General features: G+C 45.1%; 1 protein-coding gene and 1 long non-coding RNA gene across 2 annotated transcripts; both read right to left on the bottom strand.

Moving 5' to 3' along the window:
• Window positions 1-22,609: 22,609 nt before the first annotated feature.
• Window positions 22,610-48,130, bottom strand: LOC142768863 (uncharacterized). The gene is made up of 3 exons (XR_012885509.1): window positions 48,074-48,130; window positions 23,618-23,690; window positions 22,610-22,717 (listed from the first exon to the last, which is right to left on the bottom strand). It is a non-coding gene; the product is annotated as an uncharacterized LOC142768863 (long non-coding RNA).
• A 4,037-nt stretch (window positions 48,131-52,167) lies between these two features.
• LOC119177817 (uncharacterized) lies at window positions 52,168-57,906 on the bottom strand. The gene is made up of 2 exons (XM_075871283.1): window positions 57,501-57,906; window positions 52,168-53,613 (listed from the first exon to the last, which is right to left on the bottom strand). The coding sequence occupies exons 1-2, from the start codon at window positions 57,562-57,564 to the stop codon at window positions 52,367-52,369; spliced, it is 1,311 nt and encodes a 436-aa protein (XP_075727398.1). The 5' UTR covers window positions 57,565-57,906; the 3' UTR covers window positions 52,168-52,366.
• Window positions 57,907-72,089: the final 14,183 nt, after the last annotated feature.

Raw genomic sequence — 72,089 nt, 5'->3', positions numbered from 1 at the left:
CATCAGCCACCCCTCTATCAGTCTGCAGGAAGGGGAGATAGCCTATCTACAACGTTACTTATAGGCATGCTGAGCATGTATTTTTAGTTTTTGGTCGATTCGTTGGGTTAAATTTGATGTCACTGCGGTATAAATGGTGTTTCTTGAATAAAATATTCCAGTTGCTAGTAGCGCGTCGTCCCGTGTACTTCTTCTCTGTTGTGTGTTGTTTTTTTCGCGCCCCTTATCATCATGCGACAGTATCAGTTACGTCGTTTGTTTCTTGAAAATGACGTTGATATCGCCGCTGTGCAGGAAACAAAAATTGAATCTGAAGAGCAGATGGACACCATATTTTTGAACTTCCGCTCCAGATACAATATATGTGTGAGTCATTCTGTAGGTACTTCAGGCGGATATCTTCTCTTTATAAGGAACACAATTAGCATTGTCGAAAAAAGTGTACACAGTGATAATGAAGGGCGAATAATTGCATGTGATTTTCTTCTTTCCGGCATTAGTTGGCGCGCTGTGTGCGTATATGCGCCAAATAGACAAGATAGAAAAATATTCTTTGAAAGTCTTGATACGTATCTATCATGCGAGAAAGCAGTTATACTTCTAGGTGATTTCAACTGTGTGTGTAATGCCGAAGACAGGGCATGTAAAACCCTTGTACGTGACTATAGTGCCTTGATATTCGATTCGATGACGCGTGAGCGGAACTTGGATGACGTGGGATATGTACTGGCGCAGGGTACTCACTATACGCATTACCAGCTCAACATTCAAGCTAGACTTGACAGAGCATACGTGTCTACGTGTCTACGGCAGCCGAGTACCTTAGCCACTAGACCACCGCGGCGGGGTGAAATAAGAAGAGTGAAACAAGAATTAGAAGCCGTAGATACAGAAAGGTACAGAGGAGCGGTGGTACGCGCACGCGCAGAAAGATTATGGTGTGGCGAGGTTCCCCCAAAACGTGCCGTCACAGATGAAAAGAGCTACGCGACAAGAAACGAGATAAGGGCGGTAGAATACAAAAATGAGGTCACCACAGATAAAACCGAGATTGAGCACGCGTTTGTGGAATATTTCCAAGAGCTGTTGGGCGGCGTCAGACCGGACACGAGTACGTATAGTCGGCGTTTCTTGTCACTTATGCCGAAGCTTGAGGATGACGTAAAAGCGAGAATAGAAGCACACATCTCGGTCAGAGAAATCGAAATCACCATTGAAAAAATGAAAAACGGTAAAACAACCGGTCCAGATGGACTAGGTGTACATTCTATAAGAAATTTAAAAATCTTGTGGCAGAAGCTTTGTGGAATGTGTTAGATGAGGCATACGAAAGGAAAGAGTTACCAGTATATTTTCGGAGAACACACATTGTGTTAATCGCAAAAACTGAAGATCCCAGGAAACAGCTGTCCGTCACATCCTACAGACCCATAACCCTAGCGAATGTTGAACAAAATATTCATGGGTGTTTTGGCCAGGCGAATCCAAACAGTGATTACAAAAATAGTCGGACCACATCAGACTTGTGGAATAAAAGGCAGAACAATTATGACGAACATTCATATAGCCCGAAATATGTTGGAATGCTGCGATGAGTTTGACGGTAAAGTAGCTATGCTACAAATCGATCTCGAGAAGGCATTTGACCGCGTGAACCATGACATACTTTTCAGCATTCTTGACTATGTCAATATAGGGTCTGTGGTGTTGGAAGGGGTCCAAATGGCGTACACGGGATGCACTACGAGCATTGTAATAAACAAACAGCTTAGTGATAATATACAAGTTATGCCACACAGTTATGTTGTGCCATACTAATTTCAGTATTGATACGATTATCGAAACGTCTAAGAGAACTAGAAATCATATGTGTCTAGATAGGTAGGTAGTTAGCTAGATAGATAGATAGATAGATAAATAGATAGATAGATAGATAGATAGATAGATAGATAGATAGATAGATAGATAGATAGATAGATAGATAGATAGATACGCTCAAATTCACCGAAGTTCCCTAAGAAGGCTTTGCACTTGAAGAGGCTCGCCATCTTGAAGGCGCAAGGTTCTGAACACTGACTATGACACGCTATTTTACTCTCCAAGTCTACTCGCCATCACCCCGTTTTTGCGCGTTTCTCGAATGTTCGCCTCTTGACGTCCTCTTCCATGGTCCTAACCCTCACTTCTTGCACCACATTTTCGGCATTCTCTTATTTCACCTTCGCCAATCGCAGCGCATGCAGACCACCTGTCCCCGGATTGCTCACAATTGCCACAGTACGCCACCACGTGATTAGCGTTACCATCACTACGGACGGGAAAACCCGGACTAGGTATACCTTGAGAGTTCTAAAAAGAATAGCATACCTGCCGCCCTTAAACTATGTATCATAACATTGTTGAAACCATGTGCCACTGCCTCGTCCAATCGCTGGTCCCAAGTCCATTGGTTCCGCTTAGTCGGCATCTGTGCGACTTGCACACTTAATTTCTATCCAATAAAACCCGGAAACAAAAGAACAGGAAATGCGAGAGCACAATAAGCTAAGCACAAGTCGACCATGCTCCCCGAATCATCCGCCAAGTATCGTCGTTCAGGTACGTTTAAATGAGCCGGAACAATTCCTATAAGAAATCAGATATATTCACACCGCACCTGAAGAAGCGTGAACGTTGCAGATATTGCATCCAAGCCAAATGAGCAGCACGCCAGACGTCATTTCTCCCACTCAGATTGTCTTTGAAAGCTTCAGATACCTAATGAAAAGTTTGCGACAGGCCATCCACGCCGCTTTACTAGCACAGGTTTTGTGGTTGATATCCTTCTGCAAAATGCCATAGTTATCACGATAAGTGATAAAGTCTACACAACACGTTTATAAAAAGCTGTGCACGTCTCCAGTGTTTGAACAACGGGTAGTCATTTGTGATTCTTCACATTTATGCTTTACGCAGAAAGGTAGGCGAGGCCCTACCTTTTGCGTCATACAACAAATTGATGGATTCATAGGCCGCAAGTAATGGCATTTCAGCGTCCTTTCAGCCGTACGATCACCTAACGTTTCCTATGTCTGTCCTCATGGAAGGATGTCAGGTGAAGCTATGTGTACAACGTTTACACTGAAAATTATATTATTATTATATTAATAATAATAATATTATTATTATTATTATTATTATTATTATTATTATTATTATTATTATTATTATTATTAGATATTCTTGCTTACCTCAACGTGTAAGCACCGATATCTTCGTTGAGCATGAAGTCTTTTGCCGAATATCCGTACCATTTTCTTGCTTATTTCCGCTGATTTTGTAAAGTATTTCTGAGCACCTCGCTTTATCATCATCATCATCTTGATCACTACGTTTACTACCGGGCAAAGGCCCTTTCCATCACCAACAAATCAACTCAGTCTTCTGCTTTATGCTGCCAAGCTATTGCTGCGTACTTTTTAATCTCATCTGCCCACCTATCTATCTGTTTACCCTTCGTGCCTTTGCGTTCTGTGTGAAGGGTCAGTTACCCTTAATGACCAGCGGTTATCCTGCCTACGTGCTACGTGCTCGGCCTATGTCTGTTTTTTCTTCTTCATTTAAACTATGATATTCTTAACCCCAATTTGTTCCTTGTCCAAATCTGTTCTCTTCTTGTCTCCTAAGGTTACACCTGTATTTTTCTTTCCATCGTTCACTGCGTGGTCGTCAATTTAAGCTGAACCTTCTCTGTAAGCCTCCAGGTTTCTGCTCTGTATGTAAGTACGGAGAAGTTGCAGCTGTTATATACCTTCCTCTTGGGGGTTAGTGATAGATTACCATTCATAATTTCAGAATGCTTGCGAAAAGTGATCTACCCCATCCTTATTCTTCTGATTAATTCTCTCTGATGGTTCGGCTCCGGGGTTGCTACCTGTACTGAGTAGACATATTTCTTTACAACTTCCAGCGTCTCCACACACATCGCAAAGCACTGTTTTCGACCAAGGCTATCAGGTATTGCTTCACGTTTGTGCATAATATTTTCAGACCTACTCGATCTCCTGCTTTTCATGCTAAGTTTAGTAATGACAAGATGTAATTCGTCCCCTGAGTTACTCATCGATGTAATGTCATCAGCAAAGCGCAGATTACTTAGATACTCTCCCTTAGCTATTATTCCTAACTCTTCCCAATCTAGGGCTCTGAAAACCTCCTGTAAATACGTAGTGAATATTATTGGAGAGATTGTGTCTCCCTGCTTCACATACTTTTTTATTTGGATTCTGTCGCTTTCTTTATGGAGAATTTTTGGTGGCTGTGAACACGCCGTGGCACCTTCCAGCATGTTTATGTATATAGTGCCTTTGTTCCAATACTCACCGTAGACGGCTAACTAGACAGCTAAATGGACGGCCGCCATCTTAAATCCCATTCCAACTCTCACGTAGCCAGCAAAGTAGACAGCTCCGAGAAGACCACATCATACACATATATGATGCAGGCTACTTTGTTGTCTAAACAAAATGGCGGCTTAGCAAATCGCTCAGATAGATTGTATCTCACTGGAATGGTCGTCTGCACACAAGCAGACGCTTCTCCAGACGCTCAATGTGAATAACGTTTATTTTTTAGATTTCAACACGAAATAAGCCAGAAAACACAACTATTATGTTCCCCGCCGCGGTCGTCTAGTGGCTAAGGTACTCGGCTGCTTACCCGCAGGTCGCGGGATCGGATCCCGGCTGCGGCGGCTGCAGTTCCGATGGAGGCGGAAATGTTGTAAGCCCGTGTGCTCAGATTTGGGTGCACGTTAAACAACCCCAGGTGGTGGAAATTTCCGGGGCCCTCCACTACGGCCTCTCTCATAATCATATGGTGGTTTCGGGACGTTAAAGCCCACACATCAATCAATCAAATCAACTATTATGTTTGTTCATTTTAGATTTCTCATCTCGACACGAGGTGGCACCTTGTCGCGTAAAAGCTGTCTAAACTTGTTCTGATTCTCGGACAGCATGGGCTCGGTGCTGTCTTCTAAGCAGTCTGCGTAGACTGTCTACGTGTCGTCTAAGAATTGGAACACAGCCAGTGTAAGGCAACGTTTTGACTGCAAGACAATTCTTTTACTTGCCGAGCCTCTGCCCCACAACGGAGGTCAGACTGATGATGATTGTGTGTACATATAAGATGACGCGTATGAATAATGCTCACACTTATTTTCTCCCACGCGTGAGCAGCCAGTCCGTATGCGTCAACCACCACAGTGACGATCCCAAGAAAAGTCGGTGGGAGTGACACGATAATTCACTGGTGACGTTTCTTCATTGATTATATAGGGTCCAATAAAGCGTGACTGAAACTTGTCGCACAATTCTGAAGTACAAAAGGGCGTCCAAAGCAACACTTCATTCCCCGGACTGAAGGAGACGTCACAATGAGAGCTGCCGTAGCGTTGCTGGTGATCTTGCTGATTGACCATCACAGAAGAAAGCCGTGCAAGGGCTACTCGGCTTCTTACGAACTACTGGCCTGTCCGAACGCCTCTGAGTGGACTGATTTTGTGTGTGCGTGTGTGTCGGTGTTTTTCTCTTATTTATTTTTTAACTCTCCCTTTCTCTTTCAACCTCCTATTCCCCAACCCCAGTGTAGGGTAGCATACCGGATACTAGCATCTGGCTAACCTCCCTGCCTTCCTTTTTTCTCGTTTCTCTCTCTCTCTCTCTCTTTTGCTGATTGGCTTCTATATTAAGGTGAGCCCGTTGCCGACATTCCTCGAGCCTTTTGAGGGACTTCTGTGATATGGTTGCCGAGGCGTCAGTTGGAACATTGAGGAAAGAGACATTGATGGTGAATGTCGGTGAACGGCCGTACACGAGGTAGCCAGTAGTTCATTGAACAGCGGTGTTATGGGCGAACGTCACAAAAGGCAAAATTGTATCCCAGTTGTCGTGGTTTTGTGCAATGTACATCGATAGCATGTCTGTTAGTGTCCCATGAAATCTCTCTGTGAGCCCATTAGTTCGGGGGTGGTAGGCTGACGTCATCTTGTGTACTGTGCCACAGGTCGAGAGCAGGGTTTCGATTATGATGAACAAGAACTTCTTGCCGCTATCACTCAGGAGGACGCGAGGTGCACCGTGACGCAATACAATGGCGTTAAGAAAGAAGTCTGCGATGTCTGAAGCAGAACTTGTGCGTAGTGCAGCAGTCTCTGCGTACCACATCAGGTGATCGACAGCAGTCACAATCGAACGATTGCCTACTGGCGTGATGGGGAGAGGTCCGAGTAGGTCTATGCCAACGATGGGAAAAGGAGTTCCTAGACACGGGATGGGTTGCAGAAGGCTAGCAGGAGACGAAGTTGGCCGCTTCCGCCGTTGAAACAGATGGCAAGATGCAACGTACTTGGCCACAAAGGGAGAGATGCCAAACCAGAAGAAACGTTTCCTGATGCGGCTTTGTGTTTTGTGAAACCCCAAGTGGCCTACACATGGGTCATCGTGAAAGGCTTCGAGGACTTGGTGACGTAGAGAACGCGGAAGTACTGGAACCCAGCGGTGTCCATCAGTAGTGTAAACGTAACCATGGAGCACATTGTTATTGAGCTTAAATTGCCGTAGTTGTCGGCGTAGTCTAGCATTAAGACTAGGTGATATGCCATTTAGGCGTTAGATAATGCAATTTCAGTATGGATCATCCCGCTAGCGTGTGGCAAACTCGGTGTAGCGATTTGAAGCCGGCGTGTCGATAACCGCAAGGTGTGATAATGTGAGGGGTGACGCAGTGTCTTGCCCACGAGACGAGCAATCAGCTGACGTACTCGATGATGACAGTGGAAGAGGGCAGCGAGGGAGAGAATCTGCATCTTGGTGTCTTTTGCCAGACCTATAGATGACGTCAAAACCGTACTCTTGTAGGCGGAGCACCCAACGACCGAGGCAACCAGACAAGTTACTCAGTGACGATAGCCAGCACAAGGCGTGATGGTCTGTAATAACTGTGAAGTGGCATCCGTAAAGATACCTTCGAAATTTTTGTATGGCCTAAACGACAGCGAGGCACTCCTGCTCAGTTATGGAGTAGTTCTGTTCAGCAGCCGTAGCAGCACGACTAGCATATGCAATAACTCTTTCCCGTGAAGTGGCATCCTGATTTAGAAGAACTGCACCAATTATATCGCCGCTCACCTCAGTGTATGGACATGTAGGTGCGTTCTCGTCGAAATGGCACAGAGCAGCGGATCCACCAGCAGATGAATAATGCTCACAATATATAAGGTTAATTTATGCCCTGGTTACGTAGTGCTTGCATCACTGCTGATATCTTCACTGAGACAAACGCCTTCTCGTATTTCATGAGGGATACGTATAGTGTTGGTTGTATTCCGCGCATTTCTCTATTACCTGAATCGTAGTATGAAAATGACCTATTGGAGAGTAGCCTGTACGAAATTCTGCTTGGTTCTTTGATTGATTAAACACCAATGTCGCCTTAATTCTCTGTTAGCTATTATTTAGCATATAGTTTGTAGATAATGAATAGTAAGCTGATCAGCCTGTAATTTTACAAGTCCTTGACGCCTCCTTCCTTATTGATTAAGATGATGTTGGCGTTGTTCGACATTCTGGCACCCTTCCCGACAAGAGACACTTCGTGTATAGGGTGGCCAATTTTTCTAAAACAATTTCTTCGCAATCGTTCAGTAGGTTCATAGTTGCTTTACCCTCACCAACTGCTGTCTCTCTTTGTATTCCTTCGGTGCTGTCCTTACTTGCCCTGTCGTTACTGGTAGGATGCCGAATTCCTCTGGGTTATTATTGCTTTTTATATTATATTATCCTGGTTGTTTTGGGTTCAGTACAATTCTCTGTAGAACTCCTCCACCCCCTAAATTGTCCTGTCCACATTAGTTATGACATTGCCTTCCTTGTTCGTTAATGCACACATCTGATTTTTGCCTACGCACAAGTTGGCCTTCGCACCTTTTAGGCTTCTTTGGCTCTTTACAGCCTGCTCAACTTTTTGCATATTACACCTTTTGACGTGGGTGACCTTACACCTATTGATTAACTTCGAACGTTCCACTAGCTTAATTTTGTCGGCTGCATTTGAGATTATTATGCTTTGTCATTTCTTAATAAAGTTTTTCGCCTCCTTAGATAGTTTGCCAGTGTCCTGCCTAGTACCTCCGACTTTCATTGCACACTCTTTGATGATGCTAGTAAGATTATCGTTAAATGTGTTAACGCTAGCGTCAGTTACCTCATTTAAAACCGCGAATCTATTGTCAAGCAAAATTCTGAATTTCTCTAGTTTCCCTCTCACCAGCTAGTTCCTTATTTGGCTTCTTGCGTGTCAGTTTATGCTTGTGCGTTTTAAAACCTAGGTGAATATGAGTGCTTACCATTCTATTGTGACTGCATTGGATCTTGCGAACTACTTCTACATATTGTACAACGCTTGCGTGTGCACACAGAATGAAGTCTATTTCATTTTTAGTTTCACCATTAGGACTTTGTCACGTCCACTTAAGGTTAGTCTGTTTTCTTGAGAAGGTATTCAATATCCGTAAATTATTACGATCCGCGAACTCTACTAATAACTATCCAATGGAACTTCTAGAGACGATACCATATACATCCACAACATGGTCTCCGGCCTGCTTTTTGCTTGCTTTAGCATTAATTTCGCCCACCCGTATACGTTCGTATAAAAAACAGCGTCAATAACGAGGGACAAGAGAAAGAAGGAGACATACAGTGGCACTGACTTACAACTAGATTTATTTGCTAGAACCACACAATATATACTTGGGCAGTGTCTGACAAAAAAGAAACAAATACAAAACAAAGAAAACAGAATCCACCTAATAAGCACGTAATCATCGCCACAACGCACCATGAACAACGCGTGTGCTAACGTTCCGAGAAAATATATTTCTTTTTGTGATAGCGCAATCGAAGGCCTGCTGACACATGCACTGCCCAGCCTTTCTATCTCTCTAGCGTCGTAAATTTCACGTATAATCTGATCCCGATGACGCCTAATGACGGTACAACACTGAAAATCGGGGGCACAACCGCAGTTTCAGCAATCAATGCCAAGGTGGCCCGAAACTGTAGAGGAGACGTTGTGAGCATGCTCTTTCAGCCGCTCATTTAAACACCTGCCTGTTTGGCCGATGTACCACTTGCCGCAGGACAGGGGTAGAGAGTACACCACCCCTTCAATGCATGGAACGTACTTCTTCCGATGCTTAATTTTGCAGCCTCGCTCAGCCCTGGAACCAGGATTCACGGCCCTGCACAACCTAGCCAGTTTTTCTGGGGCAGAAAAAACCAAGTCTACGTCGCACCTGGTGGTCACTTTTTTGATGTGGTGGGTGACGCCGTGGATATAGGGAAAAACGACGAAGTTTCGTTTCTCCCGTCCCTTGTCCTTTGTACGGGTTTGAGCATTATTCTCTGGGCTCGTTCCGATTTCTCGGACTAGACACTCAGCAACGGCGGTGAAAACGTACATCGGGAAACCAGCTTCAGTAAGGCGTTTAGTTTGCTGATTAAAGCTGGACTGAATCGTGTGATGGCAGGACCTTCGCAGCGCGTTTGTGTAGCAAATCTTAGCAATAGAGCACTTCACCACTTTCGAATGTGCTGAACCAAGAGGGAGGACTGGCTTGTTAGCGCGTGGCTCATAGGCCCAGCACACGTGGGAAGGACTCAATGTTAACATCAAATCTAGGAACCTGATGGTTCTTCTGTCCAAAACTTCATGTGTTATAACAAGCGGAGAAAGGCACTTACTGAAAATTTCTAAAATACTAGTCAAATGCGAATCGTCCGACGAGGTTCCAGCTTGAAACAACACGAGGAAGTCGTCAACATAGCGGAATACTCTCTTAACAGATGTGGATTCCAAGCAATTCTGAATGGCACGATCACGGCTGGCTAAAAATGAATCACTCAAAATGGGCGCAAGGCATGATCCTATGCACACCCCTTGACGTTGCAAGTAAATATGATCGTCCCACTGTGCAAATATCGACCTCAGGTAATACTCTAGCAGTTCCATAAAACCTTCAACAGATATGCCTACTGCATTCTGATAATTCACTACGCCAAAACTGTCAATGCACCCGCGAATGCAAGCTAGAAGCTCACTGTGTGGCAATGAGTAGTACAGATCTTTAATATCTATTGAGCATGCCTGGTAGCCATAAAATTTGTTATCTTTAAGCACGGAAATCACATCATCGCAACTTTTAGCTAGGAATGGATCATCTATGCCTAATAACATCAGTTTACCCTGAAGAAATTGTGCCAGTATTTTTTGCCACGAGTTCGCCTCCGAGACTATAACACGGAAAGGACAGTTAACTTTCTGCGTTTCCGCGTTAAAGAAAATGTTCATGCTAAGGTTTTTCTCGCAATCCATCTTTTCTTACCAAACCATAAAGATTGAATCTTTTACAGAGACTTTTTGCATAGGTTGTAGAGGAGACGTTGTAGAGGAGACGTTGTGAGCGTGTTCTTTTAGCCGCTCATTTTAACACCTGCCTGTTTGGCCGATGTACCACTTGTCGCTGGACAGGGGTAGAGAGTACACCACCTGCTGCAGGCCTTCGATTGCGCTGTCACAAAAATAAATAGATTTTGATTGATTTGTTGGGTTTAACGTCCCAAAACCACCATTTGATTATGAGACACGCCGTAGTGGAGGGCTCCGGAAATTTAGACCACCTGGGGTTCTTTAACGTGCACCCAAATCTGAGTACACGGGCCTACAACATTTCCGCCTCCATCGGAAATGCAGCCGCCGCAGCCGGGAATCGAACCCGCGACCTGCGTGTCCGCAGCCGAGTACCTTAGCCACTAGACCACCGCGGCGGGGCAAGAAATAGATTTTCCTCGGAACGTTAGCGCACGTGTTGTTCATGGTGCGTTGTGGCGATGATTACGTGGTTGTTAGGTGGATTCGGTTTTCTTTGTTTTGTATTTTTCTCTTTTTTGTCAGATACTGCCCAAGTATATATTTCGCGATTCTAGCGAATAAATTTTGTTGTAAGTCAGTGCCGCTGTCTGTCTCCTTCTTTCTCTTGTCCCTCGCTATTGGCGCTGTTTTTTATGTGAATCATGTCGTACAACTCGCCCAAGCAACCACGTTAGCCACCCATATAGTGTATTGTGTCTTTACCTAGGTAATTGCTGACTCTACGTCTTCATTGAAGCGCTCAATCAAATGACCATTATGGCTCCATGTAGGTGCGTAGGCCTGTACTAACTTCATCTTGTACCTTCTGTTAAACTAATTACGCTTACAAAGCTTTGTTTATCTAATGCATCAAGCGGCTTTCTGCACCCCCCCCCCCCCTCGTATGATCAAGTATCTCTCTTTAATATCCGTTGGTATGAGCTCCTGAAACGGTAGACCATATGTAACTCTACTAAAAATAAGCGCTCTTACCAAGTATAGTGCTTTCGTTTCGTTTTTTGCCCTTCTTTGGTATCCTATGAATCATTTCAGCTAAGGTCTTCATTGTACTCAATAAACAATAGTATCGAGCCAGTTGGTAAGGAAGCGCATCCATCTTGCTAGGAAGCGCAGCCACTATTACAAAGAACACACAACACAAACGCTCAACTAAACGTTTATTACAACGTCAGAGTTTATAAAGGGGATAAAAAGAGAAAAAGAATAACAAAATGAATAAAACGATGAAAATGGTAGACAAGAAAAAGTACACGTGCCAGTCGCGTACATTACTATCTGTTACTGTCTATCACCCCATCCAAAAAACATAGTTCTTTCCGCCTGAGCGAGATAGAGGGTGCACTAACACAATCAAAATCATCGCGTGTCATTTCAGCTGTTTCTACTATCAAACGGGTTAACAAATCTCTGTCTCGATACAGCACGCACGTGTTATCGAAATAAGGCACACAACCGCACTCCTTACAGTGGATCGTCAAGTGATCATCGGTACCCTTCTGCACTTTATTGTGGTGCTCTTTTAGCCTTTCATTAATGCATCTTTTGGTTGTTCCCACATAAACAAGACCACATGACAAGGACACTCTGTAAACAACGGACTGAGCACACTCAACATAAATATTGCGATGCTTAAATTGGCAACCTTTCTTTTCTTTTGAAACAGGACAACTTTGGCGACATATTCTGGACAGTTTATCAGGAGCAGACATAACCACTCGGACGCCCACCTTATTACCAATATTTTTAAGTTTGTGTGCCACACTATGGATATAGGGGACAACAGCCGTTTTACGCTGCTGCAGGGAAGTGTTAACACGCTGCTTATTTTGTTTCTTTAGGTCCCTATGTAGCGATTCAGGATTTTGTACATCTCAGGATTTTGGTTGCTTTGCAGCAACAAACCTCATATCCTCATTGCTTGTCTGACCAGCAGCACTTGATATTCTATGCTTAGTTGTATGGCTCGTTTGTGTTGATAATTTCTGTTATGAATGCGATATTTATTATTTACTTGGTGGACATATTATGTCATTATCTTTGTTGACCACTTCTTCTGAGATTTGCTTCTTCGTTTTCAGTGATGCTAGAAGAACCCATAGATTGATGTATTCTGCGCAGAGTGCCTATTAGAGTTCAGGAATTCGTTTCTGTTCTTCTGCTTGCCGATTCATCGCTATGTTAAAGATTAATGGGAAGGAACTGCGCATTGGGACGTGCCTTTATTTGGCGCTGGAAATTTTTTGGAGAGTATGACATTCATGGCAATGGTTGCTGTATGGTCTGAGAGAAATAATTTGACATGGCAAAGTGTTCAGGTAGCGCAATTCAACGATCGCATTTCTTGAATTATAATTATGTGAGACATTAACGAATGCTTGTCTAAGTCCAATGCTGTGATGACGTTCTCACCTTCAACAAAGTTACACTGATTTAAGAGAAAACAAACATATCCGAGAAAATATATTATCACGGAGATTCACACGGAGGAGGAGGAGGTAAGTTTATTTACAGAAAGGCAGAGAGGTCGGCTTGAGCGATAGCTTGCTCTAGCCTGCTACTCTACTCTGGGGGAAGGGAAAGGGGAACAGAAAGATTAATGGATGACGATGGTGAGATAGAGAGGTGAGTATGTAGTGTTCTATCTAGCTGAGACATATCTTATAGCCGCGCACATAGTCCAGTTCTTTCTAAAAAAGTAATAACTGCTCTTGTGACCGCGGTTGCAGTTTTGGTGTCTGGCCAAGGGCCCAACATGGTCTCATCCGTTAATGACCTACTGCGATATAGTTCAGCAGAAGAAATCAGTGTTTGTCGTTCACGTGCGTGTGCTGGGCAGACACAAAATATGTGCTCAAGTGTTTTTGGCCCATCACAGTGTTCACAATTAGGACCGGTGTCACTGCAACCGATGATATGTGCGTAACGTCTGGTGTATGCCACATTAAGACAAATGCGGTGGATGATACTTGTGAGTTGCCGTTTCAATTTAGGAGGCATGCGGAACCTCATTTTCGGGTCCCATTTGTGAAGTCGCTGGTGTCGCCTTTCCGGTTTGGTCCAGTGCTGAAGTGTGTAGCTGCGCATCACGCAGCGAAGCAGGGCGTTCGTGTCAGCTCGTGAAAACGCAATGCGTACTTCAGGGGCACTGCTTAAGGCATTTTTAGCTTCAGCGTCAGCCTCTTCATTTCCCATCACGCCGCAATGAGCGGGAATCCACTGGAAAGTTATAAGTTGGCCATTTGTTGAAGCAACCTGAATAAGTTCTGTGATTTCTATTGCCAAGCTGCAATATGGACCTTGCTTCATGATGCAATTAATGGATTGCAAAGCGGGTTTGGCATCACAGAAAATCGTCCAGGCTCGAGGTCGCTCTCCGGAAATAAACCTTATTGCCTCTCGGGTAGCGACAAGCTCTGCGGCAGTTGATGTGGTTTTATGGTCCACTTTGAATCGTCGAGCGATATCCATGTCTGGGATGACAAAGGCTGCGGCGGAGGTGTTTAGCGTGGTGGATCCGTCGGTGTACACGTGCAGAGAATCACTGTACGTTGTATAAATGTGATATAGGGTCAGTTGTCTGAGGCCAACAGAAGAAATGAGCGACTTCTTCGTAATTCCAGGTATCGTAAAAGAGATAGGTGGTTTAGGCAGAACCCATGGAGGCACTGCAGGGGCATTTGGCGGAGAAAACCTTGATGGTATAATATTTTCATGCCGCGATATTACTTTTGAGAAACTGCAATCTGGGTGAGTGGCGGGTAGTACTGACAGTGGGTGCTGTCTGTGTCTGCTCAGTAATCGGAGGTGAACTCTAAGTGGCTCGCAGAGCATGTATACAATGATGGGACAAGCCCGAGTCTCTGCGATTGTCCCATTTGTTGAAGTGCAGTGCGGTAGACCCAAGCATCTTCGTAAGCATTGAGCTTGAACACTCTCGAGTGTCTTCACACAACTCGGTCTCATGTTGGAAAGCACCGGCATGCTGTATCGAATGTATCCCACAAATAGAGCATCGTGTAATTGAAGTAGCGATGATTCTGATGGGCCCCATCTTGCTCCTGCTACGTGGCGAAGAATGAGAGCAAAGCTTTTTAATTTAGATTTAAGTACTGCGACATGCCTTGTCCACGATAGATCTCTGTGTGCGACAACCCCAAGGAACTTGTGGTGCGTTACAGCAGGTATCGCTGTCCCATTAATAAATATCGGGTATTGCGACATATGCTTGCGCGTGAACGCAAGCACTGCGCATTTGTCGATTGAAAGAGTGAGCCCCTGACGTCGTAGATATTTGTATGTGATCGTGACTGCACGCTGTAGTCGAGCTCGCAATTGCGGACGAGTAGTTCCAGATGCCCATATGCATATGTCATCAGCGTATGCAGTGATCTTCACCATGCTGGGAAGTTCTGCTGCTAGACCGATCATTGTGCAATGAAAAAGATCGGGCTGAGAACTCCTCCTTGGGGAACACCACAATGAACCTTATATCGATCGGTGTCTCCGTTACTTGTCGTCATGTAGATGGTGCGGTCCCTAAGGTAGCTAAAAATCCAAGCGTACAGTCGTACACCGATGTCGAAATCCTGCAGTGCGTCAAGGATCGCATAATGCAGCACATTATCGTAGGCACCCTTAATGTCTAAGAAGACCGCCGCCACTAGCCTGCGTCGGCTTCTTTCCTCTTCAAGGCTGGTGATCAAGTTGACCACACCATCAATGGCAGATCGGCCTCTTCTGAAGCCGTTCATAAATGCAGGAAAGGAGTTGTTGCTCTCTAGAAGCCACTCTAATCGTGCCAGTACCATTATTTCCATCACTTTTCCGACGCAGCTGGCTAACGCGATTGGTCTGTAGGAGGAAAGTGCATAAGGACACTTCCCCGGCTTGAGCAATGCAATAATGCGACTGCATTTCCAATTAGCTGGGACTTCTCCTGATTCCCATGAGGTGTCATAATGGGATAAAAGGATACGTCGTGCTTCTGTATCAAGATGGTTGAGTGCAGCATACGTGATTCCGTCAAGTCCTGGTGCCGATGATCGGCGGGAGGCAGAAATCTCAGCATCAAGCTCATGTATTGTAAAACGTACATCAAGGCGCTCGTCAGATGATGGAGGCGCAATGGTAGTAAGAAGCTCATTAGGGGCAAGACCATCAGTGGTGTCCACGATGAGGCTACAGTAGTCACTGGCTATCTCAACTTCTGTCCGTCCCTGATGTAGAGAAACAGCTTGAAATGGTTGACGTTGTTGAGGAGTTGTCTGCAAACTTCGTACCATCCACCAGATCTTAGATAGAGGTTGCCTGGGGTCCAGAGATCCACAGAAATTTCTCCAACGTTGCTTGTCAATCTTGTCAAGATGCCCAAGAACATGTCGTTGAGCTTGACGACAGGCGGAAAGGTCTGAAGGTGACTTTGTTCGTCTGTATCAGCGTTCGGCTCGGCGACGGATTGCACGAAGGGCCTCGTATTGGGAGTCAACTGCTGATCTCTGCATCGGTAGGTTAACCTGTTTGGTTTTGTCACGCAGTGAAGAAGCAATGATGTTCTCTACCTCGGACGGATCAGTCATGTGCTCACAGCCAGACTTGACAGATGCCTTCAACAGTGTCCAGTCGGTTGGACGGATGTAGCGTGTGTGCGTGCGGCGAAACCACCTGAACGGAACATAGGTTGGAAGGTGGTCACTGCCGCGAGTGTCCAAATCTGTGCACCAACTTGCGGAAGACAGAAGGTTTCTGGAAACGAAACAGAGGTCGAGGCAGCTGCTGTAGGACGTGCCACGAACACATGTAGGTGATCCGTCGTTGAGTACGCTTAGTCCATAGTTGTATATAAAATTGGCTAAATCCTTTCCGCGATAATTCGTTGTAGTGCTACCCCAGAGAAGATGATGTGCATTAAAATCGCCGATCACAATGTGTGGCCTTTGTGCTGCTTGAAGAATGGTCACAAGGTGGAAGCAGTCCTTCTGTGCGCTTGGGTGTATGTATCCTCCTATTACGGAGAATGTTCGCTTTTTATGTTTTATAGTCAGGCTCACGTAATCATTGCTGGTATGCGACGTGACTTCATGTCTCAAGAACGTCAAATCACGGCGTATGCAAATGAGAACTTCGCTCGTACGTTGATCACTGCGGGACCAAATCTGGATATATCCAGATATACGAAAAGGTGAAACCATATTCGGTTCACATATAACGATAACAGGAAATTGATATTTAAAAACCCATTGTGTGAAGTCTGACAGACGGCCACGTAGGCCACGAGCATAACAAGCGACTGGCGCATGCGTTCTTCGAGCATCAGTGCCATGTTCACGTACTGAAGAACCAGTAGAAGAGGCTCCAAAACCTCAAGTAGCTGCACAGCCGCCTTAGCAGCGGGAGTGTTTAGGCTGCTGAGAATCTTACGCATCGAACCCATCAAGTTTTTAAGCATAGCCTTGACATCTGTGTTGTCCATCTTCTTGTTTTCTTCATTGGGGGTAGGGGCACTATGTGATGATGGTGCTACCATAGCTCTTGACGGTAGTGAAGGCCACTGAGTCTCCGACGTGGGGAGAGCCAATGACACACGCACCACTACATCACCACATTGTTCTTGATACCTATAACCCAGGTGTGTAAAAAGTTGAAAAAACTTGGAGGAAGCTCGTTTTCATTTAGGTGAAGTACAAGTTGTACAGATGGTTGCATTGATATAATTAGAGTAATAATGTTTCCTACTATTAAAGTAATAAAATATTACTTTCACACAAGACTGCATTTAGAACGAATTAGCGAGAGAGTACAATTCATAAATCTTTGTCAAGAAAAAGACTTTTCAGTGCACAGAACGTTTTGAGAAATGAACAATATGAGGTGGAACACTTTTTTTAAGATTTTTTTGCTATTGTTCCCGCACTGAAGAGGCTTTTTCTGACAAAGATGTATGGCAAGCCGTCAGCGTCTCGATTGACACGTAAGTGGCTTGTGATCGGCGAGGATATGGAACTGCCGACCTTCTAGGAAGTGTCGAAAGTGCTTGACAGCCAAATAGGCCGCGAGCAGTTCGCGACCGAGTGTGCTATAATGACGCTCAGTCTGCGAGAGCTTCCGTGAAAAGAAAGCGACCGGCTGCCAAACTCCGTCGACCAACTGCTGCAAAACTGCTCCTATGGCGACGTCCGAGGCATCACTGTGAGTGACGTGATGGCGTCGCTCTTTGGATGCGCGAGGAGCGTTGCGTTAGCCAGAGCTTCACGTCCACATACTGTTAGCCTGTTTTGTCGAGAAGGTATTCAATATCGGTAAATTATTAAGTTCGGCGAACTCTACTAATAACAACCCTATGGCATTTCTAGAGCCGATGCCATATACCCCCACAACATGGTCTCCGGACTGCTTTTTGCATGCTTTGGCATTAATGTCGCCCACCCGTATGGTGTATTGTGTCTTTACCTTAGCAACTGCTGACTCTACGTCTTCGTTAAAGCGCTCAAATGACCATCATGGCTCCATGTAGGTGCGAAGCCTGTACCAACTTCATCTTGTACCTTTTTTAAACTTAATTACGCTTACAAAGCTTTGTTCCTGCAGGTGCATAGATCAGTACCAACTTCATCTTGTACGTTTTGTTCACTTAATTACGCTTACAAAGCAGACGACGGCGCCTGCGGACTTCCATGCCGGAGCAAGGATAAACGAAATGTGTAGGAAATCAAACCGATGAGTTGGCCACTGAACTGAGCGTGCTCAAGGTAGACCAGTGCCGCAACGCATCATAACAATGGTGGCAAAATCGCAAAAGATTGCGAAGTCTGCATTTAAGCGTCTGCTGGTACCAACACCAAGACGGAGCTCGAGGTCGTCAGTGCAAACAGCCATGCCAGTTTGCGGGAAACGCACGGGTCACGCACTGACGGCGGCCAGTGTTTCAGGCCCAACATGCAGCCGCCTATTCCACATCACGGACCGCGTCACCAAAGTCCGCTACCTCATCGACACAGGTGCCGAAGTGTGTGTTGTTCCTCCTTCGTGAGAGGACCACCGCCGACCCCAGACCTCGCCGCCTGTCACTGTGGTCAATAGTTTGACCAGACCGACCTACGGACAGAGGTCTGTCCCGCTTGACACCGGCCTGAGACGCACATTTCGGTGGATCTTCTTAATCGCCGACGTGCGTGTATCCATCATTGGTGCGGATTTCTTGGCATTTTTAGCTTGTGAAAGACCTACGACTTAGCCGTCTTATGAATTCTGAGACCCTCCTCACAGTTCAGGGCGTCACATCAAACTTGCGACCCTTGTGTCTCGTGCAAGCTCATGCCAAAATCTGCCCGCCGTGGTCTACGCTTCTGCAAGAATTTTCCGACCTCTTTCGGGCTCCATCTCTTGAAGACCTGGTGCTCCCCAATGTCACTCATCACATAGCGACAGTAGCAGTAACGGTGTTTGTACGTGCTCATCGTCTCGCTCCTGACCGCTACAAGATTGCACGCCAAGAATTCGAGCAGATGCTTGAACTCGGATACGTCCACACCTCTTCCGGAGCCTGGTCTTCACGACTGCACGTGGTTCCCAAGCCCTTAGGTGACTGGAGACCATGCGGTGACTACCGGGCTCTCAACAAAGTGACGGTACCGGACCGCTATCCAATACCGCACTTCCAGGACTTCATGGCATGGCTGCGTGGTTTCACCGTATTTAGCATAATTTACTTAGTAAAGGCATACCCCCATATACCTGTCGAGCTTTCCGACGTACCGATGACTGCCATATTAACACCTTTTGGCATGTTTGAATGCACGCGTATGCCCTTCGATCTACGAAACGCACAAACCTTTGAACGGTTCGTGCATCGGGTATTTCGTTTGTTGACCTTCTGCTTCGCGTACATCAACGACATCCTTGTCTTCAGCACCACTGCAGAAGGTCACGAACTTCACCTGCATGGGGTTTCACACACCTCCGCAAATATGGACTTGTCGTCAACGGACTAAAGAGCGAGTTCAGTGTTTCCTCCTCACTGGACTTTCTTATTGGCCATCACGTAGATTCGTATGGAATCTCTCCGCCGGCCGCGCGTGTTAGAGCTATGTTGCCGTTTCCACAAGCAACAAATACGAAGAAACTACGTGAATTCCTCGGGCTTGCCAACTATTACCGGCGGTTTATTCCTCATTGCGCGGCCATCTTGCAACCACTCCACGCACTTCTATCCAGTCAAACGAAGCCCAACGCTTCCATCTTCTGGACGGGTGATGCAAGAACAGCTTTCAGTTCCACCAAGGAAGCTCTGGCGAACGCAACGCTCCTCCCACATCCAAAGAGCGACGCCATCACGTCACTCACTGTGGACGCCTCGGACGTCGCCATAAGAGCAGTCTTGCAGCAGTTGGTCGACGGAGTTTTGCAGCCGGTCGCTTTCTTTTCACGGAAGCTCTCACAGACCGAGCGTCGTTATAGCACATTCGGTCGCGAACTGCTCGCAGCCTATTTGGCTGTATTGCACTTTCGACACTTTCTAGAAGGTGGGGAGTTCCATATCCTCGCCGATCACAAGCTGCTTAGGTGTCAATCAACCGCTACCAACTGTTCCCCCACCCCCCGTGGGATCCGCCAGCTTGCCTACATATCCGAGTTCCCGAGTGATATCCGGCACATGAGTGTCAAAGACAACCCCGTTGCTGACGTGCTTTCCCGAATAGAAATCAACGCAACTTTGGATGAGTGCCCACAAGTTGATTTTGCAGCCATGGCTACTGCACAACAGAACGACAGCGAGCTTCAGATGTTGCGACTTCAAGAAAACTTCCTCAAGCTCGAAGATGTCCAACTTCCAGGCTGCGCGATTCACCTCGTTTGCGACACTTCTACCGATTGACCTCACCCATACGTTCCAGCATCATTTCACCACAGAGTCGTCGACACCTTGCAGTCCTTGTCGCACCCTGGTATACGTGTGACTCAGCGCCTCATCACAGGGCGATATCTATGTCCTCGAATGAATATCGACGTCAGCCGCTGGACACATGCTTGCCTCAAGTGCCAGCTAACCCAAGTCCACCGCAACACCGGCAGCTCACTGGGTACCTTCACGCCTCTTGACTCGTGGTTCAGTCACGTGCACCTGGACCTCGTAGGCCCTTTGTCCCCATCGCAAAACAGCCGGTATATGCTAACCTGCGTAGACGGGTTCACGTGGGGGCCTGAGGCACTACTCCTCACCGACATCATGGCAGAGTCAGTCGCCCGCGGACTCATCACCGTGTGGATAAGCCACTACGGAGTTCCCTAGACCATCTCGACGGATCGAGTTCGTCGATTTGACTCCGCGTTCTTCCGCACCTCATTTTGAATGCTTGGTGTCTACCACATCAGGACGACAGCCTACCACCCGATGTCGAAGGGCATGGTTGAGCGATTTCACCGCCAACTGAAAGCTTCGCTCATGGCCTCGCAATCGTTGATATCCTGGACGGAGCGACTACCACTCGTCCTCCTCACCCTGCGCAGCACGATACGTACAGACGCGCCCTGCTCCTCAGCTGAGCTCGTATTTGGCACTTTTATAAGGCTTCCTGTACAGTTTTTCGACACGTCACCAGTATCACCATTGGACGTAGCTGATTATGTCAGCCACCTCAGGAATGCCGTGTGAGAGTTGTCCCCTATTCCTGCACGTCGACACTCATGCCCAAGTTTCGTTAGTCATGCACTCCGCGACTGCACCCATGTCTTCATACGACATGACGCAATCAGACCACCACTGCAACCTACTTACGACGGACCCTTTAAGGTCGTCAAGCGTTGCCAAAAGCATTTCGTTCTGCTGCTTAATGGACGCGAAGACAGTGTCTCCATTGACCGCATAAAGACAGCTTTCTTCGACACTGACGCCGTCCTCGAAGACTACAAGCCATCCATGAAAATCAGACCTTCGCAATAGCAGAATCTACAACTTGTTCATAGGGTTCTCTCCCTCGCGTACTGGCTACTCGATAGAGGGGGGGCTCTATGGCAAGCCGTCAGCGTCAAGAAAAAGACGAATAAGCGGTGCCGCAGCTGCTCCGCGTGTTCGAGCCAGCACGAAAGAAGACGCCAGCAAGAACGACAGCGACTGCGGAAGTCTGCGCCAGAGCAAGGATAAATGAAATATGTAGAAAACCAAGCGCTGCTCGTCTTCCTACAGATGTATTATCCATCAGCCAAAGTGGCTACCTTGAAGCTCAACTTGCAAAGCTTTCCGGGGAGTCATACTACGGGGAACGCCGACAAAACAGTGTCTGCTTTAGTAATGGTTTGCATTTTCATGAAACAAACTGTAGCGGTATAGCCCAATGTCACAAGTTTTGTAGGGAGCCTTCATGTGTGCGCGTCCCCGTGATTTAGGGTGGTGACAACTTCGATCATGGTTGCTTACAACCGGCTAAAACGGCCGCCATACTTGGCGGGCCGCCATGTTGGTTCTGAGCGGTCGCTCGTTTACATTGAAAGCAGCGTGGGTTTCAACAAGAAGGGGGTAATTTTTTAGATAGCGAGTTCTGAAGGCTGAAGGTATGTATTCTGCAGTTAGCCACGGTTTTGTAGAAAAGGAAAGACACGTTCGTGACTCGAGTTTGTATAAAGTACTGTTAAATCAGTTTGTTTCTCCCACCTGGTAGACCTACCGCATTGGCGGAGTGAGGATATTTAGGGAGCCTATATTTGCGTGGGGGAGAAACTCGATGTCACTGTGAACGGACTTCAATGTCCACGCGGCATTCCTGGAGCAAATTCACCTTAGCACTGCAAACACCTGCAGTACAAGGCTCGAAACCGTGATGTTTATCTGATAGTGCCCGTAATGACAGGGAAGGTAGATCAAACAACTGGGTAGCTCGCGATGTTCTTTGTAAACCGCCTAACTCCGCTAGCCTGTTTCTCATACCTGAAATATTGTTTTTGTCCGTAATATAATTTTCTGCAGCAAGTCCAGTTCCAGCAAACGAATCTGTACAATGAACTGCTTAAAAGCAGTAAGCATTTTCCGAAAATAGTAGGGCCCTTAATCATATTGCACTAACCCTCCACCTTGCCCCCCCCCCCCCCCAAGCCTGTATATCCGGCTAGAAGAAAAGCAAAGGGGTGCAACAAGGAACAAACGAAGTTTTTACAGGTCAGATTTTATTGCAAACAGCATCCAAACAGGATCCGGTCTTAATTTCTTCAAACAGTCCTGCCATCTTTGCTGGGAGCTTGTGTCCACGCAGTGGGCCTACAACAAAACAATAAGGCGAGAAGTCATACACTGCGCCGACCATATACGGAGTCCACACACACTTTCTCTACAAGCAATAAATAAAAACCGAGTTCACAATATCAAATCATCTATGTGGCTGTTTTAAAGCAAACTGACCACAAAAATCACGATTCAGCACCAATCTCCCATACGGAAAATTTGAGGTATTGGCCAACAGCCGACTTTCTTAGTGCACATATACTCCACCGTTCAAAACCGCCAGACAAACAGAAGGGCGGACTGACATGAACAGTAAATCTGTAGCATTCTATATTATTAAAGCCAACTCCTTTTTGCTATTTTTGAGCGATTTTCGGTGTGATTCTGCGTGTATTTTAAGGGAAGAACGAATACCCCATGCCAAGTCGCACAAAATTTAGTTTTGGTGCAACTGTGCAAGACTACAAGAGTCTACAGGGAACGTGTTCGCCGGCTCGTCTGTCTACCTCTCCGAATGTCCTTCCTCAGCGACCAAAGTGAAAGTGCAGGAACGCGAAAATGTGCCAGCAAAGGAAGATACGAACGCGAGCGTCTGTTGGTGGTTTACGGGCCCGGCGTTTCCCGTGACGAATGGGGTGACGGCTTCGGAAACCGATGAAACGCTGATAGCGAATGCATGCAGGACAACACGTTCGACTATTCATATCATTGATTGTTGAACCCCGCTTCGACTACGAGGATAAACAAACATACTCAAATTTATCAGCTTTCGCTTGCAAAACCCGGCGTAGCTGAACGAGACCTCATTCATTTTTTCGCTGTGAAAGTTGTCGTGTTTACTTTGCTCAAACTACCTTTCATCACGTGAAGAATTTGATTATTTTACGAAATATGCAGCGGTATACTCAATCCACTCGCAATACAACGGGTACTCACCTCAAAAACACGGGGAGAAGTAGTCGGCTCCAAGCAATCTCGTTTCACTTGTGTTATCCAGCGTTTCCGTCACCTAGAGCAAGTCGAGAGGTGCGACAGTCTTCAGTTGGTTTTGCATTGTGGCACGCAGTACCCTGGTATTTACACTTCAAAGTTATTGTAAATGCGCCTAGCGTGAGGATGGTGTCGTAGCGGAAGGTACGTCTACGGTGTAGTCAAACGCAACTCATACTGCAACTTGCACACCCGCGCCAACATTCAGCTGGTGCAGTGCGGCGGAGCAGGAACGCCTGGCCGCAAGAACTAACATGGCGCTTGTTGCCATGGAAAACGAGGCTGGCAATATTGTGTTTTAACAGGTGGTGGAAAGTGGTGGGTCGAAGGCTGACACCACCCTAAAACACGGAGACGCGTGCACATGAAGGCTCCCTAAAGTTTCGTAAGGTCCCTAGATGAAACAAGTTTCCAAAGTAGCGACACCCTCCCTTTCCCTCCTCGCTTATTTGCCAGAAGCGCCCCCTAGAAGGTTTAAAACTTTCATCAAAAAGCGAATGTTTTGGTTCTGTTGCTACGGTGAATAGATGTAAACGAAACAAAATGGAACAAAATAAGACGTAGAATAAACAGTTACCTTTATGAACATAAACGGCGCAACACAAGAGCAAGCGGGATGGGCGTTACTCAACCGGCAACGTTGGGCAGTTCTATACTTTACACCACTAGCCATGGCGTCTCGCGTAGTACAATTTAGTTCCACGGCCGCGGTATTTCGTCCAGTTCTAACTAGTCCACTTCTCCGATTGTGTTTTGTTTGTGCTGTGACACAGTGAACGTGCTTCTTGCTGGATCCTGTAAGTGGTCACAGGGCGTGACGTTGTGACTATTAATTACAACCGGCTTGTGCACACGCAACAAAAAAAACTACGACCAGACTGATACGAACACTCGTCCAGCAGCACTGCGATGACGTTTTTTTTAAATGTGACCATTTGGACAATCGTGATGCCAAGTGATTCTGATGCGGTGCTGGGAACTTCCTGAAAAGTGAGAGTTCTAGTGGTGAGGTGTCTCGAAGCAGCGCGTTTCGGCTCAAGCGGGAACTGGTCAAGAGTGAAATGTTTCTGAAGGTGCGTTGATTACAACCTACAGCTGCTCTGTATACGTGCATACCCACATGTATTTGTACCAACTGGCATGCACTAGACACGCATTAGACGCGCGCCTGACGTTTCAATAAAAACCGACAAGTTAACTCGCTTCGCAGATCCGCGTCGACATACGTTGACGGAGTTGCACGAAAGCATTCGCGTGAAATGGTTCATAGTTGCACTTCATAGTGTGCTTCATCTCGGAAAGCACGAGGTAAGTTGAAGAGAGCGAAACCATTTCCTGTTGTTTACGGCAACGCAGCATTGCTGAAAAACGCAGATGTTGCATTGAACGAGCATGGCGAAACAATCTTGGTCGACTTAGCGCACACCGAAACGCTACTCCTCTTCAGTTTATGTTCTGGCTACGATTTTGTCTTTGGTCACGGCGAGAATCCGGCTGGAGCCATATGCGCATGCGTATTCGTTTTGAACCTTTTGCATAATAATAAATAACACCACCAGCCATTTGCAAGATCACGTGCAAGTAATTCACCAATTCCAGACGCGGATGGCAGAGAAAAAGAGGAGTAATCGAGAGAGTGAGGAGGACGGCTCGAGAACAATGAGTGACGCTACTTGTTTCATCTAGGGACCTTAAAGTTTCATAGAGTGTCACGCCACCCTGAGGCCACCAGTGGAATTTTTTCAAAGAGTATAAGTCGGTGGAGCGGCGGCGCTCCTGGATGCATTAACTTTGTGTTGTTCGAGTCGTCATAGCGGCCACGAAATGCCTAAATTTAAAGGCTCAAAAGGAATCGCATGTGCTGCTTGCTGCAGTGTACAAACAGAGTATCGACGACAGTCAACCTCAATTTCTTCCTTAGAGATGAAGCGAGAAAAAAGGAATGAATAGTGAAGTTGAGAATTGGCAAGTCGGTCACATCACTGATAAAAGTGTGCAGCACGCACTTTATCAGCACCGACTACTTCTGCAGAAACGTGGGTAAGAAAACGAGAATGTCTGATTTTTGCTTGCGCCAAGGCCCGGTTTATGGTCGCCGCTATATCTCGCCTCGTGAGAACGCATATGTTTACATCTTGGGCTGCACCCTGTATGCCATCACTAGGTCAACCTGCACAGTTGTAGACAGTGCAGCGGAGATGATCCACTTAGGCCATCCCATATGCTTTAGAAAGAGGTAACTGTTTGTGAAAGACGCACTCAGCGTCTTGTGAAAGCCGCCGAGTGCAAAGACGTAACTGTTTGTGAAATAACGAGAAAGTCATACTGTTTGTGAAAAACGCATTTAGCGTCTTGTGAAAGACGCGCTCTGATACTCTCTGTGGGTGCTGTATTGAATCACCCACTGCGCCCCCTATAGGTGACGAAACTTGCGAATAGCATACAATGCACAATGCGTGTCTTCGTAACGGCCAAAGATGTAACTTACTTTTTTATGGGATCGCTCTGTATCCTCGGTGTTGTTACAACTTAGAAGTGCGGCAGCTTGGGCTAGTTGGTATGGCATGACGATAGTTATAGCGCGTGAACAAAACGACGACACAGAGACAAGAAGGGCACGAAAGACACGAGCGCTCGTGTCTTTCGTGTCCTTCTTGTCTCTGTGTCGTCGTTTTGTTCACGTGCTATAACTATCGTCATCGTTGTTACAACGCCACGAATGCAGCACTGAAATAACGTTTCGAGAATGCGGATTTGTTAGAATAGCACTTTTTGAAATGATGCTGTTTGTAGCTTCCTCATATGATACTATTCCAAATCGCTTGTCAGGAGACAGACACATCTTGCTGAACCATTATAGGAGATACAATGATTACTGGAACACAACTTTCAGACAAGTGTGGGTGAAATTTTTTCAAGAAAATATAAGAAATTCGGGTGTATCTGCCTATGGAACAACTTGCAACATGTGCGTAGTCATTTCTTTAAAATTTATTAACGACTACGCAAAATTGTAGTGACCTAATGTTCCTCGTGCGTTGAATGGATGGTAGATTTACTGCGCCAACAGTATACCACACATAACACATTCTTAATCTTTGTTGTAAATGTGTGGAATGGTGAAATAAACTTATTCTTAGATGAAGTCTCCTGAGGTGAAATGGTCTTGGCATATTGTGGTAAAGGCGATAAACACAAGGCACTATAGTGGATATCCAGCCACTTACTTCTTCGTATTCTCGTGCCTGTTTCTATGAGTTGACATGTCAAATTGGTGCGGCATGACATAATGGTATGTCGAACATAAATGATTGGTGAGAAAACGAATATCATGTCACGCATGGTATGCAAGACATGATATGCATGAAATCGTCATGGTGCTCCCGTGGCCACTGCGTTAACTTGACATATAACAAAATAGTCATGGCAAGAAGTGTGTGCATGACGATTAAACAACAGGTTACGACATGTATATTACGTAATGTGCATCGTGAATGCCATGGCACGTTCAGAGTGCTCTCATGGCCGTTTTATTAAATTCGTTTACGTATATTCGAAATAGATATGGCCCGATTACGTGTGTCCTCCGCTGCTATACTGGTGTTAACATGCTCAGTTTCTTATCCGAGAATCACGGGTTTGATCCCGGACACAGTATTAGCATTTTCATGTAAGCGAAACACTCCAGGCCCGTGTATTTGACGATGTCACTACGCGTTGAAGAAAACCAGATGGCCGAAATAGATGCAGTGTTATAATTATAGCCAAGATCTCCGTTGCAGCTTTGCGAATGCGGCTCTGTCGATTTTGCAGAGCTCTGTGTGGACAGGCTGATTTCAGTAACTTTAGAGTCGCCTAGCTATGCAGCACAGAGTGGCGAACGATGTGCCACGTCACTAGACTTGCCATTCTATAAAAGAAGTTCAGGAGTGTCCATCCCTTTTACTTGCAAAGAAGGTCTCGTTCTTATGCATGACTCCCCGCAGTTTTCCTGGCCACATACTTCAGCTTAACTAGATGTTCAAAAGCAGCGTTGGCCACAGTAGAACCAAGAGTAAGAGCACTGAGGTTTTCTTTTTTCTACCGAAATGTGCCAGTTATTTTCTGCTGGAAGCAGAGGACAAATGTCAGTCGTGGATATCTGGGCTTGAATTTCGGCGTTGTCATCCTCGACTCCGCCAGCAAGACGTCGGAACTGAGACGTGGTTGCGAAAAGGCGAAACGTTCTGTTTTCCAGGTTACAGAACAGAATCAAATGCGCGGGTTTCACGTTCACGTGGGGGAGGTGTTGCTTTGTTCATTAAAGATAACATAGCCTATCGCACAATTGAAACGGCCACATATAGTTGCAATGACATTGAATCCCTTTTTATTCGCCTTGAGTATGACGTCATTATCGGTGTAATTTATTGCCCTCCGAGAAGTAGTATCACAGGCTTTCTTGAATAATTGGAAGCAATTTTCTGCGTTTTGTCGGTGCACCAAAATACAACAGTGATTATAGTAGGTGACATGAACATAAACACAAACGTTGGAGAGAGTGATTACGGCTATTTGTTGCAATCTTACAACTACCATAACTTAACTACGGCACCAACGCGTATAACTGAGGTATCGACGTCTTTAATCAACCACGCACTAACAAGTCTGGACACGGGGGTCACCGGAGGAGTTTACTTAGAGCCAATCTCTGATCACCTACCTATATATCTGTTTTATATTCCCTTACGAGCACCATGACAACAAAAAGTAACATCGTAACCAAAATAGATTGCAGGATATTACGCCAAGAAATTCGTGGCAATAAATACAAAGAAATACAAAATGAGGACATATACATCGAAACTGATAACCTAATCAAATACCTACAAAACGCTATAGAAGGGAGTAATCGCAAGGTAAAGAAAAGCCGCCATGAAAAACCTATGTGCCCTTGGATAACTGAAAAGATACTTCAAACACCCAAAGCCAAAAATACTGGCACGACAAATGGCGCCATAACAAAGACAATCCCTACTACTAACAGATATTTAAAGCTTAGCAGAATAAGTCTGTCGCTATGATTCGATCACGCAGAAGGCAGTATTATACTCAACTAATTGGACAGACCGCTGGCAACACGAAAAAACTGTGGGAAATTATAAACGAAATCATAGGTAAACAACGTAAGCGAACGGTGCTTCCCAAAACCATTGTCGAAGACGTTGGAAAATTTCAACGCATATTTCACAGGTATTGGTCTATCACTGGCCAAAAAATTTCATGAATCGAACAAAATTTCTATATCACAGAGCCCTCTGCCCAACACCTTCGTTATGTATAACATTGAGCCTGAAGACGTGATATCAGCAATTAATAAAATGTCTACCTTTAAAGCTTCTGGACTGCACGGCATTCCTATTCGTATGATCAAAGAAAATATAGATGTATTAGGAGCAGTATTATGCCACTTATTCAATCACTACGTCAGCTGCTCCAGATATTCATCTCAGCTGAAGATTGCTAAGGTTGTCCCTATCTACAAAGACGGAGACCGCAATGACCCTTCTAATGACAGGTCAATATCCTTGCTCAGTACCATTAATATATATTTGAAAAAATTCTGATCTTCCGGTTCCACAAATTCATTCAAAAATATCAGGTTATGTGGCCGCAGCAACATGGTTTCCACCGAAATCACTCTACTTCATCAGCAGTGTTAACGCTAACTCAAAAAAATCAATGTATCATTGCAAAGTAGTATACTTGTGTGTGTCATATTTTTCGACCTGAAAAAACCTTCTATACGGTTGATCACAACATACTTTTACATAAGCAAAATCATTATGGTTATCACGGTAGCCCATTAGATCTTCTCACTAGCTACCTTCATGAGCGAGTGCAGGTAGCTAGAATGAACGATATTACGTCATTACCAAAGTATATGCGCACTGGAGTCCCTCAAGAATCCGTCCTAGGGCTACTTTTATTTTCATTATATATTAATGACCTCCCACAAATTTTAGACACTAGTGAAGTTATTATATACACCGATGACACTTGTATTGTTATAACAGCGGACAACATTCAAGATCTGCAAACTAAAGCAAACAAATAGTTAAATAAAGCAAGTGAATGGTTCGTGAAGAACAAACTTACTATAAACGTGAAAAAAACTAAATACGTAGTGTTTCGATCACGCAACAATATCATGCCTTCTATTTCACTAGATTTGCGAATAAACAAACTTCAACTTGACGAAGCCAGCTCATCTGAATATCTTGGCGCAATATTTGATAAAAATCTGCACTGGCAAGAGCAAATAAACACAGTTTGTACAAAGCTCTCCTCGGGATGCTACGCACTTTCACAAGCACGTCATCATCTTGATACCAATACTATGCGTACTTTATATTTTTCACTCATACACAGCCACATCTCATACTGCAATGAATCATGGAGTACGACATATAAAACGTTTCTTGAGCCTGTTCGCGAACTTCAAAAACGAGCCCTGTGAATAATCACCCAATCTTGCTACAATTACCTGTGTCCGATTACGTGTGTCATAAACAAAGTATGCCTTTGTTTATGAAAATGAATATTTTGCCTTTTGATAAGGTACACGAATTAAAAATTGCCACGTGTGTTTTCAATGTTGTCAAAAACAACCTGCCTTTTCATGTTTTTTTATTTTGCACTTCCTCTCGTGTAACCAGAAATCAAAAATATGAAAATTTCAATCTTCCTCCAACGAACAATACTTACGGACAACGTTTGCTGCAGTTTTCAGGGCCAAAAATTTGAAAGAAACTACCAGCAGAAATAAAACAGTCGAATTAATTTTAATCAGTTCTCAAGAAATACTTACTTACACAGAACAAAGTTTATCAATGAAAACGATTACGATGTCATTTGTGTGTGTGTGTGTGTGTGTGTGTGTGTGTGTGTATGTATGCATGTGTGTCTGCCAGAAACTTGTGAAATCGTTTAAAAATACCATTGTCACCCGATGATTGGGTTTTTGTTTTCGGTATTAGCCATGCATATTTTAACCTTCATAATAATGCAACAATCTGCTTTGTTTACTTGTATTTTCGTAAGTTAGAACTGTTAAAAATAATCGTGCATTTACCGAAAGTTTCGTTCTTCTTTTGTTTCACTCGTGCAAATTAAGGATGCACGATAACTATCTGTATGCGTGTGATATATCTTTTTTGTACATGGAACCCTTAGCTGTTTATTTTTTTGAACCCCCAACTAACCTACGGCTATGGGTCCAACTAGTCGTGATGTTTCTGTATGTTTCACAGTTTGTAAATGAAGAATTGAATGGAACTGCACGAGCGGACTGTCCTCCTCGGGTGATAGCATCGGGTCAGTCGAGTTGACCGATGCGCGTTCGTCAACCACTTCCCTCTTCTGAAGGCGATGTCCCGCGCTGAGCCTGATGGCGACACAGCAGGCTACCACGGCAAGTGCGAATACCAGCCAGGTCATGTTGTGGTGGAAAGACTGGTCGGAGGTGATGCTCATCCACTGAGAAGTCATAGCTTCGCCTAGCAGAATTTGGGTCGGGGCAGTCCCCTGATATCCCGCTTCTCGGTGGCGCGTGGGCTTGGTCATAGCCCCACTTGTGTAGAAGCAGAGAGGTCGTGGGCGAACATGACTCTGAGAGTTGGGCACTAGAGGACTTAGTACGGCTCTTTGTGTACCACACACACAAAGGGTACGCACGGAGGACATTGTATTCAGAGCTGGAGCCGAGAGGCTGCTGCGCAGGAGGGTGGAAATTTGGCGATGGCCGTACATGCTGGTAGACGATGCGAGGCTGTGGATATGTTTTCACGCATCTCGTTTATCTCTTTTTGCCGCTTCTATGCAGAACTTCTAAGGCATTTCAAGGTGTTTAACTCCACCACGTAGTAGTAGTAGTAGTAGTAGTAGTAGTAGTAGTAGTAGTAGTAGTAGTAGTAGTAGTAGTAGTAGCAGTGGTAGTATTAGTAGTAGTATTAGTTGTTGTGGTAGTATTTGTAGTAGTCTCTTGAAATTGTGGTACACATTGTCACTTATGGCAGTGACAACAGAAACGCACCTCCGTCTACCTGTTTGATCTTTATGATGATGTTCCTGCGATGATTGGTACCTACCAACTCAGGAAGATTGGTCGAGAGTCTGGTGCATCATACAGTCTGAAAATGTGAAAGTTGTAGTCGAGCTCACGCTGTCTATTAGAATGAAGTGATTTATTAAGAGTAGTGCGGTTTTCGTTCGGTGGGGTAGAGCCAGCAGGAGTAGGGAAGGAAGGGAAGGAAGGAAGGGAAGGAAGGAAGGGAAGGAAGGAAAGGAAAGGAAGGAATGAAGGAATAAAGGAAGGAAGAAAGGAAGGAAGGAAGGAAGGAAAGAAGTAAGGAAGGAAGGAAGTTAAGCTAATGAGAAAAAGGGCAAAAACTCAATATGAGAAATGTTATCAGAGCGGTATGGGGTCACTTTGTTCTCTTCAACTTCTACTTCGCTGCCCTAACACGTGTGCTGTTGAATGCGATAAGTATGACGGACATCTGTGTTTTGTGACTGAAAGTGACGTAACTTTGCGTATTAACTAATCAAATAATCACGTTACCAAAGCAACGCAACATCACTTAACATGTAGTGACGTCCCTAAAACTCCGTAACAGCATAGACGGGACAAAAGGTAAAGTATTATCGCATAACTAGTCGCGTGACTTAAATTATGTAACGTCATGTAACTACTCACGTAACTCACACCATGCAATCAAGCAAGATCACGCAACATCTAGTAGCGCGGCAAAAAATCACGTAACATATATATAACATAGTCACATGATTTAAATCAAGCACAATCGCGTATGGTGACTAGCCACGGCACATGTTCTCTCTATAAACATCGTATAATGAAGGAATTATGACAGCAGGCAACAACAAGCATCATCACAAAGAAGAGGCACCATGAGTTCGGCGCTCAAGCACCACAATCTTCTTTATCCTGTGGCTATCACCAATCTTCCGCCTGTCTGTTGAACTCGCCCAATAAACCTCCTTACAAACGTAACAATTTGGCCCATGACATGTAATCACCAAGAACCACGTGACTGCTCATAAGGTGAATAAAATCACATCACGTAACAGCTATTTCAAATGCGAATGCATTTCATTGTAGAGATATGTCAGGCGTCTATCGGAATCCGTCCACCCCCTCTCCCAGATGCATTCGCTTTTCTTCACGATTCCCTTTAGGAGGGGGGGAGGACATTGTTTTTTTTTTGAAATGGGGTATTGAACAAGCAGGAGTTCACTCAGTGAACTAAAGATTTATTTAGCGCAAGGGCTAACTGAATGCAAGCCTGCGATCCCAGCGCGTCTTCTACTTTCTGTACCCGAGCTCCGTGTCCACTCCTCTCGTTACAATCACCCCCGGGTGACGAGGGAGCCATCCTGGCGACCTAAGGACAGGTGTACACAGAAGGGTCATGGTATGGCTTGAGCCGAGAGACGTGTACGATTTCTTGTCCTCGACGGCGCTTGTCCATAGAAGCGTCCAGCGGCTCGACAAGGTAGTTGACAGGGGATGTTTGGCGTACAACTTGACAGGGACCATGGTACCTGGACGAAAGCTTGTGGGAGAATCTCGGAGGAGTAGAAGGAATCCATAGCCACACCGGTGAGTCAGGAGCAGAGCTCATAGGCGTCGTTGACGCGTCGTGGCGATGTTTTTGGCGCGTCGGGTCGTGTGACGTGAACGCACGGGCAAGCCTCCGACCTTCAGCGTGTGCTGCTGCTCGAGATACGGTAGTCATCTCTGAAGGGTCCGGTCGATAAGGAAGAATAGTATCCATTGTTGATGATGGCTAGCGCCCATAAAGAAGGAAGAAAGGCGAAAATCTAGTGGTGCTTTGCTTTGCAGTGTTGTACGCATATGTCACAAAAGGCAGTATGCTATCCCAATTTGACTGGTCGGATGAAGCGTACATGGCCAGCATATCTCCAAGTGTACGATTAAACGCTCTGTCATCCCATTAATTTGCGGTTGATAGGCTGTGGTAGTGTGGTGTATGATGCGACACTCGCTCAACAACGTTTTAATGGCATCGGAGAGAAAAACACGGCCGCGGTCGCTTAGTAACTCCCGATGTGCTCCATGCCTTAAAACCATGTTTTGCAGTATAAAACATGCAACGTCTTTTGCGGTAGCAGAAGGTAACGCAGCTGTTACAGCGTACAGCGTTAGATGGTCGATAGCGGCAAAGACCCAGTGGTTGCTGCTCAAAGTATAGAGAAGCGAACCGTAAAGGCCGATTCCGACAAGGTCGAAAGCTCGTGTTGGACATGGCAACGGCTGCAAGGGACCGGTGGTATGTTAAGCGGGCATCTAGCGTTGCTGGCACGTAATGCAAGACCTTACGTAACGGCGAACGAAACAGTACAAACCGCGCCAGTAGTACCACAGTTGCAAGCGAGTGTATGTTTTTAACACACCGGCGGGCCCACATTGCGGATCGTCGTGGAATGTGGCGCAGATGTCAGAGCGGAGATGTCGGGAAATGACGAGCAACCACTTACGGCCGATCGAGCTGTAGTTTCGGCGGTAAAGCAGGTTATCCCGATTAGCGAAGTGTCCTGCTTGACAGCGAAGCGTCCTGGAAACCGGACCGGGCGTCCGGTTTGAGAGAAAGTCCAAAAGGGAAGAAATCCAAGCGTCTTTGCGTTGCTCAGAAGGCATGTACTAAATGCTGATGGCCAAGGAAGCACTGGTGGAGATAGGCGAGCAGACAGGCTCTGAAGCCAACGGCGAGCGTGACAAGGCATCGGCGTCGGAATGCTTCCGGCCAGAACGGTAGATAACATGGATATCGAATTCCTCTAACCGCAATGCACAACGAGCGAGCCGACCATTCGGATCTTTTAGTGAAGATGACCAGCAAAGCGCATGGTGGTCTGTCACAATATCAAACGGACATCCGTATAAATAAGGCCGAAATTTCCCAGTTGCCCAAATAATGGCGAGGCACCCCTTTTCACTGACACTGTAATTATTCTCGGCTTTACTGAGGGTGCGGCTGGCATAGGTGACGACGTAATCGTCAAAGCCATCCCTGCGTTGGTATGGCCCCTAGCCCGACACCACTAGCACCCGTATGAAGCTCCGTTGGAGCAGACGGATCGAAATGTGGAAGTATGGGAAGCGTAGTGAGGAGCCGTTGGAGTTCCTGAAATGCATCATCACACGCCTGCGACCACGCTGACAAATCAGAACTTCCAGCGAGAAGATCTGTCAAGGGGGCGATAATGGAGGTGAAATTGCGGACGTAGCGCCAGAAGTACGAACATAGGCCGATGAAGCTTCGGAGCTCTTTTATGGTGGGTGGTTTTGGGAACGCCACAACTGCATTAGGTTTTGTAGGGTCCGGAAAAATGCCGCCCTTAAAAAACACATGACCGAGGATTACAAGCTTGCAAGCGCCGAAGTGGCATTTTTTTCCAAGTTAAGTTGAAGTCCCACCATGGAAAGGCACGTAAGAACTTGCTCGAGGTGGCTGAGGTGGGTCGCAAAGTCGCTTGAAAATACCACAATGTCGTCCAAATAACAGAGGCACGTTTTCCATTTCAGACCTCGCAGGTGGTATCCGTCATCCTTTCGAAAGTGGCAGGCGCATTGCAGAGGCCAAAGGGCATCACGGTGAATTCATATAGTCCATCCGGTGTTGCAAAGCTGTCTTCGGGCGGTCACCCTCTGCCATGGGCACCTGCCAGTAGCCGGAGCGTAAATCTAACGAAGGAAAGAACTCTGCTCCTTGTAGGCGGTCCAAAGCATCGTCGATGCGAGGCAGAGGGTACACATCTTTGCACGTCATCTTGTTCAGCCGGCGGTAGTCAACGCAAAACCGGATGGATCCGTCTTTCTTCTTGACGAGAACAACCGGGGAAGCCCAGGGACTGTTGGAGGGCACGATGATGCCACGTTTCAACATGTCGTTCATTTGTTCGTCGATAGCACGGCGTTCAGCAGTTGACACATGGTATGGACGCTGTCTTAGCGGGGCTTGTTTACCGGTGTCAATACGGTGAGCTACCGCAGAGGTACGGCCTAAGCTTGACTGGTCACGATCGAATGACGAGCGAAAACGAAGTAGAAGACCTAAATCTTTTGGCGCTGAGTTGGTGCGAGCTCAGAGTCGATGGCATGCGAGAAGACGTCCAGAACATCATTAGGCGAGTTGGTAGAAGTGACAGCACAAATTGGGAGCGAAACCGTAGAATCGGGTATATTATCCGGAAGAGTGCACTCGTAAAGCTCGTAGCTTCCCAGGCATTCTCCCCGTAGTAGGGATGACGGGCTGTCAAAGAGATTGCACACATAAATGGCAGCGTGACCGTTGCGAAAAACGATGAAGGCTAACGTAATAATGAAATTTCAATGGCACGCAGATGTGACCGATGGCATGAACAACACAGGCGATTTCGAAGGAGATGCACACGACAGAAGGAGAACAACAGCTGAGAAAGGCGCAATGTCAACGTCAGAAGCAGCAAGCATTCTACACGAAGCGCCATCGTCGGGGTCATAGCACGGCACAGATAATGCGAGTTCGGAACGAGCACAGTGCCGCAATTTGACGAAAGAAAGACCCATCCAAGAATAACGTCATGCGAAGAACGGAATAAAACTACAGATGCAACGACGTACATCGCACCTTGAATGACTACTCGTGCAGTGCACAAAGATGAAAGGCTGAACATGGTGGGACGTAGCTGTCGGTAAAGATAATTCGGTAAGTTTAGTGGTCACTTTCCTGAAATTTCGGCACAGTTTCTCGCTGATTACAGAGACGGCAGCTCCAATGTCAACAATGCCGTGCACGTTAATGCCATCAATATAAAGTTAGATTTCATTCGGGGGACCGCAATTAGGTCTTGAAATTTTCGCTGTCAAAGCAGTGCTTGCCTCCGGAACTGTGCCCATCAGTTTTCCCCTCGCGGTGGGCTGTTGCGACGTAACATTGGAGAAATAGATCTGCGACGAGGAGAAGGCGAACAGCTTGAGCCGGATCGTCGGCGACCGGGACGTACGTCTAGAGGCGGATCGGCAGGAACGGGATATCGCAGCTGAGTGGGCATGTAGTGTGAGGCCCCGGCAATGTCATGAGAAGGGAAGCTGCGACGGCGGCAGTGACGAGCTATGCGGCCTGGGATGTCACATGAAAAACATATTGGCCGATTATCCGGAGTACGCCATTGACTGACGGTAGGGGCACTTTTCGCTGATTAAATACCGTAAATGGTAGTGCAGGCGGCGGCATCATATAAACGTTTCCAGTTGTTTCGTATACAGCCGGAGACGGGACGGTCAACGAGCGGGCAGGTGGCGTCGACGAATAAACGTGGTGAGTTGCTTCGTAGATAGCCGGAGGCAATGGAGCACGTGACCGAGCAACAGCGGCTGCATATGTTAGTAGCGCGGAAACAGATGGTGGCGCCTGAGCTGGCGACAATGCTTCGGCAACTTGCGATTCAATGACCTGGCCAAGCGAAGGTGCCATCGGTTCGGTAGTTCTGGTGATTATACCTAGCTGCCGGGCGACCTCCTCGCGTATGAATTGCTTTATGTGTGGCAATAACGCAGAGTGGTCGGCAGTGTCATGGCAATAGTCGAAGGATGAGAGGTCCGCGGTGTTTTGAGCAGCGCAACGTGCTGAAGCGCGTTGCCTATGCAGCTCATCATAGCTTTGGCAGAGCTGAATCACCTCGGCGACTGTCTGGAAACTCTTCGCTGCAAGAACTTAGAATAGACCGTCGTCGATTTCTTTCATGATGTTTTTTTATCTTGCCTGTCTCCTCCAGAGTCGGGTTGACGAGCTGGCAGAGGAAGAGCACATCTTTGATGTAGCTCGTGAAAGTCTCATCTGTTCTCTGTACTCTGCCACGCAAGCGCAGTTAATCACGAAGGTAGTGGACAGCAGGATGGCCCAAGACTTCCGAGAGAGTTTTGGCCAATTCCGACCAGGTACTGAAATCACGTTGATGATTCCTGTACAATAGTTTCACCACGTCGGTCAGGTAGAAACTCATATTTGTGAGCTTATCGGCTGCGTTCCACTTATTGTACACGCTCACCAGTTCATACTCGGCAATCCAGTTGTCCACATCTTGGTTCTCTGTGTCACCAAATATAGGGGGGGGGGGGGGGGGGGTCGCACTGCCGGAGAGCGCCAGCGCAGAAGACAGGTATGGGTACGAGATCCGGACTTGCGGCCTGAGACGGTCCGGGATCAGTCACTGCAGGAAGTGGTTGGAGTGTACGGCTGCGAACTGACAGGGTGAAGACCAAATGTATCCCAGCACTTCCACCACTTCAAACGAGCGTTGAACAAGCAGGAGTTCACTCGGCGAACAAAAGGTTTATTTAGCGCAAGGGCTAACTAAATGCAAGCCTGCTTTGTTTGTTTTTGTTTGTTTGTTTGTTTGTTTGTTTGTTTGTTTGTTTGTTTGTTTGTTTGTTTGTAGCCTAGAATCCATGGCTCATACCTACTCTGGGGGATTGGCCGAGAGAACATATAGTCTCATATGGACAATAACTGCACTATTGCTTAAAACAAAAAAAAGGAGGGAAGTTGTAGAATGAAGACAGTATATTGAAAAAAGAAAGAAACCCAAGATTCAGATAGTGAGAAAAAGAAAATCAACAAGAAAGTAGACACTAAAAGCTACACCTCGATTTTGGAAGCCAACCAATTAGCTGGTTTTGCCAAGCCCGATTAATTTGGTATGTCACGAATATACCTAGATTTGAAAAGTATTTCTCGACCCGCTTTGTTTTAGTATCTGCTAACATGGGCTTTATGTTGAAAAACGTTTAGAGACTTGAATAAAATTAGACACCGCATCGAATGCATCTCTGTGGCAATTCCCCGATACAGAAGCACCAAAATTTAGAAAATTTTTTTGTGGTTAAATTTAAACTTATCTTCGCAAATAGAATATCTAGAAGTCTTTGCCTAATTACTGCCTAGTTCCGACATGAGCCAAAATAATGTTCAATACTTTCTGATTCTTCGCAAAACGAACAAAGGGGGGAAAGTGTCAGACCAGCTCTGTGTAAAAAAAAAACTTAATGGGGGGACACGGCACCGGAATCCGGAGATGATAGTTTTAGGTTTTTTTGCCGGACTTTGCAGGGCTTTCCATGGAAATTTGAGGTGCTGATAATCTGTCCATTGTGTGATATTTCCAAAACTATCTGTAAAAATAGCGAATTTCCTATATCTAGCCACTGATGAGTATTCTAACTCGAGAAGTACTGAAATTACTGATCCATCAAGTAATGCTCGTGCCAAAGCATCTGCCAATTCATTTAAATGTAATCCGCAGTGACCTGGGACCCACACGTATTTCAGGAGTTTTAAATGCGGTGGTGTTAATGGGTGGAACGCTGCTAGGGCACGAGATTGTTCTGAGGTTGTCAGAGCTGCACACACCAAAGTGAGTCTGTTAGGATGATTGCACTGGTCATGATCGTAGGAATTTTTCGAAGAGCTAAAATAATAGCTACTAGCTCGGCTTCAAATATAGAAATGAAAACTGGAAGCCTCACTGAAAAAGACCAACCGAGGAAATCAGACGCAATTCCTACGCCTGCCTTTTCATTGTTGACAGAAGCATCTGTAGCTAGTACATTGATTGTTTCTGCATGTACCAAGTAATCTTTTAATGTAGTGGTCAAAAATCTAAGAGATTGCAACTTGGCTTGTAGGGGGAAGATTTCGTCGTACTTTATTCTAATGTTGAGGGTTGAGGAATTAGTTTCAATTACCGTGCAAATGTCTACATTTATGCAATACAGTTTCTTTTTAACAAAACTTACCTGAGGGGTATGAAATCGAGGCGAATGTGCAGAAAAGAAGGAGTCAGGGTCGCTGATAAATGCGTACTCTGACCTTCGTGTCGGTAAACAGTAGAACTTTAAGAAGGCTTGAACCGGTGAAATGCCGAATCGAAAGAGGGGTGTTGGCAATCGCGCTTCTTGGTAGGATACATTATTCGCCACGAACCTGGGAAGTCCCAGGCATATTCACAGGGCTTCTCGCTCTAACATTACTAGCGGTTACTTTTATAACCAGTGGCCCCCGAGAATAATACACACATAAATTTCAATAATGGTCGCACATACATCTTATATATCATTACCATCGTGTGTCTGCGCAGTGCGTATTTTCTGTTGCTTAACCTGCGTAATAGACCTAACGCCCGTTGTGCCTTTGCTGTTACATATTCTATGTGTGGGCTCCAATTTAGCTTTTCATTATACATAATTCCTAAGTACTTGACTGAATCTACTTGTGCAATAGGTTACCATTTATATAATACAAAAATTGAAACTGTATCTGCTATAGGAAATACCAAGAGCGTACTTTTACTGATGTTCAAATATAATGAAATGGATTGCAACCAAATTTCTAGAGTATTAATATATCTTTGCAATTTTTTATGTAGTGAGTAAATGTCGCTCTCTGCAGCGAAGAACGCGATATCATATGCATAAATGTAGACACTGACATCCTGAACAATTGGAAGAGAGCTCATCAGTATATTGAATAATGCTGGAGATAGGACGGCCACTTGGGGAACACCATCTTTCTGTTTGAATTTATGTGAACAACAGCCATCCTTCATGCAGTACGATTCTCTTGATTTTAAAATTATGCTATCCACTCAGTAATATAATGAGGAAACTTTAGGTTCTGCAAGGTGTTCAGTTGAACAGAGTGCTCGACCCTATCATACGCTTTTGCTATGTCGAGAGTTACTAATGCGGCGTACTGTTTCCGTTTACGAGCAAGCTGTGTTCGACACTCTAAATCCACACGGGCGCACCAAATTGAGCATTACTGCGAAAACCAATTTGGTTTGGTTTTAATATGAACTTATTTGTCATCCAGGAGTTTATTCGTCCATTTGGGACCCTCTCTATGAGTTTCACCATGTTAGAAGTCAGCGAGATGGGTCTGATATTTTTTATGGTAAAACCTAATCCTTGCTTTTTAACAATGGGATTACCTTAGCTATTTTACAATCATACGGTATCCAGACATTCTTTAAAGAGTAGTTTATAAGATTGAGGACGTCACCGGGGATAGCTTGAAAAAAATTTTAATCATAGGACCTGTGATTCCATCTGGACCAAGAGCAGACGAGGGTAGATCTCGAAATACTTTTGATGCTTCCGACAGCGTTGCATTTTCTAAGTCAGTGCTTATGCTAGACTTTTGCCCGTTGAAGCCATAGTCGAAGAAAATTTAATTTCTAGACCTCTGCCAATTGACTCTAAAGAGTTCTTCGTTTCTCCCAATGATAGTTTTTCATAATCACTATTTACTGTATACGGAAGGATTTTGCGAGATCGCATATATTGCAATAAAGCTTTCTTATTTTTAGGTTTCGAGAGAAAATCAAAATGTCTTTTATCATATTCTTTTTTAGCTTGGGCCACCGTGTGTTTAAATACAGCGGCAAAAAATTTGTAATCAGACCAGTTCTTAGGGGACTCATTATGTATTAGCTTCTTCCAAGCTGCCTGTCATCGTCTGTGATCTCGTGAACAGTTGGAATTCCACCAGGGGCTATAGAGTACTCTCTTTGCCGAGTGAACAGCAAATTTAGCATTTTTGTATGCTCTTTTAATTACTGCGCTCAATTTCATAGTTTTAGTGTCATCTCCATTCTGAGAGGAAGAGTCTAAAGCAGTTTTTAGGTCGTGTTGAAATTTTGGATAATTTATTTAGGTCCGGGCATGGGAGCATGGTGGTTTGACGGGGCAAGCGATCTCGATATTATTGGAAACTGGTCACTGTTGGAGGCGCAATCAAGGGCTGTCCACGGTGTTCTAGCAATGGTCAAACTTACAAAGCTTAAATCTAAGGCGGAGCGAGAATGACCTCGAATAAATGTGGGAGTTCTAGAGTTAAGGCACAATAAGTCTTTGCTACCGACCAGTCCCACAACCGTTGTCCACACTGATCTGTTCTAAAACCCCAGCATGTATGGTGAGAATTGATGTCGCCAACTATAACTTTTTTTCTTTACAGCCTCAACTAGCTGCCATATCTAACAATCCCGTGTCTTGAACGCCTACAGAAAAGTAGGCGTTTATTAGCGAGAAAGGCAAGTATCCTGGCAAGGTAATATCTAAACAAATATTTCGCATTCAGAAGACATACATTTGTAAGAGTTTTTCACTTATAAACTAATTTTATAGTTTATAAAGAACACTAGACCTCCGCCTTTGGATGAACGGTCTAGACAAAAGATTTGGAAGTGTGGTTGGTGAAACAAGGGATGTGTGGAAAGCCAAGTTTCCTGTTGTGCAATAACAGCCGGATCGAATTTGGAAGACAGGTATAAGAGATCTGTTATGGCTGAGTGGAGAGATGGGCAATTCCAATGTATAATTTTAAGAGACCCTATAATTTCGTTAAATTTGTTTCGGCAGTTACCTTATCTAAAATACTTTCTTTTAGAAAATTGGATTTGAAAGGTTGTCTTTCTGGTATTTTTGCTTTTTACATGTTTCGGCGAGCCAGGTTTTTTCGACACAGGAGATCTAGAACGCTTTAGGCATTTGAGATTTATTTCCATATCTTGTGTGTCCTGAGAAACTTTCTGTGCACTCTCACTTTGCCTCTGAATGCCTTCTCCAGAGGGTTCTGCAGACTTTGCATCTGGTGGAGTTATCTCAGATTCTGCCTCACTTGTCTGGTGTGCAGACTCATCGTTTTGTACAGCCGGACTTATATCTATCTGTGCTCCACAGACTTGTGCGATTTGGTTATTTATAATATGCGACAGCAACTCAAACAGGCTGGTAGCAAGGCGTTGCATAGCCTTATCGACAGCCTTCTCGATCATGTCCGTAATAGATAGGGGAAATGATGCTTCCATTGCTATGTTATGGCGGGCAGCTGCTCATCCGTACCCTTGAGTTCTGGCCTGAATTTAAGCAATGGCATCCTTTCGGGAGCGTCGGTTTCTGTCTACAATTTCAAGAATTTGGATTTCACGTGCCATGGCTGAACAATTTGGGTTATCAGCACAGTGTGCTTCATGGAAAAGACAGCAATTTTCTTAATTACTTTTACAGTCGTTTAAGTTGTACATCTCACCACAAATTCTTCATCAAGGTACTGGCCTGCATCCTTTCACTGTGTGCCCATAACGCCAACACATAACACCCTGTAGGGGACGAGGTTATTAGCGGCTCCAGTCTGTATATTAAAGGCCACGCATTGACTTCGGTTGGGTGATTCAACCCGGCAAATGTAGTAATCACAGACTCCGTTGGGACCTTGTTCTTGTCCACAACTCGACTACATCTATAGATCGCTATCACACCTGCTTCTGAAAACAAATCTAATATCGCAGTTGGAGTCAAGTTGACATCGACACCCCGAACGAGGCCTTTGACACAAGCTAGATGAGGTGGAATGAATGCGCTCACCGGTTTGGTAGCGAATACCGAACATTTTAGTAGGTCTGGAACACAGATTTGATCAGACGAGAAGCAGAGAATGCCACCCTTGCCGAACTGCTTGACCTCTGTGATGCTTTGGTAGTGAGTTGTAGCGGGTCTCAACTCTGTCTGAATCATTTTTGTATTCTTCATTCGTATGATACCATCGTTGCTTGGGACTAATGCAACAGGAACGGAAGAGATGCCATTGCGTCAAAACAAGTCAACTGACAATTCCCGCGAAGGAAGAGAAGCAGACCAGAGGAAAGCCCCTAGTCCAGGTGAGGAAAACGGCATCTGTCTGGTCTTACTATCTGAAAACACACTCGCTAATCGACTTGGACACTTTAGAAAAGCTTATAAAAATAATAAACACAGTCAATCACAGCTACTAAATTCTTGGCAAAACCCTCAGAGCAGGCAAACGTCAGAGCAGCACACGGCCTGCGATGCAAGCGCGTGTTCTTCTTTCTCTACCTGAGCTCCTTGTCCACTGCTCTCGTTACAGTTTTTTATTTATCAATCAAATTGAATCAATCAAATCAAAATACTTGCAGCGCCCGAAGGCACTATTACTGGGAGAATACACAAGGTAACCTATTCTCACATTGCAAAAAGAATAACATTGAAAACAAAATTAACATGAGTTAAGATTTTACATCGCATTCTTGTCATTGCTCCTTGTGTATGTCTTCTTTTGCACCGTTTATTGTCCAAGGAGCCCTGATAGGGTTGAAAATTTGTTGATAAAGGGAGAATTGTATAGTAAGCAATGATAAGACATACTTCATAAATCTGGTTAAAGCCGCGAACACCATAATTGAAAGGATAGCAACAACAGGGCCTGCAAAGGAAGTTTTCGTGTAAGTGCGCAAAACTTCATTGAATGCTATTGCTTTGTCTCTCGGAACGAAAAGCAACAGCAGCTTTTGCAAGTAATGCATTTGGAACAACATTCTCAGAGTATGCGACTAACAGAATTTGTGTGAGCGGAACACATTCATAATAAATGTGTTACTCTTTAGACACTGAAGTTACAGAGACAGAAAGCTTACGCAGGGTAAAAGACGAATATGAAGTCGGCCTGAAATACGGCAAAAACGAAAAATCAATCTAGCGGGGTGGAAGAAATATTAACAGTGTCATTTGCCTCCCACCGCAAAGCATCAGATGCTACCACAACAGCCAAGCTACTTTCATTCAGATGATTTGGAAAATGCATTTAAATGCATGTCAAGAAACTATAACTTCGCGTTATTGGTTAAAAAGTCGCCACATGATATGGCCAAAATACTCGGCCTCTTTCTGATTGAAATCACATAATTAGGCTGTAGTTTGAATGGGTTCAATAGCTGCTGTGTGAACATGAGCTGTGGGGTGTGATACCGATGCCCCGAGACATTAAAAACGGTCTCGTTGTCTGATAAATATGCTAGGGTCACGTCTAAGTGGTGATTAAAACAGCCTTAAGAGAGCTTTAGGTGCTAATTATTTCAATGTAGTTTTCAAAAGAAAACGAGTAGGGATTATTTACACAAAACTACACTTGCTGAAATTTTGTTAATCCGAGGTACCAGTGAATTGATTGGCGTACAAGTAAAACCAGCAGACGTCATTTCAATGCTGGAACTATCTTACAGTGACGATGTTCTGATGGTTAAATTAGTGTGATTATTTTGCTGCTATCCCACGCATGCGCTGTGCCATAACATTAAAAAATACAAGGTGGTCTTTAAGCGGTTACTCGACTAACCGAAACGTTTTAGCATTCGTTGCTATTTTATTGTCACCTGGCGATCCAAAGCGTTTGACACAGAAGCTTATGATAGGGCTTGAGGCGGAAAAATTACGCCACGCCTATGTCGACGTGTACTATGTGATAGAGAAACTGACTTGATACACAATTAGCTGGAAAACTTTGCGCCAAGGCGCGGTAAGGGTCTTCGTACCTTGGAACGAGCTTCGAGCAGAGTTCTGGAGCTTCTAATGGGACAGATAGCCATACAAGAGAGCCCCAAATAATTTCTTGTAATACAAAAAGGTTACCACTTTTCATTTACCATTTCGTTTCTATCGCTAGCAAGCCTTGCATTATAGTTTTTGCGGTATCTCGCTAATAAGCAAAGGGCCAACATTATGGTCCCTCCGTTCCCCGCAACGTACATCCGCAGCACAACGTGAACAGGTGGAAGGCCAGGGGTGAAGCACTGCTCAAGAATGTTCGTGCAAAGCCGGAGTCTGCATGCTTTGTAGACGCGGCGCAATATGGTTGAACAGCCTATTTCTCGGTCGTTGCAGTTGACTCCAAAGGTTGTGTTAGTGACTTCGCGTCTATTAGGAACACCATTCCCGCTAAAGCAGAACAGGAAGCCACAGCTCTCACTCTCCTTGACGACTCGCGGCAACACATCTATACATACTCACGAGCGTCCGTGCAAGCCTTTGCATCTGGTTTGGTATCGGCTGAAGTAGTTCGCATCTTAGGTCATAGCGATATTTCTGAACACGCCATAATTTGGTGTGTTCCTGCGGGACATTCAGACCTGCGGGACATTCAGACCTGCGGGACAAGCCTGCGGGACATTCAGACTGCAACCTAATGGTCTTTCGGAATGTTTTCCTCACTTTCAACGAGATGACCAAACATTATCAGCTGGACAGAAGGATCTTCCGCCTTCCTCATATGCAACTTTGTAGGGCCCAGGTGTCTAACCTCCGTATACTTCAAACCAGGTCGTACCCCAGTTTTTGTTCCTACAGTCATATTATTGAAAGCATTGATCCAACATGCCCAAATTGTGGCACTGTATCTACGTTAGACCACATGCTCTGGCAGTGCCCCTCATCACGCGATTTTCGGCACATGACCGAAGAGGAATGGAGCTCGGCGCTCAGGAGCTCAGAGCTTACACATCAACTCTGGGCTGTCCAGTGGGCCCACGGCGCGGCGGTGAGGCTCAGCCTACCCGTTCCAACGTGGGCGTGGCCTCCTGCTCTACCTGCTTGAGGTAGTGTTCCTCAGAACCTCAATAAAGTTCTGTCTGTCTGTCTGTCTGTCTGTCTGTCCGTCCGTCCGTCCGTCCGTCCGTCCGTCCGTCCGTCTGCCTGCCTGTCTGTCTGTCTGTCTGTCTGTCTGTCTGTCTGTCTGTCTGTCTGTCTGTCTGTCTGTCTGTCTGTCTGTCTGTCTGTCTGTCTGTCTGTCTGTCTCAGATTAGCGCAGTTCACCTACGTGAAATTTTAATCTACAAGGATTATACCACAAAACTAAACAAATTGGCGCAGCACGACTCTCTTCAATCACATTATTTGATTTAGAGAACCAGCACGGCATACCCTCAATGACCAACACTGACACTCTGCTTAAACAGCTGCGGATTAATAAGTTATTCGCACTGGAGCACGATACTGAATTGAAGTCGAACACACATGAAGTAGATAAGCGTTTATATTGATTTCTGGATAGGGAGCACGTGTCTACTCCAAGCAGAGTCATTCTGAGCTGAGCATATTGGAATTCACTGCGTAGAATAAAGGCCGGTTCAAGAACAACTACGGTTTACCGGTCTTCGTCCGTCTCTGTGAATGAGATCGCTGCGCTGTCACCCCTCTCTAGGGCATTTGCTGTCGTCGTAGTCATTGTCGTGGGTCCCTTCGAGAGCTCGTCGTGTACCAGGCTCGTGGTAGTGACCTTCGAGCGCCGCGGTTGGCGCTGCCACGTAGCCTGACGAGTTGCCCTGGTTTTAGCGAGTTTGGCCGACCGGTCCTCCTCTCGGCTCGCTTTGTAAAAGAATATAAGGACGGCGAGCGCTATGCCAATGAACAGCCCAATGCATATGCACGCAAGCCATGCCTCAAGCGAGCGGTTAGGATGGCCGTGTTCCAGCAGTACGCTGTCCGAGAGGAAGGCCGCTCCGACCGGCCCACCCGCCACTGGGACACCAGATGTGGCAGATGGAGCAGCAGTTGCGGGAAAAGGCGTGGCGACATGTGCTGCGTCGATGCAGACTTCTTGCATTTCGGCGGGTGGCGTCACCCCGTCCCGGCCGTAAGGAACTGCGAACTTATCTACTCGTTGCATTGTCGTTAATATAGTGGTGACGACGACAATGACAATGATAGTGATGGGCTTTTAAGAGCAAACCGGGCTAGTACCCACAATGAAGCGAAAATTAAAATCTCTGACGCTTGAGCCTGGCATTCTGTTTGGATGAGACAGGTCATTTAAAATAATAATTTAGAGATTTTTTTTCTCAAATCAATACAAAAGAAGGTTACGAAGTATTCGGACCATTAGCCTCTGTGGCTAGTTTCTGGTCCAATCGAATACATGAATATTTTTTATGTCAGGAGCAGAGGAGCAAATGATATGAATATGAATCTTTATACAAGTTCAACGATTCAGTAGTTTGAAATATTTTATATGTACAATAAAATGCACATGCTAATAAATACAAAATGCTGCAAAATCCTATGTGCACAAGTAAATAAGATTAACTAACATGACATACACGTAAAAAATTGGTCCCGAATCTGCATGTGACCCCGAATCAGCGACGGGCAGGTGCCACCCCCATGTCGTCGTAGCTAAGCGTTGGAAACACTTACTTTTTGAGCATCGCGTTGCACTGTCGGCGCAGCGCGATAAACGCTACAGTCCTTAAAGTTACTTGTGCGTGTCTCTTCTAGTATAAAGGCACACATATAAAACATCGACGTGCTGTTATGGCGCCTCAGATATGAGCAATAGTTGCTTTTTAATTGACACTCGCGCAGCTATAAACTCTGAACCTTGAGCAATATTTGTGAGCGCTGCGGATGGGGTTGGCCGTTTAGGGCCGTTTGGGGTATCGTTAAGCGCGGACAAAGAGACAAATGTATAGACAGACAGACTAAACACTTACCATCGAAGGTCACCAAGAAAGACTATCGCCTTTAAAGAGTACAAAAGACGGGGCACCTGAAAAGAATGGGCCAAAATTTTTGCATAAAGCTGCGTTAAAGAATAAATAACTGCTGAACTTGCATCAGAACAACGAAAAAAACATGACAGAGAGAAGAATGTTCCAGGTGAGACATAAGAAAATATATGGACGCGAGCTTCACTGTGGTTAAGAACGCGACTGTTTGACAAAATGTATTTTGCAAGTCAAGTTCACTTTGCGGGCAAGTTTAACCTCAATCGGTATAGTGTTCCAGATTTTAGCACCAATGAACTGAATTAACCATTCGCCATATACATTCCTACAAGTGAGGAAGTTAGAGTTGCCATTGCCTGCATGCCTTGTGTTACGGGTTGGTGCAAAAAACGTACATGAAGTGGAAAGTTCATGTTAATGATTGAATTTATGAAAATTGTGATTTTATAGTTTCGCTGAGACGTGAAGGGCAGTATCTGAGTAGAGGTAAACAGATCCAAGCGAAATGCTCACTAAAGTGCGTATAACTGTCTGTTTAGATAGCAGGGCTAAAGTGAAAGTACGACAAACGATCCACGGCTGTCCGGGTTAGTGCATTCCTTGGTTTATTCTCAGCGCCAATGTCATATGGAACATCTTGTGTTGTATGCCATCTCATGGATCATCATCACTTAGGGGTGTACGTTTTCTGTTTGTTTATTTGTGCAGAGTGCCTCGAAATTACAGTCGAGAACCTGTAGCAAATATATGGCTTATTCCGTGGAAACTCGATCCTGTACAAGTTTGAAATCCTGTTGAGAAGCCTCTGCATTGAATAATAGCACCTGAAATAATCCTAATCTTTCAAATATTGATTATAATTATTACTATAATCACGACCGCTCTATGTCACCGTTTCATTTGGTCCGCCAAATGGGCCTCTCCACCTGTGAGAGTGATAGTTCCCCTCTATTGAGTTTTAGAGACTCCGCCGACTGCCCTGGTTACCCCGTGTCCAGGCAGGGGATCGAAGACTTCGTCTTTCAGAAGAGCTGCTGTTGGAGAGAACCGGACTCAAGTTCCAAAGAGGACGACAAGAGCGTTAATTACATTTGTACCGATTGAAAATTGTTTCCAGATCTCTTCTCTCAGGCATCGGCTTGCGTTTTTATCCGCCTCAAAGTCCACACACACACACACACACACACACACACACACACACACACACACACACACACACACACACACACACACACACACACACACACACACTTGTAATATGCTCGCGAAGTCGTCCCTTCGCAGAAAACTTGCCTTCAGCATACTGGATGCGACGAGTGCCTCTTCTCGGAGCTCGATGACCACCCGTGGTGTCGACTGGGGGCCGCAGGCCCACTTGGCTCCTTACACCAGAGCATGAGTCTGGGCAGCTGGCGCAGATCCGTGCGCAGACATACTGTCAGCCTGTGACACACAGCCGCAGTCCGAGAACCCACTCCCACATATTTGGACGCTCGGTGTCGTGGCCGTCATTAGGGAACGGAGGCTTGAAGAGTCACATTTCAGCTCCACACCAGTGACAATGTTGTGCTTCTGAGCCGTGTTAGACCCCTCGCACGAAACTCCAGAGCGCGACTTCGCGCTTTTTTTCTTGCTGCAAGGTGTATGGGGCTGCTCGCTTTGTTCGGCTCCGGCGCCCCGCAGCGAAGGGAGGCACGTCCATCTTAACTCGTTGAATCCGTCGCATTCGTACGCAGCTGTTTTTTTCCTCCAGGGACTCGCTCGTAGGATTCCATGCCGAGTGGTTCTACCCTCGCGATCTCCGACGTCAGCGTAGCTCTCACCGACTGGGCTCACCATACGTCATCTCCTGACGCCGACCTCCGACGACAGTTAAGCTCTGACCGACTGGACTTGCTCTACGTCATCTCCTGACGCCGACCTCCGACGACAGTTAAGCTCTGACCGACTGGACTTGCTCTACGTCGTCTCCTGACGCCGACAAGAGCTCTCGCAAGTGGTGCCCCGTCCTCAGACTCCTGTGACCGTGTTTCTATCTTTCCTATCTCTCCTATCCCCTCAATATGTCGTCGCTCTCTGGGCTTATCTCATGCCTCTTTCTCTCTCTCTACACCTTTATTCCTATCTTTTTAAGCCCTCCTCACCCCCAACTCTTGTGAGCTACTGTTGAGGTGTCACTCGCTGAAGCAGACAGTTACGGGGCTCACTTTTCTCTTCCTTTCTCTTTTAGAACGACTTTGTGTTTTTCCCAAAGCTGCCCCGCCGCGCTGGTCTACTGACTAAGGTACTCGGCTGCTGACCCGCCGGTCTCGGGATCAAATCCCGGCGGCGGCGGCTGCATTTCCGATGGAGGTGGAAACGTTGTAGGCCCGTGTGCTCAGATTTGGGTGCACGTTAAAGAACCCCAGGTGGTCGAAATTTCCGGAGTCCTTCACTACAGCGTCTCTCATAATCATGCAGTGGTTTTGGAACGTTAACCCCCTAATATCAATGAACCATTTTCCCAAAGCTCCCTTCAGCCAGAGTGAGCCATATGCGGTGGTAATTTCTAGTGTTTCTAATCAGTGCGTTGTGATGCTTGGAAGAGCTCGCATGAAGAACCTGCCGCCACTTTACCTGCGTTATAGAGGCCGATGACTGGGTGAGACATATTTGGGAAAGGAGTACGACAATGACGGCATCGACAGGTAAACTCCGTGTGCTATGAGATGACAATTGCACGTTAAAGAACACCAGCTGGCTTGAAAATTTCTGAAGCGCTCCACATCGGCGTTTGTCATGATGATATCATGGTTCTGGCACGTAAAACCCCCGATTTATTATTAATAATAATATTATTATTATTAAGAATAAAACTTTTTCCTGTATTTACATCACACAATCGCTGCGATTTAGACTTCTTTGACGAGCTAATTCAAGCCGCAGTAAAATCCACAATTACACAGGAATAACGACCATAGCGCAACGAAATGTGTCAATGTGTATATTTGTTAACATGGGCAGACGGACGAAAAGACTGTTGGAGCAGAGCCAACGATTTTGTGACTAGTATGAAATTAAGTTTTTCTAGGCGTCCCTCAACAACAACAAATAAAAAAAGAAGTGGGAAGGTAACTTTACTTGTGTATTATAGATGTGCACCGTTAGACCAGTGTTGTGCATGAAATGAAGCTTTGTCTAATATGCTTGCGGTAACATGTCAAAGCCAGTAATGGACGGCTAACAAGCCCGAAAATTAATTGTCAGAGGTAGATGGTTTTAAATACTTGTGTCCCTTTAGATGCACGTGGTGAGATTGGTGGTCCGATTTAAGCAAGGAGGAAGCAGACGATTCCACTCTTGCCATCGCTCCTATGACCACTTAACATTGAAATAATAATGTTGCTGTGAATAATTGAAACGTAGTGACTTCAAATTCATGATCAACTAAATAACCGAAGATAATCTGTTTTTTTTTACTTTAAATGCACACTGAGTGCATCTATTGCGGATCAGGACGTATTTATCGACGCCATATATACCTTGGTAGAATGCGAACCGAACCATTATCAGTAAACTTCGTGAGTAGTCTCACATGTTCATCATTTATTAGTCTACAAAAATGTTGCAAGACTTCACTAACAGAGGGCTTTGCGGAAAAGTGCGTTCCTAGAATGTTTTAGTATGTTTTATAGAGAGCTGCTATAGGAACTGCAACCTGTTCGCAAACAATGAACTCAGCATCCTCTTGGCAAAGAGCGTGTACATTTAAACATAACAGTAGTGAAGAGCAATACGACATCGCATGCTGACCGCACAATGGTAGAATACGACTGCTCCAAAATAGGAGGATGAGTGGGATTACACCTTCGAGCAACAGTGCAAGACGGTGCAAAGGCGATGACTATGCAGCCCCCCTCCTCCGGTGGGGGCCTGCCTGTCAACGTTTGCTTTAAAGCCTGCTCTTTTCTTCGAGAGACGACTTGGCAGGCCGCACCAAAGGGGAGAGGATCGAGTAGTCACGCTATATTCGTCAAATTATCGGTTAGGAAATTTGAAGCAAACCAGAGGAGACGAGGCAAAAATGAGACAATTCAAGCTTTGAACAAAATATACTCGTTTACTTCTTTGACGTAGATTGGGAAGCATGCAGAATATGAAAATCAGTCGCTGTACAATGCACATGTGTGGCCAAGACCAATTTCGTGTATCAAAGTTACATGAATAACGCACAACCTGGCGGACTCGAGTGCTGAGAACGGCTTCGAACTTCGCTAGAGCAAACTTTTAGCGGTAATATCATTTTGGTTGGCAGTGCTCATGGTGTCTATAACGATATAAAAATAACCCCGCACGCCCCTTTTCTAGGTTAGCCTCAATGGTTTCCTCAATCATTCCGTTGCCTAAGAAGTAATCCGTGGCAACGATGCCCGAGCAGTACTGCCCTTTTCGCCTAAAAAACTCGGTAACTTCGTGGTTCACCCACTCCGCCGCGCGACGGTTTCCTATAACGAGAGACGGGAAGGAAGGTGTGAGCTCTGCCATAATCGAAACCAGATTGCTGCTACTGTAATACACGCATGCGTGCTCTTTGAGATATTTCAGGAGGGCGCCTTCGCTTTGCGCATTGGGCCATTTGTGAAGGACTGCGGGCGATAAGAATTCTTTATACTCTCCCGTGTAGCCCTCGTAATTGTAAAACACTATGACGTGACCACTCGGTTTCGTCTTGTTTTCGCATTGGTCAAATATAGCGTTCAAACTCGTCAAATAGGCCTGCTTTACGAGAACAACACCTTCCAGCTCAGTGACAATTAACTTCACAAGCTCTATATGCCGCGCAGTGACGTTATCGTATCCTTCGTCAAAACCCTTCGTGAACCTGTGGAAATCTAGAAGCACAAGTTCTCCAGTCGCTTCCACGAATTGGCGAACTTCTTGGAGAACTCTTTCGATGGTGGGCCACCCTCTTGTTCTGTCGTGGGTTACGTAAAACACACCACCAGTATACTGCACTCTCAAATCAAGGCTGCGAATGCCGAATGCCAGCTGCTGTTTGACGGTTTGATCCTGGTTATACAGGTACTCCTGGTGCGGATGTGTGTATCCCTGGTGGTACATGCCAGAATTGTGCGTGCCAGGAATGAGCAGGTCCAAAAGGCTGAGCGTTGAGAGCGTGCAACAATTCTGGCGCATCCACCTAGGCTTCGGTGTGAAGCACGAAGAATACAATACGACCGGTTCCCATGACTTATACGTGTCGTTAATTACGACGGCCCAATAGCCGAGACATTCTCCTTTCATCAGAGTGCTGACGTTAAAGGTCGGTGCCTTTGCACTCGTTATGTACCTATCCGTATGTCGTGTAATAGGCACTACAGCCAAAACGTCAATCGAACCTCTCGGAGGATTCTTCGTCGTTAGCACTGCGTATGTGACTCCTATAAGGTCCTTGGGAATACCGAACCAATTCAACTCGAAGTGTCCATAGCTCCAGAATCCACTGTACGAGGACACTGTGACGTAGATGCCGGTCCTTGGCATTTCTGTAACGAAATAGCAAAGTCCTTTATTATGTGGTAATAGAATTATTACATTTGGAGAGGTGAACTTTACCCGTTGCGGCTTTTTTCATAGTAATCTACAAGTGCAAAGGTGCAGCATTTGCTATTTCAGCATGCCCCAGCACGGTGGTCTAGTGAATAAGGTACTCAGCTGCTGACACGCAGGTCGCGGGATCGAATCCCGGTTGCGGCGGCTTTATTTCCCATCGAGGCGGAAACGTTGTCGGCCTGTGTGCTCAGATTTGGGTGCAGGTTAAAGAACCCCAGGTGGTTAAAATTCCTGGAGCCTTCCACTACGGCATCTCTCATAATCATATCGTGGTTTTGGTGCGTTAAACCCCACAAATCAATGAATCGATCAGCTTGTTACACGAGGCAACAGTTCACGCGAAAGTGATCCATCACGTAATTACCACTTATGAACAACCACGTAATAAAATAAGAGAAAATTTCTTCGATGCACCATATTGTTCGCGATTGGTTCTTCAGCATTTAAAAGTATCTGTGTGCCACAAAATCACCTGCTTGTTAAAAGACGTCACGAAGCTGGGGAGCATCTCCTTCGAATTGTACTTCAAGTAGGCTAGCTGCCAATCACATAAGCAGCGGCTATTTATTGCAGGTGGTGAGATAGATTATTAGTACAATAAAATATTTCTACTTGCAGCATAACGGTCTTTAGTAGTTTGTGTGCGTATACATCTCTGTGATTTCATACTTTGTGATAGAAAAATGAATAGAGAGAAATAAGCAGCGCTGTACGTCTGCGCTTATTTGCTGTCCGAGATGTATTTTGAGCTGTAAAAGACCATTCAAGTTGAGTGAAAACCGACTAGCCTAAGTCTTAACTAAACCTCTATAGTGCTAAAGACCACAGTCTCTCACCTTCTTTCTTGTCCGGTGGCTCAAGTTCTGGGGCAAGCTTAGGAGCTGATCTTCCTACTGAGCTTGAATTCACAGCTTTATTCCTAGCCACTTTGAAAGCTGCTACTATGGCTCCAAGTTACCACAAGCAAGGTTGATCATGTTTACCAGAGACTAAAGTGGAAACAATTTTGGCGTTTCAGTACGGAAAACTTAAACATCCAAAACGATTCCTCACACTCATCGGCTGGCAAAAGCTTCGACAGAACAGCTGTGATGATATACCCTTTTCGAATAAAATTACTTTCCAGAGGCAGCAAAAGCTTTTACCAATTTTTAAAATGTTTGCTCGTTCCCATTCGTACTTGAATGAACAAGTCGCAGCAGAATAAAGTTTGGCAGATCCCACGTACCTGGGAATCCACGTTATACGAAGCATGCGGAAGAAAGGTGATCGTGTTGCAATTTTTTTATTGAGCGGCACGTCATAAAATGACCCTGAATCACTGTACAAATTTCGCACACACATACATATGTTGAAGAGTTGCATCTCTTTGCAGACCAGTTGCTTACACTTGCGCAACGATGCCAACTGGAACGTGCGTATTAGCAACACCAGAATCTGATGTGAGGCGCTGATGATCGTGAAGATGCTTGTGACATTATTCATGACATTGTGACATTATTCATGTCTTGACAAACGCATCGTACTCGTCAAACCATCTTACCCTCCCATGCTGATTTTGGTTCGCGCAAAGTAAATGGGGCGACCACGAGAGCACCCAAACGTAAGCTGCTGACAGATAGATAGATAGATAGATAGATAGATAGATAGATAGATAGATAGATAGATAGATAGATAGATAGATAGATAGATATGCTTAAAGTAGCCGAAGTTCGCTAAGAAATGCTTCGCATTTAAAAGAATGAACACGTGATGTAGTATTGTAGGGCCCCTGTTCAGCGCTCGCCTGCTCTGCAATACTACAGCACAAGAGGCAGAAGCGTCGCATGGGTGACCCACGCCACAAATAGCCTACAAAAAAAATCATTACAGCAGAATTTTTGGCAAAAGTTCACTACGTTGTAACAATGCCTCGTAACATTTTCATTCTCTCGTAAGAACATATTTGAGTGATTACTGTTGTGACGGAAAACTTCCCCTTAGTTGTTCGTTTCCCAGCGTGCAGCCAAGAGGGACCACTCTCTAAAGTGGGGGTGCTCAGTCCTTCAACTTATTTCAGTGTGTGTATGGGGGGAAAGGGGGCTAGTGCTTCTTTTTCCGCCACGGCTGACGCGCCTATGCCACGAATGCGTCATGAGCGTGGCGTGTACTCTTGTTCTTTCATGCAACGCATTTCATAATTATGATGTTCGCACCATGCATACCTTTGGGATACATTCAGGTCACGTAACACAAAATTTGGTATATGTGGAGCTGGCGAAACGGCCACGAGTACGCTTTGAGTGTACCATGTCGTGAATTTTTACATGACACGTATGTCATGATTATCATGTTTTGACGTGTTTTACCTTTGTCGTCCATTCACGTCACGTAATACTAAATTTGGCATGCGTGAAGCTAGCAAAACGGCCACGAATGCATCATGAGCGTGGCATGTGCTCTTGTTCTTTCGTGACGCGCATCTCATAATTGTCATGTTTGCACCAGTCAAATACCTTCGTCATGCATTCACGTCCCGTAGCACCAAAGTCACTGTATGTGAAGCTAGTGAACCGACCGTGAGCACACCATGAGCATGGCGGGCAGTCATCACTTGCATGACACGCATGTTAATTTCCACGTTAGGGTCTGTCAATTACGTATGCAGTCATGTCATACCATACCAGTTATGCGATATGCCATGTGAACGAAACCACCGCAAGCGCAGCAAGAGCATGAAATGTAAATCACGACATTTATTACATGTCATGATTTTGATATTATGATTAATCACTGATGCTTGTCGTACATTATTGTTATGCCATACCAATTTTGGTATCGATAACATTATCGAAACGGCCAGGAGAACTAAAAGTCATCAGTGGCTAGACAGACAGACAGACAGACAGACAGACAGACAGACAGACAGACAGACAGACAGACAGACAGACAGACAGACAGATAGACAGACAGACAGACAGATAGACAGATAGATAGATAAATAGATAGATAGATAGATAGATAGATAGATAGATAGATAAATAGATAGATAGATAGATAGATAGATAGATAGATAGATAGATAGATAGATAGATAGATAGATAGATAGATAGATAGATAGATAGATAGATAGATAGATAGATAGATAGATAGATAGATAGATAGATAGATACGTTTCATGTCGTCGAAGTTCGCTAAGAAATATTTCACATTTAAAAATGCTCGCCATCTTGAAAGCACAAATTTTTATCACTGACCCTGACACGCTATTTCACTCTACAATGCTGCTCACCGTCACTCCATCTTTGCGCGTTTCTCGACGGTTCACATCTTGACGTCCTTCACGATGGCCCTAACCTTCACCTCTTGCACCACACCCTCGACATAGTACTTTCTCGCCTTCGCCTTTCGCAGCACATGCAGCCCACTCATCCTCGGAAGGCTCACATTCGCCCCAGTACGCAGCCACGTGATCAGCGCTGCCGGAGGTACGGACGGGAAAACCTCGGCTAAGACTTCCTTGACAGTTTAAAAGAGACTAGCATAACTCCCGCCCTTCAAACATGTGTCGTAACGTTGTCTAATTACTGTGCCACAGCCCCGTCCCATTCACGGTTCAAAGTCGATCATTTCCGTCCAGTCAGCACCTGTGCGACTTGCACACGTACTTTCCATCTAATACAACCCCCCCCCCCCCTCAAAAAAAAAATAAACACCAGAGAACAGTGAGCTAGCCACAAGTCGATTGGCTCCTCTAATCGTCCGCCAAATCGCGTCGTTCAGATACGTTTAAATGAGCACGAACAATTCTTACAAGAAATCAGATATATCAACACTGCACCTGAAGAAGCGTGAACGTTGCAGATATTGTATCCAAGCCAAATGAGAAACACACCAGACGTCATTTCTCCCGCTCAGATCGTCTTTGAAAGCTGCAGATACTTAATGAGAAGTTAGCGACAGGCCATCGACGCCGCTTTGACAGCACATGTTTTGTGGTTGACATCTTGCTAAAAAATGCCATAGTTACCAAGCTAAGTAGTAGAGTACACATCACACGTTTACCAAAACACGTCCTACGTCTTCAGCGTTGAAGCAACGGGTAGTCATTTGTTATGCGTCACATTTACACTTTACGCTAAAAGGTAGGCGAGGCATTACCTTAGACGTCATAAAACAAGTTGACGGATTCACAGGACGCAAGTCATGGCATTTCAGCGTCCTTTCAGCCGTGCGATCGCCTTAAGTTTCCAATGTCTGTCCTCATGGAAAGCTTTCGGAAGAAACTATTTCTACAAGATTCATACTAAAAATAATATTATTCTTAGATTACATGTTGTTTAAAATTGAAGTAACCATTAGAAATTGGCCCCGCATCTGCATGTTACACTGCAAATATTGTCGAAAAACGATAGTCTTGCGTCTGAAGAGAGTGAAGAAAACATTTATTTGATTTTCTGCAGAATTCTGCACAAAATACCATTCACCAATTTTCTGCTAAAAATTGGGGAATGGTATTTTGGAGGGGTTGCGTTAGAGTGCCTCGAGCGTGCAGCGGAGGCGAACGAGCGCATCAAGTCACGTCACACATGAAACATGAGCGCTATCTGGCAGTTATCTTAGAAAATGAAGGGCACGGCATGCGCGCCCATCTCGGAAGTGATAAGTTGTTGAATGCAAGGGTGCGGTAGAGTGTACTAGAACTTATTCTAGTACACTCTAGTCACGAGTAGGTGCCACCACCGTGTCGTCTTAGCAAAGCGTTGGAAACACTTGCTTTTTCGTGCAAGCGTTGCATAGTCAGCGCAGCGCGATAAACGCTACGGTCCTTAGAACTACTTATGTATGCCTTTTCTAGTAAAAGACGCGCTTACAAAATATTTACGTGTTGTTATGGTTCATCAGATATGCGCAATAATTGCTTTTTAATTGACACACACAAGTAGGAACGCACAAGTAGGAACGCTGAATGTTGAGCAATTTTGGTGGGCAATGCGGATCGGGTCAGCCATTTGGTGTATCGTCTGCTGCTTTTCAGGATGCCGTTAGGGAAACAAATAGACAAATGTACAGACAGACAAATAGACCAAAATTTTTGCGTTGAAGGTCTATTCATTATTGACAAGAAAAATTGTTGCCTTTAGTGAAACTTTATTTTATTGTGTAGGCACCAATATCTTTGTTGAGCATGGCGTCTCTGGCTGAATTTTCGCACCATTTTCTTAAGTCTTCACGCTGATTTCGTCAAGTACTTTTGCGCTCTTCGCTTTATCAATATCATCATCAGCAGCAGCAGCAGCAGCAGCAGCAACCGGACTATGTCCACTGCAGGGCAAAGGCCCTTTCATGATCCACCAACCAACCAGCCCAGTCTTCTGTTTTTTGCTGCCACGTTATACCCGCGTACTTTTTAATCTCTCGGCTCACCTATCTTTCTGTCACCCTTTCATGCGTTTGCCTTCTCTGGGAGTCCATTCAGTTAACCTTATTGACCGAGTGGTTCTCCTGCCTACGTGCTATGTACTCAGCGAATGTCCATTTCTTCTTCTCAACATGAACTACAATATCCTTAACCCCGGTTTGTTCCCTGATCAAGTCTGCGCTATTCTTGCCTCTTAAGCTTAAACCTGGCTTTTTTTTTTATCGATCACTGCATCATCGTTAATTTAGGCTGAGCCCTCTTTGTAAGTCTCCAGGTTTTTGCGCCATATGTAAGTACTGGGAAGTTGCAGCTGTTATATACCTTACTCTTGAGGGTTGGTGTTAGATTCCCATTCACGAGTAAAGGATACTTTCCAAAAGTGATTTGGCCCAACCTTATTCTTCTGGCTATTTCGCTCTCATGATTCGGCTCCACGGTTACTACCTGTCATAAGTAGACATATTCTTGTACAACTTCCAGCGCATCTCCACACATTGCAAAGCGCTCTTTTTTGTCAACACCATCGGGCTTAACTTCAGTTTTGTGCATAATAGTTTTCGGACTGAGTCTTCTGCTTTCCGTGTCAAATTTAGTAATCATGAGATGTAATTCGTCCATTGAGTTACTTATCAAGGCAATGTCATCACTGAACCGCAGATTACTAAAATACTCTTCAATAGATGTTATCCCTAACTCTTCCCAATCTAGGGCCCTGATAACCACATACGGTGAATAAGATTGAAGAGACTGTGTCTTCCTGCCTTACACCCTTCTTTATTGGGATTCTGTCGCTTGATTTATATAGGACTGTGGTGGCTGTAGATCCACTGTACATTTCTCCTAGTATGTTCATGTAGGGTTCTTCGATGACCTGATTCCGTAGTACCTGCATTACTGCTGATGTCTCGACTGAGTCAAACGCCTTTTCGTAGGAAGGCTATGTATAGGGGTTGGTTGTATTCCCCACATTTCTCTATTACCTGATTTGTAGTATGAATATGGTCTATTGTGGAGTAGCCTGTACAAAATTCTGCTTGGTCCTTCGGTTGATTGAACACTAATGTCACCTTAATTCTTCGCTATTCTTTTTCCAAATAGTTTGGAGCGAGCGAACAGTAAGCAGATTGGCCCGTAATTTTTCGAGTACTTGACGCTTCCTTTTTATGGATTGAGATTATGTTGGCGTTCTTCAATATTTTAATACCCTTCCCGTCAAGAAACACTTTGTATATATGGTGGCCAGTTTTTCTAAAACAATTTCTTCGCAATCTTTCAGTAGGTCCATAGTTACTTTGCCCTCACCAACTGCTTTGCCTCTTTGTATTCCTTCAGTGCTGCCCTTACTTTCCCTGTTGTTGCTGGTAGGATGTCGAATTTCTCATGAATTTCATCCTATATTATCCTGGTTGTTTCGGCTTCAGTAACACTCTCTGTAGAACTCCTCCACCACCTCAACTATCCTATTCATATTGGTTGTGACGTTGCCTACCATGTCCCTTAAGGCATACATCCGGTTTTCACCTATGCACAAGTTCGCCTTCGCAGCTTTTAGTCTTCTGCACATTTTTACAGCCTGCTATATTCTCTCCATGTCATGCATTCTGATGTCGGCTACCTTACGCCTATTGATTAACTTCGAAAGCTCTACTATATAGCTCTATCTTGTCGCTTGCATTTGAGACTTTCATGGTTTGTCGTCTCTGAATAAGATGTTTCGTCTCCTGAGATAGTTTGCCAGTGCCGTGTCTAGCGACTGTACCTTTAACTTCCACTGCACATTCTTTGATGATACTAATAAGATTATCGTTCATTGTGTGAACGCTAACGTCGGTTACTTCTTTTAGAACCGTGATCTATTTTGAAGCGAAACTCTGAATTTCTCTATTTTCCCTCTCACCGCTAGCTCATTAATTGGCTTCTTGATATCAGTTTATGCGTTTGCGTTTTAAAAGGTAGGAGAGTACAAGCTCTTACCATTCTATATGGTCACTGCATCGGATCTTGCCAACTGCTTCTACATCCTGTACATTGCCTGAGTGTGCACACAGAATGAATTCTATTTCATTTTTGTAAGTTTCATCATTAGGACTTCGCCACGTCCACATACGGTTAGCCCGTTTCCTGAAGAAGGTATTCAAGATCAGGAAAACATTACGGTCTGCAAACTCTACTAATAACTCCCCTCTGAAATTTCTAGAACCAATGCCATATTCCTTCACTGCGTAGTCTCCGGCCTATTTCTTGCTTACTTTGACATGAAAGTCACCCATTAGAATAGTACACTGTGCCTTTAGTTTATTAATGGCCGACTCTACGTCTTCATTGAAGCGTTCAACGAAATGACCATCATGACTCGATGTAGGTGCGTAGGCCTGTACCATCCTCATCTTGTACCTTTTGTAAAATTTAATTCGATTACAAAGCTTTATTCATTTAATGTATAGCAAGCGGTATATCCGAGGCAGATTTCAGGGCCCCCCGTATGATCAAGCCTACCTCTTTATTATCCGTTGATGTGAACTCGAGAACGGTCGACCATACGTAACTCTACTAAGGACAAGCGCTTGTACCAAGCGTTGTGCTTTTGATATCCTATGAATTATTAAAGCTATGATCTTTATTGTACATTTGAGGATTTTGTTGTTTGGCAGCCATAAGCCCAATATTCTCATCGTTTGTCTCACCGGCAGCATTTGATCTCCTATGCTTAGTTGCATGGCTGGTTTGTTTCTATAACTAGTTCCATAAACGCGGCTTTTCAGATTTATCTGGTGGACATTTCATGTCATTTTCTTTGTTGATCACTTCTTGAAAGATTCGCTTCTTTGTTTTCAGTGAGGCTAGACGACCCATAGAGTGATGTCACCTGCACAGAGTGGCTATTGGAGTTCAGTAATTCGCTCCTGTTGCTCAGCTTGCTAATTCATCACTATGTTAAAGATGAGTGGCAAGGGACTGCCCATTGGAGCGTGCCTTTGTTTGGCGCTGAAAATTCTCGGAGAGTATACGTTCTCCACGAATATGGTTGCTGCATGGTCTTAGAGAAATAATTCGACATTGCGAAATGTTCGTGCACCGGAATTGAACGATTGCATTTCTTGAATTATAATTATGTGCAACATTTTATAAAATGCCTGCTTAAGTCCAAAGCTGCGACGGTGTTTTCACCTTCAACAAAGTTGCACCGATTTATGAGAATACAAATAGATCTCAGAGATTGTATTAGCACAGAGGTTCACACGCACCACTACATCACCACAGCGTTCTTGATGCCTATAACCCGAGTGTGTAAAAAGATGAGAAAGCTTAGAGAAAGCTCATTTGCATTTACGAGAAAACAATGTCGACAGATGGTTGCACTGAGATAATTATAGTATCGAGGTTTCCTATAAATAAAGTGATGAAATGTAACTGTCACACAAAAGCGCATTTGGAACGAAATAGCGAGGGAGTGAAATTCATCAATCTGTCTTAAGAAAACACTTATTCCGTGAGCAGAACGTTTTGAGAAACGAACAATATGAAGTAGAATACTTCTTTCCAGATTGTTCGTTTTTTCCCATTGTTCGCGCATTGAAAAGGCTTTTCCTGACAAAGATGTATTATAGATCAGCCAAAGTGGCCATCTTGAAGCTCAAATTTCAAATCTTTCGGGAGTCATATTACAGGTGACGCTGACAAAATATTGTCTGTTTTAGTAGAAAGTTTGCATTTTCATGAAACAGACTGGGGCAGTATTGCCCAATGTCACTGTATAGCAGCATACAAAACACAATACGTCTCTTCGTTACGGCCGCAGATGTAATTTACTTTTCTATGGGATTGCTCGGTATTCTCGCCGTCTTGACAGCGCCACGAAAGCAGCGTTGAAATAATGTGTCGAGCATGCGGATTTGTCTGAATAGCACCTTATGAATTGATGCTGTTTGTGGCTCTCATACTTTTCCAAATCGCTTGTATGGAGGTAGACACATATTGCTGAAACATCATTGAAGCGACAAATATTACTGGCACACAATTTTCAAACAAAAATTGGGCTAAAAATGTTTCAAGAAAGTACAGGACTCATTAGCGGATGTACCCATGGAAGAACTGACATTACGTGCGTAAGCATTTCTTTTAAAATAATAAAGGAACACTAAAGTCAAATAAGAATTTACGTCAGAGTTAAAGGTCAATGTATGACAACATCTAAAACGACAATATTAACAACAACAGAGCGCTACTTACCAAGAAATCAAGGTAAGGGCACAAGAACACATGCGCCGCAATAGGATATTTTCCAAATGATCCCGATGACACCAGACGGACCACCTTGAATGATTCACTAATAATTGATCTAGCGGCCGCGCATCGAGAGATGCAATAAAATGCTGCTTGTTTGTTTCTGTTTGGTTCATGAAAAAAAAGGACCGCCGGACGTTACTACGGGGAATGTCGCGAGTAGAGACACTGCACAGGTGGTACCATCTATCGGGACACGGTTGAACCAAAAACATGTAAAATCTCGGAGAAATTGGCGGGAAACTCATCAATGCCAGTTGTTGCTGCTGCGGCTCCCACTGCTTTCAATCTGCTGCTACTAGCGCAGTAAAGCCGTGCCGTTGTGCACGGCAACAGTGACGTGAGTCGGTTCGGTCGGTCTGCTTCTTGAGGCGGGTAATTTGAAGTGCGCTAACCCGGTGGGGACCACTAAAACATGATTTTATTTCAAAATACGCCCTTTTTTGGGCAAGTGAGCAGATGACGAATGTAAACGACAGTGTTACGACATGGATGTGACGTAATATCAATCGCGAATACCATGGCACGTTCATAGTGTTCTCACGACCGTTTTAATAAACTCGTTTACGTATATCCAAAATGGACATGACCCGAATATGTGTGTCCGCACTGTTATACCGTAGTTACCGTTATCATCTGCACATCTGGGAGTCGCGGGTTTAATCCCGGCCACAGTATTAGCAATTTAATGTAAGCGAAACCCTCCAGGTCCTTGTATTTGTCGATGTCACTGCATGCACTTTAAAGAAAAACAGATGGTCGAAATTTCCAGAGCCCTGCACCGCAGCATGCCTCATAATAATATCGTGGATGTTATGCGTAAAACCTCCCATACTATTATTGTTAGGAATTGGGTGAAGTAGCAATAAGGACGTTTCATCATTTCTTTCCAGACATGTACACTTTCAGAACAAAATTGTAGCCGAAGCATTTTACATTTATTTATTATGTAACTATCTAATGCACTAAGTCTGAGTACCGAAGAGAGCCTTATGTACATAACGCCATATATTTTGTGTTATCTTCATAGCCAAAGTCACTGTCACGGTTTTCCGAATGCGGCTCAGTCAATTTTGCAGAGCTATGTGTGGACAGGCTGGTTTCAGTAGCTTTAGAGTCGCCTAGCTAAAAAGCATAGGATGGCGAATGGGGTGCCATGTCACTGGACTTGCCATTTTATGAATGGAGTTCAGAAGTGTCTATCACTTTCCCTTTCAAAGAAGTTCTCGCTCTTATGCATCGACACGACGAGCTGCAGTCTGCCCAGCCACATTGATTTCACGAGAAGCCCGAAACCAGCGCTTGCCACAGCAAAACCAAGAGTAAAAGCACTGAGGTTCTTTTCTTCTGAAATGCGCGAACCGTCTTTTCCCAGAAGCAGAAGACCAAGACTGGCCGTAGATGTCTGGGCTTATATTCCGGCGTTGCCAACCTCGAGTCCGTTAGCAAGTCCTCAGAAGTGCACTAGAGGGGGGGGGGGGTACTGTTCAGCATGGGTGACTGCTTTGGTTCGGTCGAGTTCTCCGACGTACGTCCGTCGATTACTTCCGCCGGGTGAAGGCAATGTCCCGTGCTGAGCATGATGGCAACACAGTAGGCTACCATGGTAAGTGCGAATTTCAGCCAGGTCATTTTGTGGAGGAAAGACTGTTGGAGGTGAGGCTCAGCCACTGAGGAGTCGTAACTTCGTTAGGCCGAGGCCGAGGCAGTCGCCTAATTAGGCCGAAACAGTCGCCTGACATCCCGTTTCTGGGTGGCGCGTGGGCTTGGTCGTAGCCCCGCTTGTGAAGAGAGGTCGTGGGTGAAGACGACTCCGAGTGTTGGGCACTAGGGGACTAGATCGGGCTCTTGGTGTACCACACACACACAGGGTTGGCACGGAGGACATCGTACTCAAAGCCTGAGCCAAGAGGCTACTGCACAGGAGTGCGGAAATGTGGCGATGTCCGTACACGCTGGTAGACGATCCGAGGCTATAGATATGTTTTCATGCACCTCGTTCACATCTTTTTGCCGTTTCTATGCAGAACAGCTCAGGCATTTCAAGTTTTTAAACATTGTCCGCCGGGATTTGTGAGGCTCTACTAGAAGAAGTAGTCTCTTGAAATCGTGGTACTCACTGTCACTGATGGCGGTGACAACTGAAAGGCACCTTTGTCTGCCTGTTTAATCTCTATGATTATGTTCCTGTGATGATTGGTACCTACCCACTCATGAAGATTAGTCGAGAGTCTGGTGCATCATACAGTCTGAAAATGTTTAGGTTGTAGTCGAGCTCACGCTGTCTATTAGAATGAAGTAATTTATTACGAGTAGTGCAGTTTTCGTTGGGCGGGGTCGAGCCAGCAGGATTTATCAGACTATTAAGAAGTCGCTTCGTTCAATTGAACTTCTACTTCGCTGCCTCAACACGTGTCTTGTGGAATGCAATAAGTATGACGGGCAAGTACTTTACAAGACAGAGAGTGACGTAAAGTTGCGTATTAACTAATCGAATTATCGCGTTACCAAAGGTACGGAACATCAGTTCACATGTAGTCATGTCTCTAAAAATCACGTAACACCACAGACGGTACAATAGATTAAGCAATATCGCAAAACCAGTCGCAAGACTAAAGTTGGGTAACGTCACGTAACTACTCACCTAACAAAAATCACGCAAGATCCTGCAACATCTAATAGCGTGATAAAACATCAAGTGCCATCTAGTCTCATGAATAAAATCGAGCACAATTGCGTATAGTGACTACCCACGGTACTTGAACTGGTATAGCGCATTACGGGGAAGAAGAAACGGCCGAGCGACCGACACAAGTGGACAGAGCGCTATGTCCGTCCGTTTCTCTGCCGTTTCTTCTTCACCGTAATGCGCTATACCAGTTCAAGTACGACGAACCAACTCGCCCAATCTTCAACACTCGTGGACTACCCACGGCACATGCTCTCTCTATAAACAACGTATAGTTCTCTGCCGTTTCTTCTTCACCGTAATGCGCTATACCAGTTCAAGTACGACGAACCAACTCGCCCAATCTTCAACACTCGTGGACTACCCACGGCACATGCTCTCTCTATAAACAACGTATAGTGAAGGAATGATGGCAACACCAGAGAACAACAAGCATCATCACAAAGGAAAGGCACCACGAAATCGGCGCTCGAGCACCACGATCTTCCTCTTCCCGTGGCTATCACGAATCTTCCGCCACTCCCTTGGACACGCCCAATAAACCTCCTTACAAACGTAACGATTTGGCCCATGACATGTAATCACCAAGAAGCATATGACATCTCGTAAGGTGACTTAAATCATATCATGTAACAGATATTTTAAATGTGGTTGAGTTTTTTAGTAGGGATATGTCAGTCGTCTGTCGGGATCCATCCACCACCCCTTCCCATAAAAATTCGCATTTCGTCAGGATTCTATTTGGGAGGTGGGGGCAATCTTTATTATTAATATATTTATTCGATCAAATTACTTGCAGCGCCCAAAGGCACTATTACTGGGGGGAATACATAGGGTAACCTATTCACATTGAAAAAAAGGATAACCATGAAAACAAGATTAACACCAGTTGAGATTTTACATCGCATTATTGTCATTGGTTCTTCTGTCTGTCTTGTTTTACACCGTTTTCTGTCCAATGAGCACTGAAAGGGCCGAAAGTTTGTTAGTAAAACGAGAATTGTATAGTAAACAATGATAAGACATACTTCATATATCCGAATAAAACCACGAATGCCATAATTGAAGGAGAGCAAGAACAGGGCCTGCAAGAGAAGCGTTTGGGAAAGTGCGCAAAACTTCATTCAATGCTATTGCTTTGTGTCTCGGAACGCAAATCAACAACAGCTTTTGGAAGTGATGCATGTGGAACAACATTCTCAGAGTATGCGACTAATAGAACTTGTGTGAGCGGAACACAATCATAAGAAATTTGTTACTCTATAGTCACTGAAGTTACAGAGAAAGAAAGCTTACGCAGGGTAAAATGGCAACTGTGAACTCAGCCTAAAATACGGCGAAAATAGAAGATCAATCTAGCGGGGTGGAAGAAATTTTAACATTGGTATTTCCTTCCACCGCGTAGCATCAGATGCTACCACAACAGCCAAGCTAATTTCATTCAAGTGAATTAGAAAACGCATATAGATGGATGCCAAGAAAGTAACTTCGCGTTATTGGTGAAAACTTCATCATATGATATGGTCAACGTACTCGACCTCTTTCTCATTACCATTACATATTTAGGCTGTAGCTTGAATGGGAATAGCTGCTGTGTAAACATGAGCCATGGGATGGGAAACCAATGCAACGAGACATTAAAAAGTGGTCTTGTTGGCTTATAAATATGTCAGGGTCCCATCTAACTGGTGATTAGAAGAGCCTTATGAGCGTTTTAAGCGCTAATATTTTCATTGTAGTGTTAAAAAGCAGTCCAGATTATTTGCACAAAACTGCACTTGCTGCAAATTTTGTTAACTCGAGATACCAGCGAAGTGATTGGCGTACAATTAAAACTAGCAGACGTCAATTACCACTGGATTTGTCTTATAGTGATGATGTTCTGATGGTCAAATTTGTGTGATTATTTTACTGCTATCCCACGCATGTGCTGGGCCATAACATTAAAAATACAAGGCGGTCTTTAGGCGGGTATTACACTAACTAAAACGTTTTAGCATTCGTTGCTATTCGATTGGGACCTGGTGATCCAAAACGTCTGACACAGAAGCTAATGATAGGGCTTGAGGCGGGAAAATTATGTCACGCCTACGTCTACATGTACCATTCGATAGAGAAACTGGCTCGATACAAAATTAGCTGGAAAGTTTTGTGCCGAAGTGCGGTAAGGGACTTCGTACATTGGAACGAGCTTCGAGGAGAGTCTTGGGGCTTCATATCGAACGGACAGCCATACAAGAGAGCCTCCAATCATTTCTGGTAATACAAAAAGGTCACCACTTTTCGCTTAGCATTTCGTTTCTATCGCTAGCAAGCCTTGCATTATAGTTTTTCGTGGTCGCTCGCTAACAAGCAAAGTGCCAACAATATGGTCCCCCCGTTCCCCCGCAACGTACATCCGCAGCACAACGTGAACAGGTGGAAGGCCAGGGGTGAAGCGCTGCTCAAGAGTGTTCGTGCAAACCCAGAGTCTGCACGCTTCGTAGACGCGGCGCAAACGGTCGAACAGCCAATTTATCGGTCGTTGCAGTTGACCCCACAAGTTGTGTTAATCACTCCGCGTCTATTAATAACACCATTCCCGCTAAGGCTGATCAGGTAGTCCCTGCTCTCGCTCTCCTTGGCGACTCGCGGCAACACATCTATGAAGACTCACGAGCAGCCGAGCAAGCCTTTGCATCTGGTTTGGTATCGGCTGAAGTAGTTCGCATCTTAGGTCATAGAGATATTTCTGAACACGCCATAATTTGGTTTCCGGCTCACCTCAGATCACATATAGCCTCCATGCCAAATCTAAACGAGATCACCCATGCTCGAGCACGTGAACTTACTCACCGTGCTGGGCAGCCTACGGGTCCTTCAGACTCCAACCTAATAGTCTTTCGGGATGTTTTCCTCACTTTCAACGAGGTGACCAAACATTGTCAGCTGGACAGAAGGATCTTCCTCCTTCCTCATGCAACTTTGTAGGGCCCAGCCATCTGCCCTCCACATTCTTCAAACCAGGTCGTACCCCAGTTTTTGTTCCTACAGTCATTTTATTGAAAGCATTGATCCAACTTGCCCAGATTGTGGCGCTGCATGTACGTTAGACCACATGCTCTGGCAGTGCCCCTCATTCCGCGATTCTCGGTATATGACTAAAGAGGAATGGAGCTCTGTGCTCAGGAACTCAGAACTTGCACATCAAATCTGGGCTGTCCAGCGGGCCCATGACGTGGCGGTGAGGCTCTGCCTACTCGTTCCAAACGGGAGAGTGGCCTGCTGCTCTACCTGCTTGAGGTAGTGTTCCTCAGGACCTCAATAAATTTCTGTGTCTGTCTGTCTGTCTGTCTCAGATTAGTGCAGTTCACCAATCTGAAGTTTTAATTCACAAGGATTATACCACAAAACCAAACAAAATGGCACAGCACGACTCTCTGCAATCCCATAGTTTGATTTAGAGAACTAGCACGCCTTACCCTCGAGAATCCACACTGATACTCTGCTTAAACAGCTGCGTATTCATACGTTATTCGCAATGGAGCACGATATTGAATTGAAGTCGAACACGCATGAACTATATAGACGTTTATATTGATTCCTGGATAGGGAGCACATGCCTACACCAAGAAGAGCTAATCTGAGCTGGGCACATTGAAATTCACTGCGTATAGGCCGGTTCAAGGCCGGTTCAAGAGCAACTAAGGTTTACCGGTCATCGTTCGTCTCTGTGGATGAGATCGCTGCGCTGTCACCCCTCTCTAGGGCATTTGCTGTCGTCGTTGTCGTCATCGTGGGCCCTTCGAGAGCTCGTCATGTACCACCCTCGTGGTACATGACGAGCTCAAGCACCGCGGTTAGTGCTGCCACGTAACCTGATGAGTCGCCCAGGTGTGAACGAGCTTGGCCGACCGGTCCTCCTCTCGGCTCGCTTTCTAAAAGAAGAAAGGACGGCGAGCACTATGCCAATGAACAGCCCGATGCAGATGCACGCAAGCCATGGCTCAAGTGAGCGGTTGGGGTAGCCTTGTTCCAGCAGCAGGCTGTCCGAGAGGAAGGCCGCTCCGACCGGCCCACCCACCACTCGGACACCAGAGGTGGCAGATGGAGCAGCAGTTGCGGGAAAAGGCGTGGCAATATGTGCTGCGTCGATGTAGACTTTTTGCCTTTCTGCGAGTGGCGTCACCCCATCCCGGCCGTAAGGGACTGCGAACTTATTTACTCGTTGCATTGTCGTTACTATAGTGGTGACGACGACGATGATAACGATAGTGATAGGCTTTTAAGAGCACATCTGGCTAGTTGGTTGGTTGCTATGTGGGGTTTAACGTCCCAAAACCACCATATGATTATGAGAGACGCTGTAGTGGAGGGTTCCGGAAATTTTGACCACCTGGGGTTCTTCAACGTGCACCCAAATCTGAGCACACGAGCGTACGACATTTTCGCTTTCATCGGAAATGCAGCCACCGCAGCCGGGATTCGCTCCCGTGACCTGCAGGTCAGCAGCCGAGTACCTTAGCCACTAAACCACCGCGGCGGGGCTACACACACCTGGCTAGTACCCACAATGAAGCGAAAATTAAAATCTCCGACGCTTGAGCCTAGCTTTGTGTCTGGACGAGACAGATCAATTGAAATAATAATTTAGCGATTTTTTCTGAAATCAATACAAAAGTGGTTACGAAGTATTTGGACCATTAGGCTCTGTGGCTAGTTAACGGTCCAATATAATGAATGAATATTTCTTTATTTCAGGAGCATAGGAGCACATGATATAATTCCAATTTTTTATACAAGTGCAATGATTGAATAGCTTCAAAAGTATATTATATATAAGGAAATGCACATCATAATAAATAGAAATTCCTGCAAAATCTAAAGTACACAAGCAATAAAGAAGAACTAATGGCATACATTGTAAAAAAGTACAAAAGACGGGGCGCCCGAAAAGAAAGGGCAGACATTTTTGTATAAGGCTGCGTTGAAGAATAAATAACAGGCGTAATTGCATCAGAACAAAAAAAAAACCTTAAAGGGAGAATTATGTACCAGGTGAGACATAAAAAATATACGGACGTAAGCTTCACTGTGGTTAAGAACACGACTGTTTGACAAAATGTTTTTTCAAGTCAAATAGAATTTGCGGGGAAGTTTAACGTCAATTGGAATAGTGTTCCAGACATTAGCACCAGTTAAGTGAATTAAACGTTCACCATATACATTCCTACAAGTGGAAAGGTTGAAGTTGACATTGCCTGCATAGCTTGTGTTACGGGTAGGTGCAGAAAACGTACTCACATGTAGTGGAAAGTTGATGTTAGTGATTGAATTTATCAATACCGCAATTTTATACTTTCGCTGAGACGCGAAAGGCAGCATCTGAGTAGAGGAAAGCTAGTCCGAGCGAAGCACTCACTAAAGTGCATATAACTGTCCGTTTACATAGCCGGGCTGGAGTGAAATCGCAACACACGAGCCACGGCTGTCCGGGCTAGTGCATTTCTTGGTTTATTCTCAGCGCCAACGTCGCACGGAACATCCTGTGTTGTATACCATCTCAAGGATCATCATCACTTAGGCATGTACGTTTCCTATTTGTTTATTTGTGCATAAAGTGTGCCTCAAAACTACAATCGAGAACTTCTAGCAAATATATGGCATATTCCACGCAAACTCAATCGTGTACAAGTTCGAAATCATGTTGAGAAGCCTCTGCATTGATTATTAGCACCTGGAATAAAGTTAATGTTTCAAATATTGGTAATTATTATTACTATAATTATGGCCGCTCAGTGTCATCATTACATGTGGCCCGCCGAAAGCGCTTCTGCGCCTGTGACAGTGATAGTTTCACTTGAACCCGTCCCATTGGTACGTAGGTGTTTTCCCAAAGCTCCCTTCAGCCGCAGTAAGCTATCTGCGGCGGAAGTTTCTCATGGTTCTGATCATTGCTTTGTTATGCTTGAAGGAGCTCGCGTGAAGAACCTGCCGCCGCTTCACCTGCGTTAGAGGCCGATGTCTGGGTCAGACATATTTGCGAAAAAACTACG

Source organism: Rhipicephalus microplus, chromosome 1, assembly GCF_043290135.1.
Source record: "Rhipicephalus microplus isolate Deutch F79 chromosome 1, USDA_Rmic, whole genome shotgun sequence".
Lineage (NCBI taxonomy): Eukaryota > Metazoa > Arthropoda > Arachnida > Ixodida > Ixodidae > Rhipicephalus > Rhipicephalus microplus.
The sequence above is the reverse complement of the archived record's forward strand: the minus strand, read 5'-3'. Positions and strand labels throughout refer to the sequence as shown.

What these genes read in the sequence shown, in the direction of transcription:
- LOC119177817 (XM_075871283.1), bottom strand. Translation starts at nt 57,564, where the DNA reads ATGACGTCTGGTGTGTTTCTCATTTGGCTTGGATACAATATCTGCAAC. An exon ending in CAACGTTCACGCTTCTTCAG is followed by an intron (nt 53,614 to 57,500) that starts GTGCAGTGTTGA and finishes ATTTCGTTACAG; the next exon opens with AAATGCCAAGGACCGGCATC.